The 72089-nt window shown below is 40.3% G+C and overlaps 2 protein-coding genes across 3 annotated transcripts in view; one reads left to right on the top strand and one right to left on the bottom strand.

Annotated features, from left to right (window-relative positions):
- Positions 1-10898, bottom strand: part of tet2 (tet methylcytosine dioxygenase 2) — a 30070-nt gene extending 19172 nt beyond the window's left edge. The window contains exon 1 of the mRNA XM_080880815.1: positions 10477-10898. The gene's annotated coding sequence lies outside the window, so the exon portion shown is untranslated. The remainder of the gene's footprint in view (positions 1-10476) is intronic.
- Positions 10899-43230: 32332 nt separating this feature from the next.
- On the top strand, positions 43231-71635 carry cxxc4 (CXXC finger 4). Of its 2 annotated transcripts, XR_013971457.1 has the most exons (4): positions 43231-43620; positions 45596-46534; positions 70459-70669; positions 70768-70796. XR_013971457.1 is itself a non-coding variant. In XM_080880761.1 (3 exons), exons 2-3 carry the CDS (start codon positions 45710-45712, stop codon positions 70501-70503), a joined length of 870 nt encoding a protein of 289 aa, XP_080736887.1. In that variant the 5' UTR covers positions 43231-43620; positions 45596-45709; the 3' UTR covers positions 70504-71635. The 2 variants fall into 2 exon arrangements, 1 of the variants encoding a protein (XP_080736887.1); XM_080880761.1 differs by having other exon boundaries at positions 70459-71635.
- Positions 71636-72089: the final 454 nt, after the last annotated feature.

Genomic DNA, 72089 nt, shown 5'->3' with positions numbered 1-72089 from the left:
ACAAAGGGCCCCCCTGCGTCTGCAGTCAGAAGGCATTTTAATGTTTTCAGTGCTTCTATCTTGTTGCTACACATGAAGGGAGCTTAACGAAACTGGCATCTACACTCAGATGGGGCACAAACCTATCTAAACATTTTAAACAGTAAAGTAAAATCAGGGTCGAAAACCTAGATAAAAGTAAACCTCGTGTACTTGTCGGACCTTTGTTGCCATATTTCAGTTTCCTGATTTCGACACAGCTGAAACCAATACCTAAAACCACCTTTTGTTACACACTTTGGTCTCTTTATAGACTGTGAGGTACTGGCCTGTTACTTAGCCTGTTACGATAACGTTGTTTGTGTTCACATACAAATAAGCACATTTACACCACACTACATACTAAGTACATTTGAGTTGTTAGAATGTAGCACTGTTTCAGGTTGGTGTAGAGAATGGACCTTTAGAAAGTCTTTTCTGCTAATGCATCTGTCTAATGTTTGGCAGATAGAAAGTTTCTGTTAAGGGTGATCTTTTGAGCTGGTTATAGAGCAGATGCAGATACATGTGAAGGTTATTACAAGGAATGCAGAGGCTTGAGGCTGTGAGTTGCTGATGGGACACATATTGGTTCCATTAATGGCAACAAAGGTTGCTGCAAGGCTTTGCTGCATGGGGGTAGCAACTGACTTTGAATGGTACAACTTCAGGTCTATTTTCTTTTTTCCTCAGCACAGCATTTACCTGTTGATACTGTATATGGCCTAATGACAAAATTGTGATGTACGGATGTCTGTATCACATGGCATCCTGGAGTGAGAGATCTGTTTTTTTTTTTTTTTGTTTTTTTTAATTCTCGGTTTCTCACCCCTGAGTAATTAACCACAACCAGGGCAACAGTGGAGGTAAAATCCGGTTATCGAGGGGATCATTCATGATGAATAAATTACTCATGCTCACATATGACACGCTTACCTTTAAATATGACACAAAACTGTCTCTACGTTACACTTTTCTAAAGTTCACTTTGATGGGGAATTTACATCGATGCATAAATGCAAAGACATGTAAATAAAAGCATAATCCTTTTGTTTTTTTTTAACGGAATCTTAAGCCAAGATTATTAGATCAAATCAAACACATAGATGGCATAAACTTCTGTTTGTAATTTCTTGGCCAGAGAGCCTCCTCCCCATCCATATGAAGAAGGGATCTGTACGATCTACATTGTTCTTGATGTCTAATGCAAGGCAGATGTGGCATACTTGTGGAGATTCCTAATGCAGTCTTTGTGCTGTCACAGCTTATTGTCTCGTTGCCTTTTTTGGTTATATTTAAACATAACTACCTAACTATAGTTTTATTTGAGAGAGTAAAATTTAAACTAATCAAACTTAGTGTAATTCTTTTGAACTGTAAGATGTTGTTTCCTACATTCAGTTCATGTAGCAAACCAGTCCTCTAATCTAATGTATGCTATATAGTACAGATATACACAGGACAAATCAGGTTATATGTGTTCTGCAGAAATGTCATAGACATGCAAAAACAAGCAAACAAAAACAAATGAAAAGTAAGTCTGTAGCATGCAGCATTCATGAGATGGTTAATCATGCTGAAACTGATGACTGTAATTGATGCAAGATAGTAGACTTCCAGTGAATGCTAATTGAACAGCAAAGCCATAAACGCTATATCTTAATATCTAAATATTTAAAAACCCGAACACACACTTGAAGTTAATGTCAGTCAGTTTTTAAAATCACTGTTTTTGGCAAAGGGCAAACATTATGTATTATTTATTTAAATATGTACACTACCTGACACTACTTAGGCACATCGTTTACTTTAGATGAGCCCGAAATCATCTAGCTGGAATATATGCAAATGGATAGACAAGTAAAACCGGAACGATGTACAATACCGATTCAGTTAACTTCTCCCCAAGGGAAAAATACAAACTTAGAGAGGGAAAAGATTAATGGATATCATCTGCATGGCCATTCATAATTATAATCACTCTCACTGCTAATTCAAGACCAATTCAAACACTCATTTTTTTGAACTTTTTTTTTTTTGCTGATGGGTGAGGTTTTATGTCTTGACTCTTTTTTCCAGAGAAACTGTGTTCCCCTTATATTAGACCCAAAGCATTTAATAGATATTATTATTTGTAATTCTTTTACTGGGTCTAATTGTGGGTTAAGTCTGAGGAGTAGCTGATGATTTGTTTCTTGTGGTTGACAGTGTCATGAGTAACTCAAGTTGTTTGTTGAAGGTGTTAAACCCCATCTTTGAACATTTCTGATACAACTAGTTCAGCTGGTATTCTGGGAATATGACAAACGCATGCAAAACATTGTGTGGGCATGTTTTACTTTTGTCTTCCATTTGACTCACATTGGGCCTGAGTAAACTATTTTTACTGTTGTTAATTTTGCTTCAAATGTAATTGTAGTCCGGACATTTTTTAATATGTGTATGTATTTGAGTTAGACTTTATTTAGACCCTTTTCTAAACACTTTGTTAAGGTGTGATTGGCAGCAGTTACAGTCTTGAGTGTTTTTGAGTAAGATGCAACAAACTTTGCACCATTTGGGGAATTCTTTCTTTTCAGATCTGTGAAGGTCATGAAGGTTTAATGGGTACTGTCAGTAGAGAGAGATTCTAGTTCTCTACAGGTATACTTAATTTGATTCAAGTGAGGTGTCTGACTGAGCTGGAAAAACTTGAATCTGTTCATCAGGCCATACAATCTTGTTTCTCCAAGTCTGAGAGCAACATCAACTGAAATTTCAAGTTGGATTTAATGAGAATTTTGTCACCAGTGACTCAGCAATAAAGCGCAGATATTCAATATTCATGCCCACAGAGTCAGTTGGATTGCTATAAGTTTTTTCCATTTTCACACAGTGGCGCTCAGTCAGAGTAACAATGAGATTCTTGGTCATCCTTCACTGTTCTTGCTCTGAATATTTTCAAAGTGCACTGTATTAATTTTTAGCTACTGGGTTGATTCAGTATTAACCAAATGGTCAGCTGCCCATGATAATAGACAATAAGGTCACAGATCATGTAAATTATCTCTCACACCTCAAGAATGAATTAACAAGTATAGTCATTGCAAACACTATATTGTTTTATGGCAGCCATTCAGGAATCAGCAGTCATGTACTCTGCCTTGTGTTATTTGTGGCCACCAATAGCAAGTGTCACAATATTTTCCTTAAAAGCTGCATGCTTTTTTTTAATACAAGAGTCTGTACTCATTCAGACCAAATCTGTTCACCCACAGCCTTCCCTCCAACAACGTTTCACTAAGACATTGTCTTTGACGTTGTTTACCTTGACCTCAGCATTGAATATTTCCCCCAGAGCAGTCAATCCTGAAAGTTGCAGTTGAACTTGATGTCACTCCAAAAACTTTTTTAGCCTTTATTTTTCCAGTTTAGTCACCACGTGTGCTACAAAGAATCCTTACTGGGCTCTGAGGCTGACACATAGTGTCTAAATCTTTTTTGCCATCAAGCTGGATCACATGGACACTGAAGACATTGGCTTCTGAGCGTACAAACCCATTGACCTGCGCCCAACCCCTCACAGTGCTACACTCTTCCTTCCAGAGGGCTTGTCTCTATTTTCTCTCTCCAGCCCTTTGTCTATGCAACAGTCAATATATCTGACTAACTTGATGAACTGCACAAAGAGCAAAAGTTAATTTCTGAGTGCATGGTAGCCACGGCAATGTCCTATGAGCGCTTCAAAGCCCATCTGGGCTAACCATTACCCTAGCATGGCTGACTGCAGAAGAGGTTGCATTGCTGTGGTGCACACGTGTTCTTTATGGGTTGATCCTGCCAGTAATTCAACTGTGCCACATATTCAGAGGCCTACATTTGTATCTGTGTCAATCAGCACATTTAAAGGTCAAGTTTAGATATGTTGTTTAAAATGGAAATACCAAATTATGTTAAAGTGAAATTATTCATGATGTTTGAAGTTTAGAATCATCTAATCTTAGAATTGAGAAATTCTATTGTTTTTCAAAAATAACTGCTTACTTTAAATGATGAAATGACAAAAAAAGTAGCAATACTATAAGTGTTTAGAAACTAGGGAGAACAACTGTTCACATTTGACCAATGATTACTCTGGACTTGCAAGCTGGTCAGTTTAGCTCCTAGACACATTTACTCTTTTAACCATGCTGGTTTAATATGTGCAGAACATAGTTTAGCATTTTCTTGTTAAAACAACAAAAGCCTTCTTTGAAAAAAGACAGATTTTGGATCATGCAATGCGCTTCTCTGGAACCTATCTACCATTTAGCATTCATGGTTTCTTTTCTCTATGAAGTCATTTGCTTCCCCTATCCCAACATTTCTGAAAGTTTTCTTTAAACCCATTCATCAGTTTTGCTATCTATTATGGCATCTTATCACTATTTCTAGTTTCATAGATTTAAATGATATAAAAATCATTCAATTTTGTTTTTATTAATATATAGCAATTTTTTGTAAAAAGTTGCAAATGTTAACTTCTAAGTGACTTTCCACTTAATTTTTTAAAATTCATATCCACTATAATTTAGCATGATCCATAAAGCCTAGAAGGCTTCTAGACTGTTTGCAGTATTCAAATCCAGACCAGTTTGTGGATGAACAGGAAGCAGAGGTGGACAGTAAACAGAGCAAATTATTATTGGAGGGAAAGTATGCCACACAAACACGGGGGCAAAGGGATCGTAGGTGGATATCAGTGCAAATTTCAGTTTCATTGAAGTTTGTGTTTTCTTTTCTTTGTCATGACAAACTAAGGCAAGTTTGGCAACAGGTTCTTTCGTTTTACTTTAATAAATGTGTAGCCAAAAATATATCACAGGAGGGTTAACAGTCATTTTGCCTGAGAAACATTTCTACGTGCTCTCTAGTTTTCTGGAAAGCTTTTGAGATGATCCCTCATTGGTTTCTAAGCAGCCTGACCTAAGCTGCTGTTTTCTAAGCTCCTTCTTTACCTTCACTCAGTAGGAGGCACGTGACTCATTGAATGGGAATCACAAATCCTTCTGAGAGGAATATTTTTGTGTATGGAGTATGGGTTGTATGAATCATATATGTCATCCCACACCTCAAGAATGAATTGCTAAGTATAGCCTCTGTAAACAGTGTATTGTTTCAGTGTTTACATAAATATTTCATTAAATTATGGCAGTCCATTACTTAAATACTGCAATTTGTTTTGCAGGCAAGAGTTTGTATTCTTTCAGGACAAGAGTTGAAGTCATACTTGCAACCTTTCCTATCATAAACAAGTGGATGAAGCCCAGTTCAGTTATCACTGGGCACTATGGCTCAGAAAGATTCCAACTGCTGCAATTGTACATTCCACTTAGGAAACCTAATATTAAGCCACAGCCACTCTAACTCCCCAGAACTGGTTAGTGATGTCACTGAAAGCCTCTGGTAGGGTTACACTTTTAATAGCAGTCTTGGCCAGCTGTCTACTTTTATGCTTCTTGTGTAGACCACAGGGGGCCTTTATAGTGACAGCTCGCAGCACTAAAATGGTTCATATCTAACATCCATTTTAGAAGAGGGCAAGTAGTAATCAAAAGCAACTGTTTTAACCATTTTGGACCTCCTTTAGATTGTGCTATAATGACAAAGCTTTGCAGATTTTGATAGTTTCCGCACTTTTAACCCTTAAAAAATAAAATTATAAAAAAAAACAAAAGATGCAATTTGACAGGCAAATTCTTTTCCAATAAATAGTTCTGAATTAAACCTCCACTTTTTGGTTGATTTCATTTAACTGGAAGTGAGCAATGATGGGGAATGTGAGTGGTGGTATAGTGGTGTGTTGGTTTTCCCAATTTCACACAGGCCAAAGGTCTGGATTTTCCGTTAATTGGTGATTATAAATTGGCCACTAGTGTGGATGATTAAAGTATGTATGCATAAGGTTTATCAAGTTTTCTCCATCATTTTCAGGAGTTATTGTTTCCTGGTTTTGCTTTTATCTGCAAAGATTTTCATGTCACGCATTAAGAGATGCCATGTGCATGTTTTAATTGCTAGGCTTCTCTTGCTAATAATAGTAACAAAAATGCTAAGTACTACATTGCAACTTGGTGCTCTAAATTGATTAATGAATGTGTCCAGGAAATATTTAATGAATAATCCAATTAACCATGCAGGACTGTGCAATGGAGACATTACTGTGGACTACACTGTGTCCTCCACGGTATCTGCGCCCATGTGATGGCTTTGTAAGCTGTAATCACAAAAAAAGCTTACGGCACGTTTAAGGCCTCTTTAGTCTCCGGACTTGATGCTATTAGAATTGCACGAGAGCAATGTAGAATGGCACAAAGAAAAAGACCTGCTCACAGTCTCGCCACAGTCTCAGGCAAACCGACAGTGACTGAAGTGACTTTTGAATTTCTTTTTCTATTCTTAACTTCTGTCAGCGCAACCAGCGACAACAGTATTTAAGAAGATCATCCAAGCGTAGGAGGAGCGGCCTGGTGAGAAGCGGGAAGAGATGCTATTCGCTTAGGGGTGGTTACATAACATCTCACTTGCCTTCCTCGCTGCAGAATGCCGGGATAGTGTTTGTAAACAGAACGGCCATGTGCGTGTTCACGTGGAGGAAGCTTTTGAGTCCCTGCCCTCTCTGTCTCACCCCTGAGGTAAACCCTGACATCGATATATGCTCACAGGGCCAGCAACCCTCTCTCCGGGCCTGTGCCACTCAAACGCAGTCTTATCTCTCTCAATCGATAATTAAACGTCAACTTGGCTAACGGCGCACCGCTTCGTAGTAGGAGGCTATGAGTCATATTTATAGCATATGTTGGTTATGAATATCTTTTTTTTCTTTTTTACCTCAGACCGGATCATAATTACTTTAACAAGTTAGGGCCATCTGGTTTGGTGGTCTTATTAGTGACATATTTTTTTGATCTGGCTTCAGTTAATAGACATTGTCTTACATAATGCAGTTTATGTTCAATCAATAGTAAAAGTAAAACAAACACCATACTAAAAAAATGGCAAAGCTCTACAGGTTTCACTGATGCTAAAACAATGTGAACATTTTTGCAGCAGTAAGTCAAAACACACTTCATGATAAATTGCATCCAACTGTAAATTCACTGTCACTCATTTGAACATTAAGATATGTTCAAATGAGTGACAGCGTTCTCACAGAGTGATCCCACTGTTGAAGCATCTGATAGTGGCTTGCTGCTACTCCCTTGCTCTCTATAGGAAAACAAAACCCCAGCAGCAGACAAAAGGGAAATCAATATTGCAGAAATCAATACAACACTCAGTATCTCGCCATTTTGTCTTAGGAAAGCAGCTGAGCTATGGCCAGCCAGGTGTAGTGCAATCTAAAATGTCTAGCCTGCCACTGGACCTGTTCTGTGTCATTTCTGAAATGGCTCCTGGTTGGAAAAATAATACATGGGTTGGATAGGGCAGGGTCAGAGGTGAGGGCTTGGGTAAAGGCTTGCGTATTTTAAGTAGACAGCATTGTTGTGGAATGCTATGGCAACTGGACATTCTTCCCAAAGGTGATATTGTGTTTGCCCTAGGAGTGACATAAAGGGAACTTAAGACCATGACGAACTAGCAGTCCACCCGTGAGGCTTTATCTGTAGGTGTGGATAGATGAGAGAAGCTATGTGCATGTGATTGATCTATATGGCCCTTCCCCCACTCAGCCCCCTGTAGCCCTATTAATGCTTTCATGCCTTTTCAGCTGCTGATGTAACAGCAGCAATGCAGAGAAATATAAAACTGCAAAACTATTAGATGGTGGTTGTTTTTTATTTCTGTTATTATGTAGCATTAGTTGTGCAGGTCAGGATTAGCACATGTAAATCCTTTGCACAGTCCAGCTGAACAGAAAGAGAAACATGGGATAGATCCACATTGTTTTTGTTATACTTAGCATCCACACTAGTGCACATTCTTGGATGTTGTGAAAGCTTGCTGACCCAGTTTTAGTTTGAAAACTTGAAGGGTCAGTTGCATAAAGCTGACACAACCCCTGTATATCCACAAAGGTGGTACTTTTATTTTATACATTTCAATAGCGGCTTATGCATTTTACATTTGCGTATATAAACACTCCATTGCAAGTTATTGAACATGGCAATAGCTTGAAATTCAGTCACACACAGCAGATGACTAGAAAAGATATACATACCAGACATAAATGATATTTTTGTATGGTGGTCTGAGCACCGGAATTGCAAACAGAATAAAAACAAAATGGAAAGTCAACTAAGTGCAGATATAGCCACAAGTTATAACATCAGACAACTGAGATTAATAGTGCACTCTCATAGCAAGAAATGAGGTGGGTTCATTTCTGTTCATCAAAGTACAATGTCTGGTATTTCAAATGACACACTAAGCATTATCTGCAGTCTGTTAGTTTATGTGGGGCAATGGGATCACCGTACACACTTACACACACAAAGGCTTGGCTCACCTGATCTCATGCAGTCACAACATTCTTTATGAATGCTACAGAGAGCACTCTTGCTTAAGAACTTTTGTTGATGCTACACAGCCAGTGACCGTGCTCATCGTGTCAAAACACAGGCATGGTATTGCGCAAGAGGTGTATACCACTACTGCTGGTTTTAAACTCTGTGACTTAAATAGTATCTTCTTCTACTAGCACCAGATATGTTTTTAAAAGTTGTACCACAGTGCAGGAACTGCATGGCCTGCATCGACAATCAAAGGAAAAAAAATACAACTTTGTAACCAAAACTTAGTAAATGTCTTTAGTAATTTGACAAGGAGCTTCACTGTCTATTTAACCTCTTTTAATCTTGCCCTTATGGATCACTAATAGTCAGTGTCTGAAAACTTTCGTGTTGATTTAAAGATAAAAACCGAAGCACAAGTTCTTCAGATAGCCTTGTTAAAGTGTGATGCCAAATTAAATGTCAGTCATTAGTCTCCATCTTCCTTTTGTTTAATTTGTACCCTGAGGCCACATGGCTATCTGACGACTGCAGTTAGCGCAATACACAAGCCTAGCATGGAAGCCTCCGAAATATTTTTGTTATACTAATGAGCCATTCAGATGTTAATCTTAGGTGAATTCACATACACAAGCAGAAACAACAAATAATTATGCATTTGATAATTAATAGGAGACTTGGCGTCCTATAATAAAGCTCAATTTACATGTATTTAAAACTATGAGGATTTATACATGATCGTGTTACTGCTATCATTCTGTTATTGTACTTCTGTTAATTTGCGATTCATACAAGGCAACATAGCTGTTTTTTTATTTCAATTCCTTTAAAATAATGACATTTCATACACCCTGAAAGTCACAGGCACAATCTGCATTGTGTTGTCAATAATCTTTATGTCAGCAGCTAGATCCAAAACCTACAACACCCTGTTAGCTGTGACAGCTTACTCCTTGTAATGCATTAAAATAGACAAAATAGTCTTGCGAAGTCACCAAGTTGGTCAGTTTTTTAGAATTGATGTTTGTTGTTGCTCCCTGATAACAACCTTGTGTTTAGTGTCAACTTCTAAAGGAAGTAAGGGAAATCTCCAGAATTACCAGTCTTGTTTGCCCACTTAATGGTGCAGTTGGATTGAATTTCATTTCCTTCATAGCTTTCTGACCTTGTCCACCTACACTACGCTCTGCCACCACAATTCTATTCTCCTTTGCTTCTCCTTGGGATTTGCCTTTGTGTCTGCTCGTCATTCAGTGGTGAAAGCAATGAAAGCTGATTCATATACACAAAGCCAGAAGCTATTTCAGCTCTGCTGCCATGCAGACTCTGTGCACTTACTACTGGACATGCTTAGGTTGGACTTTTACTCTCCTACTGAAGGCTGAACAGAATAAAAATGCACATATACATCAGTGAGAAAGGATGGGGTAAACCAAAGTGGATAACTACCTAAATCTGAATCCATATTGAATTAAAAAAAAAAAAAAGACAATACAATCATAATTATGATTTTGTAATAGTTGTCAATAACACATAAATGCTGCAAATGTGTTTTGACAAATAGGAAGTCACTTATACAAAAATGTTTGTTATATTACATATTGAATACATTTTTAATGTGTTTAGGAAAAAGCCAGGGTTGAATAGTAAAGGTAGTGTCACACAGGCATTTAAATTATGCTTTTAAAAAAAACTAACTCCTGAACAAGTCCACTGTTTTCTATAATGTATTCAAATGCAGCAAGAAGCACACACAGGAAAACACAACTGCTGTCTTTCAGTTTTAGCTGGCACAAAAAAAGAGAGAATTTGTCAGCCATGTTGGAGTAGCTTTATCTCATATCCCCCCCTTATTATGTTGGCTCTTGCTTTTTACGATGTGGGGCATCTGCTGTACTTCATCTGACTAAATACCACCAAAAACACACACAAGGTTACAGGGGGGAAAGGGCTAAACGGATTATTAAGGTGCCGAGCCAGTTCTCACCTGCCTTTCACGTCCCTCCACTTTGTAGAAATTCCAACAAACCGTCTGGATCTCCTCTTTAACAAATCCTAAAGGCAGCCATCTTGCCTCCTTCTGTTCTTCTATGAAACAGACTATCCTCCACATCAATATTCATGGAAACCAGTCTGACGTCGGCTCTCATCATCAGGAGAAGCCCGGGTGTCGCTGTTTGGCAGCCTCAGAAGCACACTCATATGTGACTCCCGTAAGGCAGCAGAGGTACAGAAATTGGAAACGATGCTGTTTGGAGGTCAGGAGGAAGAGCCTTGCTTTGGTGTCTACCTCAAATAATTACAAAATCACCTTCTTGCTGAGACCTTCCCACACAAAGAGGCAGATTTCCTTCCCCCCTATGCTCCCTCCTTTTTCTTCTTTCCTCAGCCGTACACAATAGTGAACACTAGGATTGCCCTGAAGAACTGGAGTGGATCCGGATTCTGGGTTTGAGACAGAGTATACTTTTCTGTTGAATATTGCACTGGTTTCAGCTATCTGACTGTGGCAGTGTAGAAAATGTCTCCACCCACTTCCTTTTTTTTTCAGACAGGAAGCCAAGTGACTAAGGGGTTTTTTCCCTCCCTTTTTCAGTTTATCTCTTTCTTTTTCTGTCATAGCTTGCAGAAATTTCCCTCAAGTGTAAGAGCACTCCCTTTTTGAGAACACTGCAGAAACAACAACATGTGGCCAGTTATGGAGTCCAATCGGTAGAGCAATGAATTTCCAACTGCTGTTGGAAATTCATTCTAGTCTGCCGACTGGTTCATTTTTAGAGTGACTTGTAAGACAAGTCTGCGGGCAGCATACTTTGCTTCATGTGTCTGCCAAGACCCACCTCCTGTTGACACTCACCACGTGGGCCTGAAAAAAGAGAGCAGTGTGAGAGGGAAAGGGGATCAGAGTGATTTAAAAGAGAAATTCAGCCCTGGAATGTTGCTGAGTTAACACAAGTTAGAAGTGTTAGGAAGGTGGCAAATATTAATAAATGGTCTGTATTTATATAGCGCTTTACTAGTCCCTAAGGACCCAAAACCGCTTTACACATCCAGTCATCCACCCATTCACACACAGATTCACACACTGGTGATGGCAAGCTACATTGTAGCCACAGCCACCCTGGGGCGCACTGACAGAGGCGAGGCTGCCGGACACTGGCGCCACTGGGCCCTCTGACCACCACCGGTAGGCAAAGGGTGAAGTGTCTTGCCCAAGGACACAATGACCGAGACCGGGGCTCGAACCGGCAACCTTCCGATTACAAGGCGAACTCCCAACTCTTGAGCCACGATCGCCCCGTGGCGACTTCAACTGCTGTTTTTGTCATAGGATTCTGAAAGGTAGCCGCAACTTGCATGTGTGTATGTTTGTCTGTTTGGTGTTAAACTGCTAAAGGTAATCTCATAAATCTCACCAATGATGATAGCATTAGGAAGGATTATCGGTTGTCAGGGAAAAGTGTGTTAGTGTTTCTCTTTTTCTTCGAGGAATAAAGCAAATCCAAATGAATGAAGGCCTTATCACCTCAACCTTACTTTTTTAACATAAGCCGATTTGTCCATTTGGCCACATAAGAAAGGCCAACTAACTAGTTACCAGGTGGATCTTGTCTTAAAATAATCTGCTATTATCTGTACTGCAGGCTTAAGACCCCACCTCTTTCCCCACAGTCCCTGCCTAGCTGCAATGACATTTGTTGACTCAATACTTTCAGGCTCAGCAGAGAAAAGGAGATTTGTTTTTACACACACTGGGGGGAGGGGAAGACGCAGCGTGAGAAGAAGGAGAAGTCACTGTAGACTGCAGCACGGATCCAAACGGACCTTGTTCTCAACGTTAGCACTGAAGCACAAAGCTGTCACTCAGATAGACACCAGGCTGTCTTTAAAGCACATTATTCAGTTGCCAAACAATTCTAAAGCTTTCTAAATCTGTTCTGCTGGCACATGGTGGCCAGGCTTCATCTTATTAAGATATTATGTGTTGCTTTTCCTTTTCCTTTAATTTGGGACAAACCTGTAGATTAAGTGTTGCACCGCAACACTGCAACTTGTCTTTCTCTTCTCTTTTCATGATCTGCCATCAAAATGCCTTCAAGCTTGGTAGTAAAACTCAAACTGCCACCACTGAATGAGGTCTTCAAGCAGTCAGTGCTGTGGGACTTTCAGGGGTTGTTTGGACTGGACAGCTTCCTTCCTTCTCCCTTTTCCTTCAGGCTGGCCCTATAAACAAGGAAATGCTCTCACTCCTCAATATGTGGTTAAATAATATTCAAGATACATATCAATGTTTTACAAGTTTCTGCATTATGGAGTAACACTTACTCTGTTATGCTTGTACAGCTTCAAACACTATTTAAAAAAAATAGAAGCAACATAGTAAAGTTGGGGATGATTGTTTAATCGTCCTGTCCTAAAATGTATGATTTTTGTTTACTCTGAATGGATTGGTTGCCATTTTTTGGCTCCCATAACAAACAAACCACTGTCTGCTATGTTCCCAGTAACTGAGCACAGACCGGAACAGTTAGCAACAAGCTGGTGAACACAGTGGATCATTTAACAGCCGAAGGCCCAGATCGTTCTCCCACGAGCTATTGGACAGTGAACATTGGGCTTGTGTTTGCCAAGTGGCCAGAAACCTGACTGCAAAAGCATGATAATGTTAAACACTGATTTGTTAGTAACTAAGTGTTTCCTAACAACATCACTATATGAAGTCAAACGATGATGAAACGCTGTTTGCAGCGCTCCAGCAGTGCAGTCATTGCTTTTTGCTGTGTGTATTGTCAGCATTCCAGCAGAGGAGCTCCTTGCTGGGCTGCTTCCCATTACAGCTACTGTAACTCGTAAAGCAGAGATTATCTCATTATTCCTCTCACCTTGCAGGATTTCAAAGGAATAGTGGCGTGTGCCATCACCTCTTCCGTAAACACAGAGCTGTGGCCCCATGCTGACACAGGGTCATCACAATTCAGGCACACTTGTCACTTGACTGATTTCACACTCATGCAAACGTGCTGATGACCATTAGTGGGGGATTTAAATAGCTTTTCTTGCTGCCGCAGTAGCCTTGTTTATTTATGTGCTGCAAAATAAAGAATATTGGTCTTCTTGAGTTATATGATTTACATGTAAACTTAGAAAACCTAAGTTCATTTAGGGGGCTTTAAGAGCGCACATTCAAACATGAAGCTCTTTGCAGAGTTAAATCAGTCATCTTCTTTTACTCATTTACATGCCACGTAAAATGTTTGCCCTGATCCAAGTCGCAATGATAAAATCTTATAACAACAAAAAGCATTTTCAGCGCCCTAAAACTGCAAATGTGAAAATTCAGAGAAAATTTTAATTTTGTACTATTGATCTTGATCAAACAGGATTTCAGATACTAAAGACTAACGAAATCATTTGAAGGGTGACTCTTAAAGCGTTTCACATCTGTGAAACATTTAACTAGTTAGCATCTTCTACACTTTTGGAGATGTAAAACTGTGCAACAGAGTTTTTATGACATCTGAATTAATGGGCTTGCACATTTTTATCAATGAAGCCACATGAGGGCATGACCTCATTTGCAAAAGCTTTTTTTTCGGTGTTAGTCACTTGTTGCTAATCAGTTGGAGTCATTTGAAAGGACTTGTGATGTAAGCACAGATTTATGGCTTTCCTTACATTAGTCTCAAAGTAGGAGAAAAGGGTGACCGTTTGAGGAATGAATGAGAACTGCTGGGGATCATCGTGAGGCTGGGACAAGCACCACTTCCCACAATCGCCAGTGGAATTTTACACATCTTACCTGAGGCAATCTAAACACACAAGCCTTTATGTAGGGTAAAAGATACACACAGACTAGGCCAATACACAAAATGAGGACACAGGATTCCCCCCCTAACAAGATGTCATCCTTCTGCCCCTCCTCCTGTAGTTATCTTAAAAGACTAGGGGGAGTTGTTACTGTGGATCTCGCGTAGCCTAATTGTTTAAGTCCCAGCAGGGGCCTGGTGTACAGTGGTTTATAGAAAAAGAGGGGAGTATAAAATTTTGAATTCTTTGTGTTGTTGTACCTTATTTCACATTTCACAAACACACATTTTAGACTGTGTTAACCATATGCCGTGTGTCTGTGTGTGTGTGTGTGTGTGTGTGTGCACATTCACTCCATACAAAGATTGACAGTGCACCTCTCTGGGCACAGCAGGGTTGGACCAGGCCAATCATGGTCTACTGCTGTTCCCGTGGAGACCAACTGCTTCTGAGAGGTTCAAGAAGTGGTTCTTGCATTCATGCTGCAGGTGTTTCCATCCACCCCTTACACCACCCCAACTGAAGCCTCAGTAGGCATGGACAGCTATTAAGACCTTTTTTTTTTTCTTAAACCAGCCCTGAAATGTAAGCATTTTAAATACCTTTTCAACCCTTAATTAAAGAGGGGATTCGCAGCCCTCTTAGAGTTTCCAGGTCACCCAGAAGAGGTTAAGTTGACTTGCTAGTACATAGTTGCTTCTGAAACATTCTTACTTATACTTTTTATTACCACTGACTGCTTAAATCCAGCACTGTTAGGTATGGAGCGGAGGATGACCCCTGCTGGTGAAGCATGATGACCTGCAGTACGTCTGATCCTTCACTTAAGATTTTGTAATTGAGTTAAAACAAACAAAGTTTCAGCTTCATTCATTTAGTTTCCTGTAAATGCATATCCAGATATTCCCACAGACATGACTGTAGTTTCCACAGAATTATTGTCCATGTTGGACAAAAGCCTGTGTAGGTCCACGGACGCCTATGTCTGCCTGAACTTTTTCTTCCTAGTAACTGCACCAGAAAAACTGCAGTCATGTTTGATGCTTGAATGGTGTTGAAATGAATGGCATTTTGGTTCAGTCTCTGCATGTGAGTTTTATGACCTAAAAAAAGGTGGTGGTGTCATCACAGTGGTAACAAAGAAAAATGTAAAATATTGCATCTAAAAAACAACAATAAAGTTTTTCCTAGTAGAATTGGTATTACTTTAATAGAAATTAGATGATAAAAGTAAGTCAGTCCTACATTATTTATGTCTACACACACAAAGCTACACATTCACGTGCTGCCAGTGTTGCTGAACCAAGTCAACAATGTCTAAAAGTTGCCATGTGTCACTTTTTGAAGGCCTTACAGAGTTTTTTTGTATATTAGCACGGTGACACCACACTCTTGTCATTCCTTAGAAAGTTCCACCTGTCATTCACTGTAAAGGTTTTCATGAGCAACACATAATTCTTATAAAACTTGAAAGTTAAAACTGGAAGCCATTATTAAGGAAGGGAAACAGTAAGGAGAAAAGACTGAGGTATGCCAAATTACACAAGAAGTGGACTGAAAGTCAGTTGCAACATGTCTAATGGAGTGATGAATCCATCCATACATTCTCTTCCGCTTATCCTTATCAGGGTCGTGGAGGGGCTGGAGCCTATCCCAGCTGGCATAGTGCGAGAGGTGGGGTTCACCCTGGATGGGTCACCAGTACAGAGTTTATGTGTTAGCAGGGTGTTGATAGGCCACATAAAACCAGAGTTATGATAAAAAATATATACGCAGTGTTTTTTTCTGAATAAAATCGTCATGTTTACTGCCGGAATAAATGGTAAAAATTGCGTTTTTTTTTAAGGACAGCTTTAGCAAGCACTGTCTGCTTGCGAGAAAACACCCCTTTCCTGTTGGTGGAAAAATGTACCATGTTGACCGATCAAAAAATTATAGGGCAGTATGTGACATTTGGTTGTTTAGGAAGAGGGAGAAGTTTAGAGAGTGTCAGCGGCAAGAGAGAGCAAGTTTTGAGTTGTGAGAAATGACTTTTAGTTTGGAGTGTATAGTTATTGTGTTGTCTTGTGTAGCTCATGTGTAGTGCATTCGATTGTTTCTTTGTGTTTGTCAAAACAATGAGGCAACTGCTGAGTGTCACAGTTGCTGCCAAAAAGCCACCAAAGGCGGTTTACAATGTAAACGCTGCCTCCAGGTGAAAAACAGGAGATGTGATACACGTGGTACACCCGGAGGCGTGAGGCTTGTGATGTGATTAACTGTCTTATAGTGGACAAACTATTTTTGAGGTGGCACAAATAATTTGAGTGGCATCTTATGTGATGCAGAACACCTGATTGTTCTGTAAATTGTTTTAAATGGTTATAAAAAGTGCTTAAAACATTTGGCTGCATTTTAGGTAAATAGTTGCAGATAACTTTGTAGTTTGCAAAACTTGTGCATAGGTTTAAAACTTACATTATCTATTTGTATTTCAAGTTATGAAACTGATTTTTACAGTAAAACATATAACTTTTTCTACTTAGATTTTATGTTTTTTATGTCAGATTTTAGATCAATTATGTTAATACAGTATGTCAATAGGAAAACATAAATTCAAATTCAAAATTCAAATTCAAATTTTATTTGTCACACACACACAACCATACACAGTATGACATGGGGGTGAAATGCTTGTAGCTGTACAATGCTCGACCATTAAATGACAGAAGAAAAGTTTCATTTAACTGTAAATTCAGACATGTGAGCTTGTGCTTAAATGAATGATACCAAACAAGGCAAGGTAAACAGTTTTAAAAGGTAAAATATAGAAGTAAAAGTAAAAAACAACACAGTGAATGGCTACAGCTATACATAAAACACAGTGGAGGCTCTGTCATGGTTTGGGGCTGCATTTCATCCAGTGGTGTTGGGGGTCTTTGATGGACACAGAACAGTACCATCAGATTGTGATCCACCATGTGAATGCTATCTAAAAAAGCATCTGATTGGCAAGTGCTTCGTTTATTAGCATGACAATGATCCCAAACACACTGCCAATGTAGTAGAATCATATCTGGATAGAACAACACACAATGCAGCACTATCAGTCATGGACTGGCCTCACCAGAGCCCAGAACTCAACATTACTGAAGCAGTGTGAGATCATCTTGACAGAGGACAGAGCTAAAGAGAGTTCAGGCAGTGTTGAAGAATAAAGGTGACCATGCCAAATATTGATTCTCAAGCTCATTAGAAATGTACAAATGTGTTTGTATTCTATTCTGTATGTCCATTTATTTTTTACACATTTCACTAAATTACTACACCTACCTTACTGTTATTATTAGACATTGTTTCAGAGAGGACAAATGTTTGCCTGTCCAAAGTACATATTACTTTTTTTAATCATTTGTGTCAGTCTAGTTCTAAAACGTAATACAAGAGCTTATTTGCTATCAGAAAAAATTGTTGTTGTTTTTTTTTTAAAGAGGCACAGAATCAAGTAAAGATATTATTTCTTTAAAAGAAGATACATTAAATGCAGGAACTCCATGTGCAAATAATTTGCACTTAACAGTTGTTGCTGTTAATGTCACATCACACAGGAGCAGTTTTGAATAGTCCCCATACTCTCTAAACAGGCTACCAATTCACCACCCACCCACAGGTGTCTCCTAGTTCTGCCTGCCAACTGTCCCTGCAGCAACACTGTAGAAGCCAGAGCACATCCCACTCAGCTGACATGTTGTCAAAGGAAAACAGTATTATTTCTATTAATATTATGTTTTCTTCTTTTTATAAATGTTCACTTAGGGTTGAGGCCATAGTTTTGCTCTTCTCTAACTGACTAACTGACCGGAGTATCTGGAAAGAGAAACGGGGGATATACAGGGAGTGCAGAATTATTAGGCAAGTTGTATTTTTGAGGAATAATTTTATTATTGAACAACAACCATGTTCTCAATGAACCCAAAAAACTCATTAATATCAAAGCTGAATGTTTTTGGAAGTAGTTTTTAGTTTGTTTTTAGTTTTAGCTATTTTAGGGGGATATCTGTGTGTGCAGGTGACTATTACTGTGCATAATTATTAGGCAACTTAACAAAAAACAAATATATACCCATTTCAATTATTTATTTTTACCAGTGAAACCAATATAACATCTCCACATTCACAAATATACATTTCTGACATTCAAAAACAAATCAGCGACCAATATAGCCACCTTTCTTTGCAAGGACACTCAAAAGCCTGCCATCCATGGATTCTGTCAGTGTTTTGATCTGTTCACCATCAACATTGCGTGCGGCAGCAACCACAGCCTCCCAGACACTGTTCAGAGAGGTGTACTGTTTTCCCTCCTTGTAAATCTCACATTTGATGATGGACCACAGGTTCTCAATGGGGTTCAGATCAGGTGAACAAGGTGGCCATGTCATTAGTTTTTCTTCTTTTATACCCTTTCTTGCCAGCCACGCTGTGGAGTACTTGGACGCGTGTGATGGAGCATTGTCCTGCATGAAAATCATGTTTTTCTTGAAGGATGCAGACTTCTTCCTGTATCACTGCTTGAAGAAGGTGTCTTCCAGGAACTGGCAGTAGGACTGGGAGTTGAGCTTGACTCCATCCTCAACCCGAAAAGGCCCCACAAGCTCATCTTTCATGATACCAGCCCAAACCAGTACTCCACCTCCACCTTGCTGGCGTCTGAGTCGGACAGGAGCTCTCTGCCCTTTACCAATCCAGCCACGGGCCCATCCATCTGGCCCATCAAGACTCACTCTCATTTCATCAGTCCATAAAACCTTAGAAAAACCAGTCTTGAGATATGTCTTGGCCCAGTCTTGACGTTTCAGCTTGTGTGTCTTGTTCAGTGGTGGTCGTCTTTCAGCCTTTCTTACCTTGGCCATGTCTCTGAGTATTGCACACCTTGTGCTTTTGGGCACTCCAGTGATGTTGCAGCTCTGAAATATGGCCAAACTGGTGGCAAGTGGCATCTTGGCAGCTGCACGCTTGACTTTTCTCAGTTCATGGGCAGTTATTTTGCGCCTTGGTTTTTCCACACGCTTCTTGCGACCCTGTTGACTATTTTGAATGAAACGCTTGATTGTTCGATGATCACGCTTCAGAAGCTTTGCAATTTTGAGACTGCTGCATCCCTCTGCAAGATATCTCACTATTTTTGACTTTTCTGAGCCTGTCAAGTCCTTCTTTTGACCCATTTTGCCAAAGGAAAGGACTTTGCCTAATAATTATGCACACCTGATATAGGGTGTTGGTGTCATTAGACCACACCCCTTCTCATTACAGAGATGCACATCACCTAATATGCTTAATTGGTAGTAGGCTTTCGAGCCTATACAGCTTGGAGTAAGACAACATGCATGAAGAGGATGATGTGGACAAAATACTCATTTGCCTAATAATTCTGCACTCCCTGTAGAAAAACCTGGTGGATAAACCTAATTACTTAGTGACTGTATTGCTCAGTAGGTCTGTTAATCAGCTTTGTCCTGGTACCAGGATGCCAAGCTAGACTAAAAGGTTTACTTCCATCCCAGTACTGTAGTCAGTAAATCTGATTCAAGCTTGTTGCCAGGTGCAATAAATTAAAGACACATCTATGCACGATGTGCATTAAGTCCTTCTCACATTTAGAAAATTTCACTGACACATTAAATGGACCAGAACATCAAAAAAAGTTTGATCCTGGTGTATCTGTGTGTTCTATCCCAATACAGATGCATGGACACGTAACATTAAGATGGCAACTCTTGTTTCTGCTATCTCTTAGCTGGAAAGCTGGAAAGTAGCCTACTTTACTTTCTGAAAGTACTTTCAGAATTCCAAGAAAAAAAGAATAAATAAAATGAAGCTTTTGGAGGGGACCAGTCAAAGTCTGGACTTAGGTTAAGATGCTTTGAGCATGAACAGTTTAAGATGTTTAAGATGCCCCCCCCCCCCAAACCAACCAACCATCCACCACCAATCTGACTAAATAAAACAATTCTGCAAATAACTTTTTTGGATAACTTTTTTATGTTAATAGATGAAATCATCACTTCAGGAAACTGCATTTTGTGTATATATAGCTTTCTCCATTTAGTAATTACCTATAATTTTTGTCTATGTCACTAAAACAATAGGTGATTATAGGTGATACATTAACTGTTGTTGTGTTGCACCCAACATAAAACAGCTCTCAAATGACAGAATTTAGCAGGGCAGCTTTAATACGTGTGGTTCCAACCCTGGCTGGGAGCCGTTGTGTTAAAATGCTGTTAAATAGAGAAAAGTGTGTTATTGTTTTGTATCCACAGGTGCACCAGATAAAAAGCAGATAACATGTAGACCTGAGAACTGATGTCAGTTTTGGGAGGGGTGGGGTTGTTTTTTTTTGTGCCAGGTTTACTTTGTCTTTGAAACATCTCCTTTACTTCTTTTTCTTGTTTTTTCGTCTCTTCCAGCATTTTTACACGCTTTCTTTGCCAGTTAGTGTCTACCAGCTCTGTCTGAAACCCCATCACATCAATTTTCTCTTCTTCACATTCTTTCTGGACTTTCTTTCTTCATATTTTCACTTTGCCTTTTTGCTTCCCATTTTCCATTGTTTTCCTCTTCTAATGCTTCCTGGACTTCCAGCAATTTGTTCTTTATATTTCCAGCATAATCCATTGTGTTTTCCATTTCATTTTGCTTTTCACTTCTTCCAACACTTTCTGAGCTTCTGACAATTCCTTCTTTTTCCATCTCATTTCTTGCTGCCCGTTTCTCCTTTTGCTCCTTTCTACATGCTTTTTGTACATCCAGTAATTCCTTCTTGAGATTTTTAGCTTCTGTCCTTGCATTTTCAGGTTTGGTTTTTTTGTTGTCTCCTGCATTTTTCTTCTTTCCTCCTTGAGTGCTTTCTGCACTTCCAGTAATTCCTTCTTGGAATTTTATTTATTTTATTCGATGTTTTTTTTTTCAATGTTATTATAGTGTATTTACCATACAGTATAAAACACCTTGAGTCAACTGATGTTGTGATTTTGTGTTATATGAATAAAATTGAATTGAATTGAATTTAGCCCTTCACTTCAGTGTATTTGGTGTGATTTCCCTGTTTTTTTAATATTGTATGTCTTCCTCAACTATAAGTAAACAAGCTGCTGTTTCACTGTTATTCAAACACAAAAATGCATTTGTTTCTGTAGCAAGCTAACATTAAAATTTAGCACATCTCTTGGGGACCACAAGGCTTCTGTATATATAATGGTAAACACTGCACTTGCTCAAGATTGTTGCTCAACTTGTCAGGATGGAATGATTCACAGCCAGTCTGTTGAGCTGCCTGCAGCTCGTGGTTCAGAACCACACCACAGCTGCCCAGAAGCAGCTGCTTTCTCCTTGCGTATCTGTGCACTGGCAGCTGGGATGGTCCTTCCAGATAGCGCAGACATGAAATCATCCCCCTCACCTGCTCCGGGCTTGGTTCAGCATGACGAGCACCCTGTGCAACAATTGCCCCTAGCCATGTTGTCCATCACAAGGCAAACCTCCTTCCCTCTGAACTGTTCAACCATAAAACACTTAAACCTGAGAGGAAATAAAAAACAGATAAGAAGGGCAAACCTCTGATTTTACCCGTCTAACAGTATAAGAAGAGATTGAAGATTGAGCTGAGATTAAGGCATCCACAGCAGAATTCTTCCAGACACGGGGATACAGTGTGGCATTAAGGTAATTAAGGTGATGTTTTGCAGCAGCAAAGACGTGCTTGTGACTCAGAATGTAGAACGGCAGCTGTGCAGTGACACATAAGCCCCCCTTCACAGCTTATCACTGATTGTGGCAAGTCCTTGGTTGTGACCTTGCTGTCTCTCTTCCTGCCCACGCTGTTGTGAGCTGAAGATGGTTGACAATCAATTCTAGCCATGTGCACTGCAGAGGAAGGCAGCATATGGCAAGACATGATTTACACACAGACACAAGCTCTCCCTGATCTGCCCCCCTTCAACTCACAAACAAGCACTTACATAAATTATCATGTTCTGCGCTGCTGCAGATATTTCTGGAGAATGTTGGATCCAGCTCTGGTTCACATGAAAGCTGCAGTTAATAAAGCATTAGCATTAATAGATAGGTTAACATTTTTTAATCAAGTGTGTCTTCAAGGAATATACATGTAGTTTACAATAAAACAGTTTCTATTTTTTGTAATCGTTCCATTGATTATTATTTATTATTTTTCTCTCATCAGTAAATATTATTTTAAATATTATTATATAATTATATTATTATTTTAAATGTATTATGTAGAATTATTCTGAATGTGCTAGAGGCCAAAATCCAACTTTCTTGTATAAAAACAAAATGAAAAAACCCCCCAAAAAAAACAAAAAAAAGAGAAGCAACCAAAAACTATATAATCGAGCATACACTATATATTCAACTGCCAAAACCAAATGCATAGTTTCCAAAGTTACAGGGTTTTTGCGCGTAATTCTTAGCATTTCCTGATTGTGCAGTAGCCCTCCACACATTATAAAGGAATTTTTTAATCAAATGGGGTAGCCAAACGCCTAGTGTACTCCTAGTGTTGGTCCCAAGCCCAGATAAATGGGGATGGTTGCATCAGGAAGGGCTGCTGGCGTAAAATCTTGGCCAAATCGAACTCGCAGATTATAAAGAATGAGATTTTCCACATTGGTTAATGTGGAACAACAACCGCCTCTGGTGCTGTTGGTCAACTGGGTGCTTGTGGAAACTCTGCTGCTACTAGCCAAAGACTAAGGAAAAGGAGGCATGTTTGGAGGCAGAGAGATAGAAGGAAAAGTAGGAGTGTGGAAGTGAGAATGAGCACTTTAAATATAGGGATTATGACTGTGATGAGCAAGAACTGGCTGAGATGGGAAGGTAGATGTATTGCGTGTGTAGTAGACCAGGTGGAAGGAAAGTAAGGCTTCTGGCACCGAGGGTCGATTCAATCTTTTCTACTATGGTGTAGATACGAAAAGAAATGGAGTAGGGGTCATTTTCAAGGAAGAGTTTGTGAATAGTGTTGTGTACATGAAGACTGTCTGACAGGATCGCAAATTTGGAGCTGGGAATCAAAGAGGTGATGTTAAAAGTTGTCGATGTGTATACCCCACAGGTTGGAAAGAGGACAGAAAGAGGAATTTCGGAGAAAGTTAGATGAAGTTGTAGAGAGTGTCCCTGGGGGGAGAGATTGACGATTGAAGCAGACTTCGATGGACATGTAGGTGAAGGGAGCAGAGGTGATGAGCTGTTGGTAAGTATGATGCTAAGGAAAGAAACCTGGAAGGACAGATAATGCTGGATGTTGTAAAAGGTGGTAAACCCTATGGTGAACATGCACTTTAAGGGGAGGGATGACGTATAGGCGTGGAGGAAGGTGAATAAAAGTCGACTACTTTTTTATGCAGATAATGCATAAAATTGCAAGTTTGTGGCAGAGGAGAATGTAGCTAAGTAGCATCAGATGGGAGTCTGTAGGATGACTTTGGATGATGATTAAGGGGTGAACGTTGAAGAAGAAAGAATGTTGCTTAGAGTTCAGAAAGTTGAAACAGGCTCTGGGTGGTGGTGAAGATTTACCAGATGACTGGAAACTTCCAAGAAGGTGTATCCTCATCCGACAGAGGAAAGAGGACAAGGACCAGGCCTTCTCATCCAACGTAAGTGTCTGACCTCACAAATGCACTTTTGGAAGAATGGTCTGACATTACCATAAACACACTCCTAAACCTTGTGGAAAGCCTGAAGAGTTGAAGCTGTTATAGCCGCAAATGATGGGCTGAGATCATATTAAACCCCATGGATTAAGAAGGGGATATTACTGAAGTTCTTATGCATGTCAGGGAAGACAAGCAAATACTTTTGGCAATATAGTGCACCTGTGGAGATAGAAACATGTCTAGGAGAGAGTGCAGTGTTTTAATGACCTACCATGAGATGGGTTTTTTTTTTCAAACTTTTGGTTATATTCTTCTTCCACAATACTCCATAAAGTGTAGTTTTCTAATACCCACAGCAGACCAAGCAAGATATCAGTTTAGTTAGTTTCCCATCACCTTTTCCAGCCTCTTGGAGACATTTCGTCTTTAATTCGAACACTTGGAAATAGTGGACGTTCAGCTCACTTTTCACAGAAAGCTTCACCATAATGATATTTTTATTTCCAGAGACATGGCCTAAATGATTTCCTGTGCTAATGCAATGGGCTTGGCCATCCCTAAGGCAACAGTGCTGTGCTCATTAGCGTTTCTTGTCATGAAAGTCGTGAAAAAGGAAAAGCACTGAATAGGGTCGTTAAATACATCATCAAAGAGGTGTGTCTCTGCTCTCGTTATAAGTTAAGATAATGCAAAAAAAATAATAAAAAAAATCCTCGATTGTGGTGGAAAGGAGGGGTTATATGCAGGGAAAATGCTGCTAGTGTTTTTGTGTATTTCTGTTTTTCTATCTAATTACCGAGTCGTAATGACTTTTCCATTTCTAAGGAGGGAATTAATTTTTTGCAGCTAATAACATCAGTTGCGTTGGTTCTGTTTGTACAAAATAGTCATTAATCTCAGAGTTTAAAAGCTTTTTAGGGCATCTTTGCACTTTATTTACACTTTTTAAAACTTGATTTAATGAGAGAAATCCAAAAGAAAAAAAGCATTTACCTGGAAACACTTTATGACTCTGATTATTGAATACATGTATTTGTCACCATTAGTCACAGCCACATGGGACTAATGAGACACGTGTTCATTTATTACTATAAATGCATTTCTTTGTTGAAATAAATGCCGCAATAAATAAATGCTAATCAAAGGCAAGCTATAAATATTTAATGAATATTATTTCAGTATTCATGAGGGATAATAGCAGCATAAATTCTGTACTGCATCACTTTTACCTATGGCTTAAGTTTTATATACAGACATGCATTAAATATCCACTAGAGGGCAATGTGTCCAATGCATTCAATCTGATGTCACAGGTTTCATAAGGGTGACAAACCACACAAAGAGAAATGACAAAGAGTCAGTTATTACACCGCGTGCTGATTGGAAGAGTGAAGCACCAGCAAATCTGATCATTACCGTGATATAAATCCATCTTTCCCTCCACCCCTCACCTCTGTACTTTGACTTGGAGCTATGAAAAAAAAAACATTATTCTTTTGCGATTTCTCTTTGCGTCACATTTTTGTGCAATTTATGTGTTTTTTGTTTTTTTAATCCTTACTGTTTAACCCCTGCAATGTCGTTTTCCAAATTAAATCCAGCAATGATGCAGCTTGCTGTTAAATATTATAAATAATCAAAATTTAAGAGAAAATTAAATCCCTTTCTTGTTAGATTTCACTCAGTTTTTAGCAATTACCACAGAAAGAATGAATTCTACAGTACAGAAAATACAAAATAGCAATATTTTTTAATTGAGTAATAACTGATATAAAAATGTGTAATAGTGTTATGCTCAACATAATTTTTTTTGTTTGTTTCCAGTAAAAAGCAAGCTGCCTGCCTCCTCTCCCACTATATTTTCTCCTCTCTCTCTCTCTCTCTCTCTCTCTCTCTCTCTGTCCCCTCCATTCCCCCTCCTGCTATCTGTTCCCCCTCCTGTGGGATCATGGGAATTGTGCAAGTAGCGTGGCGTTCCACGCTCTGCCCGCGGCGCTCCAGGAGGAGGCGTGCAGTAATGACCTGCTCCTCAGCTCGCTCGCCATCATCGCCCTCACAATTAATTCCCGCCTCGCGTTCCTCTGTGACGGTGGGGGGTGAGAGTGTGGGCTCCCTCATTAGAGCTCCTTGTAATGTGTCTGGCAGCAGTTCCCATCCTGCCACTTCTGCCCTTCCACTGCTGCTACCATGTTTGTTTTATGGATGCCTGCCTCTGTGCTTTCCTGCCTCACAGAATGACTGACACAGAGTGTAAAAGTGTGCCTGCTCTGTGTTTTTATCCGTCAGTGCTGCAGGAACATGCAAAGGTATATTTTCAGCAGGTTATTTCAGGTCCATCTATCACCAGAGCCTCTTTACATCACAGTCATGATAATACCTAATGCTCTGCCATACTGTAAGACCCACAGAAACAAGTGGTGACGTTTACAACGATTGGTGATGCCACGATGGTCTGTAAACTGAACTTTTAAACCGAGTGGAACAGAGTCTGACCGGAATTTCAACTCTGACTATGACCAAGGATGTTTTACAGTTTCATCATACTATAGTCTGCTTCACATGGTTGGCTAACCGGGATATTTTCCAGGTGGTAATTGTGAAAGTGTGGCAAGCACATAAGGCATAATAAGATGTTTTCACCTCATTCTGTATAGAAATTCAACCTTCGTTGATGAGTGGTTTCTTAACCACTCATCCAGTTCAGGACCACAGGGTGGCTAGAGCCTATCTCAACTGTCATGGGGCAAAAGGTGAGGTACACCAGGGACAGGTCATCAAACTATCACCCTGACTAACACAGACAGAACAAACATCTACACCCACACAGGCATACTCCTAAAAAAAAACTGGTCTGTGGATTCAAACCCAAGACCTTGCATTTTGGCAAAAGTGCCAAACGTTCACAATGTATAACGTACGTGATTTGTTTTTATTCATGTGCAAGCCACATTTTGATGGCACTAATCTCATGAAGCGGATGTCTTTTAACTGCTTTAACTGCATGAATGGTTTCACTGACAACTTGTCTCTGCCAGTTTAAAAGAAAAATGACAATGTAGAACACAGCCAAAATGTTTCCCTTTTTTAATCTAAAGAAGTACGAGTAAATTCAGAATTCAGAATTAATGAACCATCCATTTACAAAACAGACGAGGAAAAGTTTAAAATATCTTAGATTTGTTTCATGTCTTAGTTTTAGAAAATATTGTCATCAATCACAGAAAGGCACTGGCGCACTACTTAGCTTAGCCATCTTAAGAGGTGTGGCATGGCAAGTTATTGGTAACGTCTTCATAAGTAAGGAGGCTATAAAACTCTAACCCTAAGCCACAATGTAAAACAATGAAAGAACTGTTTCCTCTCTGTTTCAATGTTTAGATTTATACTATATACAACACAAAACAAAAAATCCAAACATTTATGCATGAAAACTCACTGAATCTCCCCAAATCTGAGGAGTATATAGGATAGAAAACAGGTGTGCTCAGTCCTTCAGACTGATAAGCTCCATCCTGAGCTATTCTACATGTGCATTGTTTCTAACAAGACCTTCGGTGGCGTTTTAACTAGTAGAAACCATTTAAAAATGACTTTCTGTTACAATAGAGTTCATATTAAGAATGGATAGGCGACTGTTTGTACACACGCCCTTCTAAAGTAGCACAATCAAAGACGACTTCTCTACACTGTGTCAGGGATAGTTTGGTGAGTTGTGCTCCATGTTCCTTCAACACAGAGCCTATTCACTGTCACGGTTGTTCAAGACTGTTTTGCTGTATTACATTGATTTTTTTCACTGCTATTGTGCAGGAGACAGATTCAGCATCTGCCATTGTGGACTTTGTCAAAGCCAAGGCTGCGGCTCAGAGGTTGAGTCAACACGCAGATAAATAGTGGCTAGTTCTGGTTGACAGTGCTATGAAGTATAAAGAATGAAAGTTGTATTCATTTCACCTCATATAGATGAAATGATCACTGTAATAAGTGGGTTTGTGTGTATGTGTGTGCATGTGTAAGTGTGTCATGTCTCCCAGCAGAGCAATTTTCCTGTCTCTTTTTTGTTTGTTCATTTTTTATTTTAAGCAAAAACATTAACAGTTGTACTTACAGAACTGAGCACTGGGGGAAACTGTGTATGAAAATCTTATTATCCATCCAGATAGTTGATGCATGTTGGAGAACATTTAAATATTAACTTAGCAGATGGTAGAAAATCTTACTAGTGATCTATAAGACTGAGCGCACCTCAGTGTCGCCCTTCTTATGTCTCCATGTGAACTCACACATCTAGAAAAACAAGCCAGTATTAAAGATCTAGAAACTCAAAACTGTCATACACAAAGTAAATTTATGTAATTTTGTTAATTTTGACTGCATTTTCTTTTAGTTTTCTAATTGTGAGATTAAAAGAAAATTAAAGTAGACTAAAGGTGGTTTAGTTGACTGAAATTTAAAGCGTACAAAGTTTATCAGGTTTTCACCTGTGAGATTTTCTCCACACAGTTTCCAAAGTGTCCCATTTTCCTTGACATCAAATGCGAAAGCTGTAGCATTTCTTGTGGAAAAATCAGATGTGCGCATCTAACCTCACTGCACTCTTTCCAGAATATATTCTTCTCTTTTTTTCCCCCACTTGTTGATAAAAGTGTCATAGTTTCATCATAGTTTTTCTCCTAGTGAATTCGTTTTTATTTACTTATGGTCTTGTTTTTGTCAAAAAAAAAAAAAGGTGTTGACAAAAGCATTGGTCAACAAAATTAACACTGATATTCTCTTTTTCATATTCCCTCTCAGCAAGTTTGCTGCATCTGACTTTATGCATAAAACCATGACTACAGTGTTTACTTGCTTTTCAAATAATTAATTAATTTATTGCTTAAAATGATGGATTTAGGAGACTCTGTTCTATAGATCTACTGCCATACTTTAGTTTAAAATGTTGTCGTAGCATTTTGGCCAGCTTGTTCCACTGTAAAGTATCACCAGTGTAATGCTTTTCTCAGCATTGCAGTTCAGTTTCAGTCTGCCCAAGTTCACATTTAAAACATCTCTTTTCTCTGCTCATGGAAATCAGTAATCCAGTGTCTTAAATTATTAGAAAATATTTTGTAAGATTAAAAAAACATTTTTACTATACATAAATGTCAACTTTTGAATAGTATGTTCATTCACACTCAGTACTGGGCTAGAGACTCGAATTACTGCATCACTGGCATGGAGATGATCAGCTTGAGGCATTGCTGAGGTCTTATCCAAGTCCAGATTGCTTTGGTAGAAACCTTCAGCTCATTTGTATTTTAGGGACAGATGTTTCTCATCTTCCTCTTCACAATATATCTGTAACGTTCAAGGTTCAGGTTAGGCAAGGTGGCTGACCAAGCTGATCAAGTACAGTAATAATATGGCCAGAAAACCATTTGGTATTAGTTTTGGTTCTGTGGCCAGGTGCTAGGTTCTGCTGGAAAAGAAAATCAGCATCACCATAAAGCTTATCATCGGATGGTTGTGTTGATAGATGGCTGTGTTGACACTGAGGTTGATAAACACAGTGGACCAACTAACCAACACCAGCAAATGACATGGCACCCCAAATCATCACAGACTGCAGAAACTTGTACTGGACTTCAAACATGTTAAATTCTGGGCATCTGCACTCTTCCTCTCGACTATAGGACCCTGAATTTCCAGTTCTTGACAGGAATTGTAGCCCCTTAGCTTGAGATGTGTGATGACGCTTGAGGCACTGATTCAGTTCGTTCCTTGTGAAACTCTCTTGAGTTCTTGAATAGACTTTTCTTGACAATCCTTCCAAGGTTGCAGTCATCCCCATTGTTGCTGTACCTTCTCCTATAACTTTTTTCCCTTTCATTCAACTTTTCATTATTTGCTCTAATACAGCAATCTGTGATCAGGCAGCCTTTTCACCAGTGACCTTGTCCTCTAGCTTACGTTCCTTGCAGAGGATGTCAGTGATCATCATCTAAACACCTGTCAATTAGCAGCCTTCTCCATGATTGTGGTTATGTGTACTGAACTACATGAAGAGATAAATGGCGTTTGTACAGTTTGACTAATAATTTACTCATACTCTGATCTGAGTCGTCTCTATTTTTTGAGGCGACTGAGGTCCTTCAACATCTGCCAGAAAATGCTTAGGATTTTCTATGAGTCTGTGGTGGCCAGTGCGATCCTCTATGCTGTTGCATGCTGGGGGAGCAGGCTGAGGGTCGCAGATGCCAACAGACTTAATAAACTGATCCGTAAGGCCAGCAATGTTGTGGGGATGGAGCTGGACTCCCTCAAGGTGGTGTCGGAGAGGCGGATGCTGTCCAAGATAAAGACAATGTTGGATAACACCTCCCACCCACTCCATGACATGTTGGTCAGTCACAGGAGCTCGTTCAGTGAGAGACTGAGATTACTGAAAAGCACCACTGAACGACACAGGAAATCATTCCTGCCTGTGGCCATCTCCCTGTACAACGCATCCACTTAACACACTGTTTGCTGCTACAGCTACACATGTTTCTTTTCCAAATATTTATTTATAAGTGACTTATGTATGTATGTATGTATATATATGTATATATTGTACTATTCTTAGTTAGCGTATTGTCTGTCTTGTCTTAATGTTGGTTTAAAATGGAGCACTGTAACAAAAAATAATTTCCCCCAGGGATCAATAAAGTATTCTGATTCTGATTCTGATTTTCATGAGCTGCAAGCTGTAATAATGAAAATGAAAACAAAAAAAGGATTCAGATGTTTCCACTTACCTGTGACGAATAAGACGAATAAGTTGTTTCCATTTCATTAGAGATGCTGAAAAGCAATAAATCATTTTTTAAAAAGTTTATACTACAAAGACAACATCTTTTTTTAAATATCAAACTATGCTTATGCCTTTTCTTTGTAACAAATTTAAGTTCTAATAACAAATTAGTTACATTGGGTATTTACAAATGATATGTATGGAGATATCATATCTGGGTGTATGGTAATTCGGGTGCACTAATGTTACTAGCCAGGTGTACCAGTTGTAATCTTCCAAATCGTGGATATAATTCACAACATACATAAACCAACAATATTACTAAGAACACATCTGGTTTTATGATCACTCTACTTGTCTGGCTGGATATGTGGACATAATTAAACGGACAACAGATATAGACTTTATGTTAATAGCTGATGTAAATGTGGTCTTCATATCTATTAATACTTATTTAGGAACAAATACAATGTCAACACATTATTATTATTTTTAGAAATATTGTCATTTAATGGTAAAATCACTGCAGCAGTGGCGTCTGTGATATGACAGTGTCAACCAGATGTAGACACTTAAAAAAAGCAAAAAATCTGACAAGTGTGAGTGCACACAAACTGAGTCACATCCAGAATGTGACCTATGGGTTTAACTAGGTGTTTCTAAAAGATATTTGTGTTTGCTAAAGTTGTTTGTTCACCCACGCTGACAGATGAGCAAGGCAACAATGTTTACACACATTAACTCAAAAGTAAAGGCATCCTGACAATTCCTTTTTATGAAAGGTGAAACTCCGAATTTGAATCACTTGTCAGTGAATGTATTTGTTAAATGTATGTAAGCATAGGCAGATATGAAGTTGGTTTGTTAGGTAGACAAGAAATGTATACATGTTCAGGGTATGAGAGGGTCAGTGAATCCACGGTAATGTGCAAAGCTCTTGACTAGCCCTTCATTTCATTAAATTTTCCTAGGGAAATTTGGAAATTGCTTCAGCAGTTTATTGAAACATGCCAACATTACATAGAAATATGGCATATAAAGCAAAAACATACGTTGTACAGTTCTAAGGACCTGAAGGGCAATATTTGGTATGGCCATCTTTACTGTTAAATGCTGTGTAGTCTCTCTTTCTTGTCTCTTTCAGGCTTTCTTGCATTTCTGCATTCATAATTGCATCGGTTTTAACAAGAACAACAACACTGACAACCTCAAACCATGACAGAGCCTCCACCGTGTTTACAAACACTGTTGTGCCTCTCTCCTGACCTCCTCGATACATACTGATGATCATTTCAACCAAAGATTTAAAATTCAGCGTCATCATCTTAATTTTCAGATCATTTCTTGTGTAATTTGGCATGCCTCAGTCTTTTCTTCCTGTTTCTTTTTTTTAAGAATGGCTTCTTGACAGCCACCCTTCCATTGACACCATTTCTGATGGGCTTCTGAAAACTCAAGACTTTTGGACAATAATTCAATTCAGTTCAGTTCAATTCACTTTTATTTATACAGCGCCAAATCACAACATAAGTCGCCTCACTTTATATTGTAAGGTAGACCCTACAATAACACATACAGAGAAAAACCCAACGATCAAATGACCAAGCACGAGCAAGGCAACAGTGGGAAGGAAAAACTCCCTTTTAATAGGAAGAGAACTCCGGCAGAACCAGGCTCAGGGAGGGGTGGCCATCTGCTGCAACCGGTTGGGGTGAGAGAAGCATGCTGTGGAAGACAGGCAGAGATTAATAACAAGTATGATTGAATGCAGAGAGGTCTATTAACACATGTTGACTGAGAAAGGTGACTGAAGAAGAAATACTCAATGCATCATGGGAATCCCCCAGCAGCCTACACCTATTGCAGCATAACTAAGGGAGTATACAGGGTCACCTGATCCAGCCCTAACTATATGCTTTAGCAAAAAGGAAAGTTTTAAGCCTAATCTTAAAAGTAGCGATAGTGTCTGTCTCCTGAATCCAAACTGGAAGTTAGTTCCATAGAAGAGGGGCATGAAAACTGAAGGCTCTCCCTCCGATTCTACTTTTAAATACTCTAGGAACAACATGCAAGCCTGCAGTGTGAGAGCGAAGTGCTCTATTGGGGTGATATGGTACTATACCCCACAAAGCAAAACTGGTATGGCCTGGATCTGGCCCACACAATGGCCCACATACCACAAAGAATGATGGCCCTTTGGTGGCCCAGATCTGGTTTGCCAGAGGTGGCCCACACATGGGCCAGCACAAGGCCAGTTGCAGACACACTGGTGGTCCTGTGCTAGCCCATATGTGGATTACCTTTGGCAAACCTGATCTGGGCCACCAAAGGGCCATCATTCTTTGCGGTATGTGGGCCATGTGTAAGTTGTCTGCAGCCACGGGCCAGTTGCAGACACACCACTGGCCCTGTGCTGGCCCAGGACAGTTTCAGCTCTGGCCCCAGATGTCAGCCTAATGTGTACTTTAATCAAGCCATGTAATAACAACATGTGCCGGAACATAGTAGTGCAAAAATAAAATGACGAAAATCTGTTCAGACAGTGAATGGACCGATTCTTATATAGCGCTTTTCTACTCTCCCGGATTACTTAAAGTGCTCTATACAACATTCTATATTCACCCAATCGCACACTTTCTCTAAACTGAGTGCTTCCTAACTACATTCACATTCTTGACATGCAGACTGAAGGAGCCCGGGATCGAACCACTAACCTTCCAATCAGTAGGTGACCTGCTCTAACTCTGCTTTACCTCCAGTAAACCCTCACTAGGTTTTGAATAAAGTGTACACTCACAAACCTGTCAAACCTGCATTTGAAACATTGGCTACCATAGTTGTATAGTATTGCAACATGGCATTTGGGTCTTCTAACTAAAATAGTAAAATAGGAACATACATAGTGCCGTCATTGCCAGACCTGGCCCACATCTGGTTGACATGGTCTCTGCATTGACACCAGTCAGTCAGAAGTGCCAGCTTGATGCTGGATCTGGGGAAGACCTGTTTTCTATGAGCCTGGGCCTAGAAGTAATAAATGCATAAACTAGTTTTTCAGCATCACTCTGACACAGGATATTTCTAATTTTAGAAAGGAAGAAAGCAGTCCTCCATATTAGTTTAATATGTGTATTGAAGGACATATCCTGGTCCAAAATGACTCCAAGGTTCCTCACAGTAAAGCCCAAGGTAATGCCATTGAGAGTAAAAATTGTGTTACATACCATATTTCTAAGATTTTCAAGGCCAAGTACAATAAACTCAGTTTTATCTGAATTTAGAAGCAAAAAATTAGAGGTCATCCAGTTCTTCATGTCTTGAAGACATTCTTGTAGTTTAACTAATTGGTGTGTGTTATCTGACTTCATGGATAGATAAAGTTGGGCGTTATTTGTATAGCAGTGAAACTGTATCCTATCTCTCTAACTTCACGTCTCAGAACAGAATCGCCAATTACCGGAGTTTGATCCATGAACAGGTTAGACACATGAACAGGTTGGTGGTGTACCAGAGGCTTCTGTTCAGAACTACGCTTCGTCCTCACCGTCACCTAACCATCCTGTTTCCCCAGCTGCTAGGGACAGTCTGCTGGGAGACAGCTAGCGGGGCACCAGCTACAGGGATCCTGCTAGCTACGGGTTTTCGAGGGTGCAAAGCCAAGTCTCCAATTAGGTGATCCATGAAAGTGCAGGGGGGACAGGTGAAGAGGCCACGCTGCTAGCAAGTCGGCTATAAGCTAAGTTAAGATAGCAAAACCCTAAAGAAACAGTAAGTGAATACTTTGACTATACATTAGCGAGTGAATACACAGAGCGTGTGCTTTGGATGAAGCACGCGAAGATTACACAATGAAATAAGAAGTTATGTCTAAGTTTTTAATTAAATTGTTACGCAGATAAGATAAGCTACTCAAAAACACCAGTGTGTTGGACCAGGAAGTGATATTCTACCGCAGAGAGAGCGAACACCAAGTGACAGCGCCACCCCAGGAAAGACCAAATAAGCAAATGCTAAGTAAAGTTTAAAAAAAAGAGAAAATATATATATTTTTTTTTTCAAAACTATTTCGCTGTTTCCTCAAAGCAACATCAAAGAGCCAAAGCAGTACATTAGACTGCCTCAAAACCAGTTGTTTTCCTATCTCCACCTCTGAAAATCTATGAAAGTTTCCTGTGGTATCTGGGACAGCATGATGCTACTTGCCGCATAAAGTGAGGCGGCACTGTCACAAATAGCAGCAGTATTTCACACCCTATTTCGAAGTTGTGTTTTGAACTTGGTTTTTACTTGCTTATTTGTTTGCTTATTTGTTTTTTACTCTTTATTCTAGTTGTTGGCCTGGTTCAAACACTAAAAGCTACTTTGTTAGTTTTAGGAAAATATGTTTTGGGTAAAAAAACAAAAAAAAACTGCTAATTCACAGCATTAAGCCTGCAATTTGAAAAATGGCACTTACCCTTGGGTTTAAAATGTGGTTCCAAGGGATCCTCTATGAACTTCCATATTTGACAACTTGGGAATGAGAGACCCATCTCACTGTCACCAAAAACCCCCCAGTGCATCATGGCACCGATGCCAAAGGACAGCTTGTGCTTAATTTGGAGATGCCAGAAGCTTTGACAAAGCTGCAGTAATTGATACCCTGGGAATGAGAACGGCAGAGGTGGGACCAAGTCATTGTTTTGCAAGTCTCAAGTAAGTCTCAAGTCTTTATCCTCAAGTCTCAAGTCAAGTCTCAAGTAATGTCAGGCAAGTCAGAGTCGAGTCTCAAGTCACTGGTGTAAAAGTCCGAGTCAAGTCACAAGTCTGAAATTTTGAATTTCAAGTCCTTTCGAGTCATTAAAAAAAACGAAAAAAAGCATGTTGCAGTTATGCTAAATGTAAATATTAGACCATGTAATTTTAAAATCTGTGTTTTTCTCAACACATGACAAAATAGTGAACTTAGAAAATATACACAAATTGTGAAATTGCACCTCTTTAAAATGCAGCTCAATTAAACTTAGCTCCAAGAATTATTTTCACCGACATTTCTGAGATAAGCTGCATGTTATTCTTGGATGCGGTTGTAGGACCGGCTTTAAAATCGCATGACAAAAATATCATACACATTAAAAAAAAACTGCATCACCAACGTAGCCTGGAAAACATTTGCTAGTTAGATGAAGTCAGCTATCTCATCGTAGCATATTTATATGCATATTTATAATCATACGGTTCTTGGAGTGAGTGCACACACTCATGAAGTTTAGTAACTTCCGGTCACTGCAACAAGCCCAGGTACAGTTTACCGCCGGATGGGTGCAGGACCTTGAAACGCACCGTGTAGAACGAAAGACCATCGTATGTATCATAAGTTTACCAGTCTCACAAATCGTCTTCATAAATACACATTCGTTAACCGTTTATTAATAGGACCTTTGAGCTCAACGATAATTAATTAGTAGTGGAAATAATTTCTGGTACGCGTTACAGAAATGTAGCAGTGACAATAATATTGTATGCTGTAATCGTACTGGGCAATTAGTGATACAAAAAACCTGTTTTATCCTGTGAATAAAAGTATATGTTTTTGTCAATGTACCATAATAACAGAAGCGAAACGCAATATTGTGTCAGGACAATTCACTATTTATGCACAATAAATAAAGGAGCATAGCGCGACAATTTCTGTTCAGCGCCAGACTTGCTTGTAACCTATATCACCAATTATGTTATGAAAATGACGTATTAACTACAACAGCAGACTGACCTTTGTGTAAATGCTTGGAGCAGACTAACCTGTGAGCTGGAGTGTTCTGGGACGTTATATTTGATCTTTGAATGGCTGCAATCCAGGCCATCCGTCGCCTGTTTGTCACTTCGGAAACATGGCTCGAACAATTTCTCTTAAACGTCGTAATCCGATAACAACCGATCTCTTTACCCGTCGGCTTCCCGTGGCTGTCATGCGACCGGCTATTGCAGTTAATAATACAACAGCTTCTTGACATTTTTGTGTTTCTTTTTATCGCTGTGTGACTGATTTCAATTGAAAGCCTGCACGCGCTAGTACCTCTTGCCACGAGTTCCCAGAATCCTTTGCGGTTCTACCCGTGAATGACGTCACATTTTCAATCTCTATATAATATGCGTGTTAAATTTTATATTTGGGGTAAAATATCAAGTCTTTTCAAGTAAACCGGTTCAAGTCCAATTCAAGTCCCAAGTCATTGGTGTAAAAGTCCAAGTCAAGTCACAAGTCTTAGAACATTTTTTCAAGTCAAGTCTAAAGTCATAAAATTAATGACTCGAGTCTGACTCGAGTCCAAGTCATGTGACTCGAGTCCACACCTCTGGAGAACGGGCTGGTTGGAGTGGGTTAACACTGGCACTGTTCTGTAGCTATGCAGTCTCATATGCAGCTGCATGTGATGAACTACGTGTTGTAGCACTTTACGCTCATAACTATTGGTAAAGTATTCTGCAAGTTGTGTTCCTGTGGTTCCTGCCATTTTTAAGAAAGTTCTAAGCTCTAGCTCTAAAGATCTACAGCGTTGACCCCAAATTTTCATTCATGTAGGCTACATGAAGATATTCCTTTCCTCAGGTCTAAGCTGCGTTTTGTGTGGGAGTGATTGTGTGTAGATGCCATCACCTGTAGTAGACCGTGTGCTGGGAGTTTCTTTTCAGCACAATGAGGTGCGCTCTATACACTCCAATTAGCAGGTAATTGCAATGGGAGGTGGAATCGCTCAAATGCAACCCAAGGAAGCAGCGTAAAACAGTTAAATCACAGCAGAAGGCTAATGTGCAAAAGGTGAGGGCATCATATATTAAAGACTGCAGGAGGAAGTGAGGCTGCTTTCTGAATAAATGCTGCCAAGGTTGCTGCTACACTCTGGTGCATCACTGCCAAACCCATAATCTCCCACTGTTTATTTTCCCAAGTTGCTCTAGCCCTCTTTTTCTCTTAGTCTCTCTTCACTCTCTTTCCATCTGTGTCTGCGTCTTCATGCTTTGAAGGCCTCAAAAGAATGCTGTTTACCTTAACAGTCTGTGGGAGCCCATCAGAAACACCTCCAGAAGTTACAGTCAAGCTCCTCCCTCTTTCTGGTCAGACATTTTATTTCATCGGAGAAACAGTTGTGGCTCTGCTGTGGTTTTTCCTCACTTGCACACAAACATCATTACACCCTGAAAGCCTTTTGAGCCATCTAAAGCAAAACAGAAGTATAGAGCGTGTTTGAATTAACAAGCTCGGGTATGACGCAGTTACTCGCTTCCTATCATTATGTGGATCATTCCATGTCCACCAAAGCTTAATAATTTTCCTTTCTTGTGAAATATGTTTTGTTTGCATCATTTTTTTTCTAATCTCGCGAGGCAAGAAAAGGAGGATGAATATGAACGGGGTTCCTGTATGATCACTGCCTTCCCCCCCCTCACAGATGTGAGCACGGAGCTCGGATCACATTGAAACGGATGAATCAATGGATACACACCATCAATCCTCAAACACCCATGTCTTACAACTTCACTCCTCCGTGATTCTGTTCCCATCGACCAAATGCAGGCTACATTTAAATCAGGGGGTCATGGTTATTAATTACTCCTCTGAGTTCAGTGGAAAGCTCAAGGAAACAGGGGGAGGAGCAGATGCATGGGAAGCAATGCCAGCAGCACACAGATAGGAACAAAGGCCTGCCACGAAGGTTCATGCCTCCCACTGCTAGAGACCCATACACTGCCGTGGCTCTGCAGACTGAGAGGTTAAGACCACCTAGGCAGATTTCCCTTGGGGGCTATTATCGCCAGGAAGATGAAATGATTTTCAGAGAGAGGAGCTTCCACACACAGATGCACAGTTTCTGATACCGATCTCACTTCAAGAGAGGTTCTTCTTCTTCTTCTTTAAAGTAACTGTCAATCAAGTCTCATGTCTAAGAACAAAAGCTCTGATTGATCATTATTTTAGGCAAATGTCAAGACAAATTTATTCAGGATTTATCCTTTGCAAAAACCCCCCCCAAAACTGTAAAATGCATTTTGTAGTCTCAAAACAGCATGTGGTACAGGGCGGTGTGAAAAGGACACCGCGCTACAGTGATCAAAACAAGAAAAAGAAAAACGATTTATAGAAATTGCATAAAACACACATTACGATGAATATGAAGGAGGCTGTGGAAATCTTTTCTTTAATTTTTTCGGTTGTATCTATCACGGGGCTACACAAAGCCAGGCAGACCTTCAATGGTAGGGATCTATAAGTAAGCAAAGTGGGAAAAGAAATATAACAGCTGGTGTGATTTTTTTGTTGTGTGTGTTATGTCTCCAGTTTGAATTTGAAGTAATCATTTTTAAAGATTTTTGTGTTTTCTTCATTTACATAAGTTTAAAACTAATGTTACATGCAGAGTGTATTTGAGCATTTACACGGATTCATGATGATCTGTCTGTGAAGAACTCTGAAGCATTCATTTCCTTGGATTTCATTTCATGATTGCAAAGCCTTTACATGCTGCACAACATTTACATAACATAACATCATGGCCACCTGCCTAGCATTGTGCTGGTTCCTATTTTTCCTGACCCATTGAGGCATGGACTCCACTAGACCCCCGAAGGTGTGCTGTGGTATCTGTAACAAGATCAACCAACAGATGCCTGATTGGATTGAGATTTGGGAAACTTGGAGGCCAAGTCAACACCTGGAACTTGTTGTTGTGCTCCTCAAACCATTTCTAAATCATTTTTTGCTTCGTGCCAGGGTTCATTATCTTGATGCTAACTGCTGCATCGTCTGTTCGATCGGACCATACAGGCCAGCTTCGCTGTCCATGTGTGTCAGTGAATCTTGGTTGTCCATGACCCTGTCACTGGTTTGCCAGTGTTCTTTCCTTAGATCACTTCTGCTAAATACTGATCACTGCAGACCAGGAACACGTAACAAGATCTCCAGTTCTGGAGAGACCCAGTCATCCAGCCATCACAATTTGGCCCTTGACAACTCAAATCCTTGACTTCACCTGTCAGTGGGCGTAATGTTTGTGTATATGAGCAAACATCTGAGTTTATTAATTTGTTGTGCAATAATAACTGACAGAGCAAACGCAGTGGTCAAATTTTTTTTTTCTATTTAGAGATGGAAAAGAGTGAACAACGTATAAAAGTAGCCTCAGCTTAAAGATGACAGTTGAGTGTGAGACTGTTGATACTAAACTTCACTACTCCAGACCCAAACAAACCAATCTCTGACTTCCTAATCACATATACACGCACACTTAACCACACATATTAACACTTTTGTTGATACACCTACCAATTTTCCTAAACATGCCCATGCACCACTGCTTCTACTCACTGCTGGGACATAATAAGTTTAATACAGTGCTCTGAGGAAGACAATCTCTTGCTTATGCTCCTTATTTACATTCTCTGTCTTCTTTCTCCTAACTCATCACATCAGCTGACTGAGAGTGCACTTTCCTCAGTTAAACCAATCAAATTTTGCCTTAACCTCTGACTGGGAGCCAGTAATTTTACAGCTCTCAGTTTTTTTAATGGTCTCTCTGCTGCTGTCAGCTGTTATTTCAGTGTAAGATCGATTCATCCCTCCTCTGTCACTTTTACCTCCAGTTTTTCACACACATGATGCCAAGTTCATAGGTAGTATATACGGTTCTATGTCAGATTAATCCTTCAGGTCTTTCAGCATTGCTCCTTTCCCCCACACCACCAGCGCTGAGTGACTTCATCGGTGCATGACTGTATAGCTTGTGGCATAACAACCCCCTTAAAATGATGATGTCACAATAGGATTTTAATATTACAGCTCTCATAACTGTGCACATCATGCCAAGGCTGTTTTCCTCCTCTAAGTCTGTCGGGAAAGCTCTGGTACACATCCTGAGTTATTCCAAACAAATCATTGTGCCCATTATGACTGACTAGCAATGACTTCACAGAGGTGAAGGGTTAAAGGTGAAGGTGAAGGTTTGTCAGGTCAGACCTTTTTTAGGCACAAAGGGTTTCTTGTAGACAGAGAGGTTTGTCAGGTACAAAACAAAAACAAAGGAAAGACTTACACCCAAATCAGTTGTTACATCATGGAGCTTCATCAGTAAATTTGAGGTGAGGTGCATTTATCGTTATAGTTTGTGTTGCATATTCACTGCATTTTACCATTAAACTACAGTAAAACACAAATCTTTACCTTTTTCCTGATCAGTACTTTAAAATGTTGGAATACTCTTAAAGAATTATGTTTGAATTTGAAGAAATGACTTTTATAATCCAAATATCATTTCTGAACAAAGTTTAAAAGATGTTTACATAAAATTGTACAACCCTTATCACAGAAGTTTGCGCTTCTTCCTCGTCCTCTCTATTGCCACCTCTAAACACAGTCATCAAAGCGTCGCCTTTAGCAGCCCATAGGCCTGCGCCGCACAGCTCACCTGGAAGATTATGGCTTAGAAATGTGTCAGTGCAGCTGTCACTGTGTTTACTCACACATAAGCGTGCTTTAAAAGTAGAAGCGACGCAGGGACTGTGTATTCCTCTGCGACATAATGCCATTTTGCAGCGGAGTCGAAATGATTGATCGTCTCACCGATTGACAGAAAATCAGCTTGTAGAAACTCAGATAATGAATCGTATCAACAAAAACACGAGAAAGTTGGTGGTTTGTTTTTCCATTTTTTTGTCTCAAGTATCAACATTTGTTGTTTTGTTTTTTCTAATGACTGTAAATTGAATATATTTGGGGTTTGGGATCTTTAGTGAAACAAAACAAGAAATAGATGCTGTCACATCAGTCTCTGAATTTCTGATGATTAACTCAGGAAATGTCGTGCAACTTAAGAGAACATGAAAAATGGTAAGATTTGGGCCCTATTATGAATTAAATGATTATTGTTATGATTGCCATATTCTATACTGAGCTGAAAAACTAAGGAAATTTGTGTTCAGTAGATTATTTCTTTGTTGTAACAAAGCTTCTTGGTACTAAATAATGTATTCATAAGATTGTATATAAAATTTTTATTTATGTTTGTTTAAGTGTAACACTGAGGTCTTTGGGAGCACTGCAATTTCAAATTCCTGTGTTTGATCTCTACATATTGTTTTTGACAATAAAGTTGACTTTGATATTATACTGTTGGTAAACCTGTTTATTTCCCCTTAAATGCTCAACCCGAAAATGCATTTTCGGGTTGAGCAGCAGGGGTGAGTATGTTGCTTGCACCATGAAATACTTGCCAGGAAACCTGCCATGAATGCGCTTTATCATCAGACCTATTTGCTCTGGTGTTGGCAACATGTCCGCTGGAACCTGAACATGTGGAGGAACATTATGTTAAGCGATGAGCCCAGAGACTACCTCAAGTTTGGGAGTGGAGATTACAGGTGACTGCCTGCATTCCTGAACTCAACCCCACTGACCTCTTGTTGTGCAGTTCGAGCACAATTTACCAAAAAAACCCCAAAAAACCCCCACACTGGCTAATTTTTGCTACAAATTCTGGTGAATGTGATGTCATCCAACAGCAGTGTGTGACCAAGCTGGTGACCAGTATGGGGAGGAGGAGCCAGGCTGTGTACGGTTCTTCCACATGCTGCTGAGGCTCCTGCTTGTTAAATGAATAAATTGTTAAATTCCTAATATGCTTCTGTTTCTTCAGACTTCAATCATCCAATCCAATAAAATAAAACAAAAGTCGATAGCAAAATAAGCTGTTTAGTACTGGCAGAGATGATCTGGCAAGTTTGTCATGAGCGTAACCCACAAATGCACTTTCCTTACAAAAAATCAACCAAACACAAATTTCCTAATTTTTGGTGATAAGTTTATATCTTATTCACCTTCTGTTTTATTGAAACAGTAAAGACAAACATTGTGTATTGTATTTGTTTTTTCTCTATAATGCAAAGTACCGTAAAACCAAGAATGGGATTAAAAAGGTGAAGGTCCCATCATAACCTGATCGGACGGGACTGCCACACACTGGGACTCATGGTGTAAAATGTGCCAGGCAAGATCCTTTTGTCAACGGGAAGTGTGTAGGCATGGGTGGTGAGCAGGCAGGACTTACAATGTGATGAATCCTCGAGGTCTTGGTAATTATGGCGGTCGATGGACGGGGGGAGGGTTGGTGGAGGCATTTTATCTTAATCACAGCTCAGCTCCATTCAAATTAATTTGACAAGTTACCCCAACTCTTATTAAAAGACGCGCCCCCCTCTAAATGTGACATTATTAAAGAAGTATATTAAAAATATTTTTGTCAAAATAAAGGGGTGAAAGAGGACACCACGAGGGTTGAAGACGCAGAAATTTGCCGTAGATATTTTCTCCCTGTAGGGCGCCCTGAGCCATCCATCCCTCCCACCTCCCGAGTGTTTCTATAGTAATTTCCAGCCAATGATCAGTAGGTGTCCACATCCCTGCTTCCTCACCTCAGCACCAATCAGCCACACACAGCGACAGGAGACACGGGCTGAACTGAGACCAGGCAGACACACACAATACAGCCTCCGGATCAAGAAGAGAGGAAACACCTAACCACCTCTGCGATTTCCGCTTCCCCCTTCTCTCTCTTTTTCGTCCGACACCTTTTGGCTTATTTATGCACTTTTCAACCTCCCCCCCTCCCCCCCCTAGCGTGTCCAGAAAGTCGATAAAAATGATCCTTTTGTTTTGAGCGTTCTCAGCACACACACACACATACACACACACACACACACACACACACACACAGTCTCCCTGTTCTCCTCCGGCAGCCTATGTCTGTGCGTCTTCTCGCGTCTTTGCATTATTTCCCCCCCGCGTATCCCTTCGCAGTGATGTGCCGTTACACGGTCTCCGGCTGGTAGCATCTTGGGAGCTCTTCTCAACAGGAACCTGGTAGGTGATGCTCTCTCCCTCTCTCCCTTCTTCTCTCTCTCTCTCTCGCTCTCTCTCTCTCTCAAGCTTTCCCTCTCGCTCCGAGTGTTTGTCCATCCTTATTTTGGCGTCCGGTTGCATGTGTTTTACCCTCCCGTTTTGCTGTCCCGATTTGTGTCCGTGTGGCTGCCAAGTGATCCGGCCAGTGTCAGATTATTTTTATGGGGCTTTTATTCGCACTGTTACACCGCACTCCCTCTCCGGATTATCTATGCATGACCTTTGATCTGGATGTCTAGCTCAGACCAGGCTGGGTGTAATTAATGGCATCATTGTGCAGCACAGCAGAGGTACAGCTGCTGATCACCGGACGTGTTTTGTTTATTTATTTATTTACTTTTCTTTCTTCGGTCTCCCTTTCGCACTCTCCACCTTTCTCTGGTTATCTTTCTCCTCTCCCCCTCTTTCTCTCTCTGTCTCTCCAGCTTCGAGTATTGAACATTTCTGTCTCTCTAAACTTTGTTTACAGGCTGAAAATCAATGTCCGTGACTTGATTGCCTTTGGGCTGCGTATTTCGCTCCAGGGGTGAATTGATTAAGTAATAATGACCCTGAGGAGGGCTGATCATTAAGCCAAGGAGGTTTTGTTTACGGGTGGCTGGCGGTTGTTTCAGATGCCACACTGACATTGAACTTCCAGATTTGGAGACTATGGTGGAGAAAACTCGTCTTCTCACATTTGCTTTGTGAAAATTAAAAGTGTAAAGTGTACCGAGACCTCAAGAATTGCTGGAAAGAGAGAAAAAAATATATCTATATAAAACCGTATGGAACATTATTTAGATTTTATTCTCCTGATAATCTGGTGTCAGGTTAACGGGACAAATGCTTGACTCTTTGGGCATGTTTAGTAGTGGATACACTTTAGTATATTGAGGACTTTGATAATGCCACCCAGTGTGATACCTCTTGTTCTGTGTGTGCATATTTATAATTCATTCTTTTCAAGACAGCTGCTGGGTAGCACCATGGAAGTGATTTGAAATGCTTTAGTGTTCTAGCAATGGATCAGCTTTGGCAATTAAGAGAGAAAGCCCAGAAAAAGGTAATGGAAGTAGGGGAGATGTGTCTAATGGGCTTTTATCTGTGGAAACCAAATCCAGACAGACTGGGGGAGAGAGAGAGTGAGAGAGGAAATGGAGCACCCGCACCCCCCACAAACACACACACACATGGACACACACATGCATGCGTCCCGTCCTGAGGCAGCTGACACTGTAGTTGGTCTGGTCCATGATCTGGTTGGAAATTCACCAGTGGCTATCACTGAGCGCTGTCACAGAGTAAATGTAATCGAGCTGGCCATGAATGAATACCACTTGCTGCTCAGGCTGGTCAGAGTCTTGTTTACAGGGATGGGCCAGCTTTGCAATTACGGTTACTACAGGCGAAAATCAAGAGATTTGAAAATGTTTAACTCTGTAAATCCTCACATCCAAGCCAGATTATTTTTAAGAACCTCCTGCAGGAATTTTGTGCATGTCTTCACATGACATGAGGCTCTCTTCTAACTTTCCCAAAATAATATGATTTTGGATAGAATATTTAAATTTTCATGTTTTTATTAAATGCACTACTGCATATCCAGATGTTTGTGTTTATTCTGTGACGCAACAGATTGAGTTTTCTTGAAAATAAGTAAGAAGACCCTGGCAAGAGAATCTTTTAAAATAAACATGCAAAAATTTTTCTCTCAATAATAATAATGACATGTTGGTCTGTCACAGCCATCACGTTATTGTCACTTGATGACTTTTTGTGATTATACTGTCAGAGTATAAACACTGTGCCAGAGGATTCTTCACAATATCAGCCTCTCTTTTTCAGAGAAAAGTTGAAATTGAGAAGTGGAAAGTGATCAGGATGAAAGTATTTGTCTCTTTCGTGTGTAACTGTTGTTTTCTTCTCATTTGTTTTGTTTTCTTTTTCTTTTTAGCTCTGGAGGAGACAAACCAGGATGGTAACTCGTTGTTCGTAACCAGCTTCACTTTGACGAAGGCCGCTGTAACCTCAATCTCTTCTCCTAAACACTGACTAGCGTTCCTCAGCCATGTCTAACATAAACAATGCACTTTGCATTGAAAATGGACAGAATGCAGATGTGTCTCTGCTACAAAAGGATAATCTTCAGGATGGTGGATTAAGTCAGATTTTGGATTATAATGCAGAAATGGAAAGGTACAGGTCTTTTGCAAACTTTTATAAAACCAATGGGGCATTTCCACAGACTGCTAAGATTGCCCGCATCACGACGCCCATTTTTCCCAGTGCTAGAATTGGTATGTCCCCTTGGAACTGTGATAACGCCATGCTCTGGGGAAGGAAATCAGCGGCAATAAACCCTAATAGGACCAGCATGCATAGAAATGACTCCCAGAGGCCGGGGAAGCCTGGCGTGCCGCCAGAGACGCTGCAAATGGCAAATAATAATTTCCTCTCTACCTTATCCCCCGAACACTGCAGACCTTTAGCAGGAGAATGCATGAACAAGCTGAAATGCGGCGCTGCTGAAGCAGAGATAATGAATCTCCCAGAACGCGTTGGAACTTTTTCCGCTATTCCGGCTTTAGGGGGCATCTCATTACCTCCCGGGGTCATCGTCATGACAGCCCTTCACTCCCCCGCAGCCTCAGCAGCCGTTACAGACAGTGCGTTTCAAATTGCCAATCTGGCAGACTGCCCACAGAATAATTCCTCAGCATCCAGTGGAAACCCAGCAAAGAAGAAAAGGAAAAGGTGTGGGGTCTGTGCACCCTGCAGGCGGCTAATCAACTGTGGTGTCTGCAGCAGTTGTCGGAACCGCAAAACGGGCCACCAGATCTGCAAATTTAGGAAATGTGAGGAGCTGAAAAAGAAGCCAGGCTCATCGCTGGAGGTGAGAACCGGGGCTCTGCTTCCCCTTCTTTTGTTATTATTCCCTTGCACTCCAAAGCATTAACCTTTTCATCCAGTCACGTTCTAAGCCCTTGAAAATTGTTTCCATGCCCACCCATGCCTGAACATCCCCCCGGTTTCTCAAATCTGCCTACCCGCCTAGCCTAATTGGCAGTAATTAGGGGTGTTTGTGCGGAGCGCAAGCTGAGCTTGGCTCAGACACCCCTAATTGCTGCCAGTCAGGCTGGGGCTGGAACGCATCCGAACAACCCCGAGCTTGGCTCAGCTCCAAGCAGGGCTGGGAAATGGTTTTCAGCAGAGAGCCATCTCTCTGCACCCGGTCATTTTAACCAATTATGGAAACCGTCTCTGGATGGGGAGAATCAATATCTCACAAAGCCTCAGCCTCCGACCACCAAGAGATGGCGAGAGTGATGGCAGAGCTGCTGATGGCGTTTCTCAAAACATCCCCCAAGTTTTATTTGGGGAGGGGAATAAAGCACCCAGACGGATCCCTTCACACTTATCCTGTATGAATTGATTGTGCATATCACAGTGGGGTGGAGATAAAGTCATTTTACATTATATGTACGCCATTATGGGCAATTATGCATCAGTCTGGGGCATGATGCATAAAAAAATAATAATAATCTGGTCCACTTAGGAAAGGGAAAAACATATTAGGAATCGGCTTAACTGAGAGCTAGCAAGAGGCTTCATTAGGACACAGGGCTGAATTGTTTTTAAAGATTTGTTTTAATTGATCTATTTACCTGCTGACATTTGATTATCAGGTGCAAAGGCGGAATACGAATGTTGAGTTGCAAATATGGTTCTGATTATCCTGAGGTTATGACTTAACATGCGCCTGGATGAGTTTCCACCAAATGCAGCCCGAGTGCCAGATAATTTGTTCTCTAATCAGGAGATTACACAGGGAGGATAACAAGGTTAATTCTGAAATATTACCTAATCTTTGAGGAAAAACACCATATATGGATGTATGCTTTGCTAAATCTGAAGTCAAGTCAAGACATCCGTTTGTCTGATTCTTGTTTGGTTCTCACACGTGTTCAGTAATACAATGTTGACTCCACCAATGCCCAAGTCTGTGATGTAACGTTTTGTTATTTATCATAAATGTCACTTTTGTTTGCCACATAGAGATTTTCCATCAATTCAGTCACAGCCTGGCAACATTAGCCCAGAACCTCCAAAGCTTTGCTTCTTGGTCAACGACACAGTAATCTACATGTCTGTTTTACTCAACTTAATCCCTTAAAATGATCAGCTGTTACACGCAAGCTCTGAAGGCACACCATCAAAGTTTATTGTTTAAATTCTGCATTATTTCAGAAGTTATAAATTTATTGCATGGCATGTGTACGAAGTGCATGTTTGTGCATTCACCCTTTCTCACCGTTTTCTTTTAGAAAACAGGGTGAACGAATCTCTCAGTGAAGTGGGAGGATTTCAACCTTTTTGGAAGAGAAATCAAGATTTCAATAAATAAATAAATACATCCATAACAATAGTGGGTGTCTATGAACTGAGATGGTTTGCTCTCAGGCAAGTAGAAATATTGTCACAGTGGGGATAAAGACAATGATTTTAAAGGACAGACATTACAAATATAAAAAGCGACTGTTTAGCAAAGAGACTTTCGAGGCTTGCATTTTAAATATTTTTAAATGTTTGGTGGCGTCATGCAGAATCAAATGTGTCAGGTTTGGATGTTTCTCTTAAAACATGCTGAAGCTTAGATTTAGAAAACAGTAGTGGGATCATACTGCACGCATGACTTGTCATACAGTGTACAAGACTCTGCTATTAAGGGGCAAAAAAATTAAGGTTTAAGAGTTTAATTAAATGGGCCATTAAGGAGGTTATTGAGTATGAGCTGGATGTGGATATTGCCGAGGTGTCAGTCTGAAGCTCATCGGATGCTGACTCTATAGATGATGTACTAACAGGTGTTCCAAACAGGTGTCCAGGAAGCTGGGCCCGAGCTCATAATCCATGGGTAGCATCACTTTTTGGAAAACATCCATTTGCAAAGAAGGTTAGAATTACCGAGGGTGTGAAGCCCCCCAAACAAATCCTAACTTGGATTTAAAAGCTTTTTCTCTTAGTTCAGTAATTCCTAGTATGGACTTCTCCAGCGCTAATTGTTATTTTTGACTCTGGAACTGTAATTACAGGTGCGCCTTCTGCAGTGTAAATGGGCTTGCATTTAAAGGCATCTCAGAGGTGTGAAGTTGTGCAGTTTTATGTACGTTGGCACTGAGTGGGTGTCTTTTCGCCTTGTTGACGACGCTCGGGGTTCGTTGGGATTTTATTAAAAAGTGTGAGGAGTCAAATGGTGCACGCAATATGCGCAGCATCACATGTTGTAACACATAGTTGCACTCTGCGTGTCACCTTTTCTTCTTCTTCCTCTTTTTCTCTCGCACACACAAGATGTACGCAAACACACACGCACACACAATCTAGCATCTAACTACGCAGTCACAAACGCACACACTGAACATGAGCCAAGTCTACCTTTTGCCTTGGAAGAGACGATAAGCTACTGGCAGCCAGTTAGATTTGGCTGTCAGTGTTTTCCACATGGGAATCACCCTGAACTAATTATATCTTAAGCAGCGGTGGAAATGCAAATCAGAATTTTACTCACACCCCTGAAATCGGAGAGCCAATTTAATCTAATACCCCCTTTAATTTAGCGCGCTAATGCAAGGCCCTAGAGAATTGCCCTCTGTCACCGCTGTGCTGTTCTGCAGCAGATTCTGCTCTCTGTCTGCTCCGTCTCTGTGCTGCTCTCAGGCTCCAGGATGGATTAGTCTGGCAGAGGAATCTCATCTAACCTAACATTTCCTGAGCAGTTACCTTTGCATAGCTTTAGCTCAGATGGCTCAGAGGTCCTTCATTAACTTTCAAATGCTATACTTGTATGAGGGTAAGCTGCATCTTCACCTCTGTTTACCTCACCTGTCTGCCTCACTCCAGCTCTTATTTCTGCATAGTCTTATTTTAAATTTCTTAATGTTTGCCAGTGAAGATACAGTACAAACTGTGCTGCACCGAACAAAACAATTAAAGTACGTAAAAATGTATACGTATGTATCAATTTCACTCTTTGTAGTTATGCTTACTCCCCACCTCCCCAAATACAGCGTTTGGCCTTGTGGTGAACATAGCCTCATCTTTCTGCTAATAGTTCTCAAAATTACCATTATGTTACCAGGATGCTGCTATGACTCACCTGCTTAGACTGTCAACCCAAACCAAAGGTGCTGCAGAGGCGCGGGTGTCAAATAAAGGCCAAAATCACATCTTATATTACTTACTACTAGAATATTATGTTTACACATATGTTGTGTATATTTTGGTGTTTTCTGTTTGCTTTCCATTTATTTTAACCCTTCGGGTTTATGTCAGAGCACTGAGCCCATGTTTGAGAAATATTATCTCTAAGGTGGCGTACAACAAGTGGTTCAAAGATCTAAATACATTCAGTTTATTGGGAATCGTTGGTGCTTCTGTTCACGATCATGTGGATGTTCATAAACAATTCTGCGTGTGAACTGAATGTGTCTCAGAAAAGCTTTAAAACATTTATTTTTCTGAGAAATCTTTGGACTCTGTCCTTACACTTTATAATTTATCAGTTCAGTTGTCATAGATTTTATTATACATAGCATGGCACTAGACGGTGAAGCAATCCAGGCTGAATCCTGACCATCCTGACCAGTTCCTGCGAGATATTCTAGCTATGCTACAAATTCAGCTGTTGAATTTTACATAATTGTTGACACTGCATTTATAATGTATGTTTTTTTCCCGATGACTCTCACTATTAAAGACTGTAAATCGGTGATTTAATGCCTACCATGCCTTCTGCAAATATATAATTCAACAGAAACTTCCTTTTAATTCCAAATGGAAGTTCAGCTTATTGTGAAGCAGGAAGTATACCGGCAGGAACAATTTTACTTAAAGAGTGCTTCTGTAGGTTTTGTTTTTTACATTAATAAAATAGTAATGACAAAGAAATCTACTTGAAATAACATCCTGAGAGGCTGCTATTTTAATAGCAACATAACACTGGAGAAAAAAAAGCAGGAAAGGACAAAGCCAAGTCCCGCTGAACAGATTCCTCTTTCAATTAACAAATGTCAAAGGGCAGCATCAAGTCATGTGCAGGAAAACAGCATCCCAGCGTACAGAGATGTTCACTCGCTCCCTCGCTCCCTCCCTCCTTCTGTTCTTTGTGCTGTGTTGATACGACTACATGAAATGGGTGAGATGAAAAGGTGGCATGGCTGCCTGGAAACCTTTACTATTGTGATAAAAGACAAGGCCCGAAATGGTAGGAAGCAGGACCTTGAGTAAAATAGCTTGGATTCAGCCCCTTAATGAGAGTGCGGGAGCCAAATAAGCAACGGTAACCAGGTCTAATTTGTTTTAGGTGTGCTCAGAATAGATAAGGACAAATCTGTGGCCTTCACCCCCCTCCCACCAACCTTTGCCTCCCTGGAGATAACACCGAGTGCTTCCAGTCAATCTCCATGGGCAAAGGAAAGGAGGGAATGAAATTTAAAAAAAAAAAAAAAGCATAGAAAGAAAAAGCCCGAGGGACGCGCAGCCTTTAGATCTGCAGATCTCTAACTTACTGGATTTATTCAAGCTTTAAAACTGCAGATTAATTTGGTCGCAGAGGTCTAAGGGGGGGGGTGCGAAAGAAAAAAAAGGGAAGGAAAAATGAGACCGTACGCTGCTGCGCATCTCCACCTAAAGGGCAACAGTAAGCTCCTGTCAAGACAATGGGATTTTGCCATCTGAACCACAACGCAGACCGCTTAATTATACACATCTTTCCTGCAAGGTACCCTCAGCTACTTAAGAGCCTGGGCCCCTTTAGTCATTGTCATGCCCTTTTTCCCCAAGATTGGTTGTGCCATGTGGCTTTTCTGTCAGCTTCCATTTGCAAAGAGTAGCTGTCCTCCTCAGGTCTTCGCTGCGCGCGGAAAGGCACAACCGCACAAGACTGTTAAAGAATTCATCGCCGCTGCCACTGTCACCAATTAAGGCCAAAGCGTAATTGGAGGCGTCCGGACGATGCCCTTACATTATGTGGTCTGTCGCCTCCTCTGCCCCTGCTTGATTTAACATCCCTAGTTCGGCGGTAAAAGAGAAGTCGTTGTCATTGTCTTTATTATAGTGAGAGGAGAGCGAGAGAAAGAGAGAGAGAGAGGGAGACGAGGATGGGGGTAAAACAGCGGCTCAGCAGAGGGTGGACAGCGTGAAAGAGCAGGTGCTGGAGGACGTTAATGTGTGGCACTTTAAATTTTAAACAGATGAGAATACATTATTGATGATGACTCTAGCTGAGAAGTTAAAAGGTATCTCGTCATTACTGAGAGCGTGTACCAAAAAGTGTGAGAGAAAAAGTCTTCAGTAATTGCATCAGGGGACTTCACTGAGCAGAGAGCAACAACGTGTTATTATGATGCCGTGTTCTTGACTTTTTTTCTTCTTTTTTTTTTGCATAATGCCCTGATTCAGTGGATAAAATGAATGATTAGACATGCTGTTCCTCTGTTCCAGTGAGCTATTCCTCAATACCTATAACCAGCTTCTTTGTGGTTATATCAAACATGTAATAGGTAGCTGTATTATTACATTGTCCTTATAAGGAGAGTGAACTACACAGGAAAATGATCATTTGTGGACTGGAACAGAAGTTCTAACTTAGTGGCTACCTTCTGACAAAAAACAAACCTCACCACATTTAATCACTTTAATCACTCGCCTATACTCTTCATTTTATTTCATTCATTAAACATTTCAGTCGTAGTGCAGTTCTGGCCAATGTCACGGTTTCATACTGACTTTGACCTTTTTGTCATTTAAATCCAAATTAAGCACCTTGAAATAAATCTAAGTCAAAGCTAGCAATTTAAACAATTGAGGATGTGTGCAGAAGGAATAAAGATCTAATATTTCTGCAAAAAAAGTCTTTATGACTTTTATGACCAAAGACCTTCTTGCAGCAGAGTAGCCTAAACCTGTCCCTTCACTTTTTTTTCTTTTTTTTTGAGGCTGAAAGAGCTGCAGCACTGACAAGTTGAAAGGTTGATTCAATCCGCTGTTATCCACTGTGACTTTACAGACATATATAAAATGATGGCAAGGACATAGGTGATGATGGTAGCCTGTGACATTGTAAAATTATGTGGCACCGCCACAATAAAAAAAAGCCAGTGGAGCTTTGCTTGAATCAGATGAAGGACTCATTCAGGAGATTTCAGTGTGAGATGTCTAGCATGTCGCATTGATCACGGTTACTTTCTTCTTATAACCAGCTTCATATAAAATCTCATTCTTTTTCAGAAAGAGGCATCATGCTGTATTTTAAGTGTACAATTTTGTGTGGTGCTGATCAGTCAGATATGCTAGTAAAAGTTGTGTGTGTAAAAAAGTAGTGTTGAGATACAGGTTAACTGTGTTTTGGCTCAAACCCAATCAGCATAGTCAGATATAACATGCACAAGAGTAGGCCTGAAGCATAAAAGCACTCTTTGAGTTGCATTAATCATCATCACATGACCCGTTACCTGTCTTTTGTTGACACAGAAAGTCTGCAGAATAAATGAGGAACTTGTTCAGTCCTGTGGGTGCAGGATGCACGAGTAAGTATCGCAGACACGCCATGTAACTGTCGTGTATGAGAAGAAGTGTGCTGTAACAAAGAGGTGTTAAAGTTTATATGTAGTTGGCACAGTTGCACAAAGCTCCAGAAAACCAGACGCTTTCAAGAATTTTGTGTCAGAATTTGTATGAAAATGTATTATAGAGGAAAACAGCATTGAGTTTCCATAAATCTCAAACTTTATTCATAACTGAATATACTGTTACACAGTTTTCACTAACTGAGACTCAGGCTTGTAAGCTTACCTTGTATGTGTCCCTGTATCTAGTGGCTATCGCTAAACATCAGCTATGATAAAATTGTTATTTAATACTTTAATATAAAGTGACAATAACACAGACATGAGCCCTATGGCTGTCCACTTTGTTTGGGTTTCATAGAACATGTCAGTGAATCAGCTCTGTTCACATCCTAAACCTTTAACCATTTCATCTCTTCCCTGTGATCCGTTCATCATCCCTCTGAATACGCTGCACTGTCATTCCAAATACAACGTTCCTTCATTTCCTCAGGATAGAGTAGACAATTTAAACACTAAAGCTATTGACCACGTTACCCTGGTACAAAAACTAAAGACAAGCGACCGTGTAGGAAAAATGACTCCTCAATGGCCTGATCCATGCAAAATAAACTGCCATCTTTAAACCAGTAAATGGCTTGGTTCTATCATCTGTCCAGCATGGCTAACACATGGTAGATCAAACATTTTGACTTTCCTGGCATCAAAGGCATAAGACACTGAGAGGCAGCCTTTATTAATTACCACCGTGGCTTTGGTTGCCATCCTGATATCAAGGGGTTTTTGTTTGTAGGCCAGTGAATGAAGATCCTGCAAAGAATTATTTCATCTGGAGTACAGATGCTTTCTGTGTAAACAGACAAGAAGGAAAGTGATATGAATTCACTTAAATGTTGTCTAAGGAGCCTGGAAACAAAAGCATCCGGACTTCTTTTAGTTGCTTGAGGACGTTTCATCCGAGAAGCTTCTTCAGTTCTAGGGTCAAATGGTGGAGAGTCCCAGCTTTAAGCCTGTGGGAGTGTCCCCCCAAGAGGGACAATGGACCCCCTAATGATCCTCTACACGAGCCAAGGTGTGAAAATGAGTGTAGGTAACAATCAGCCAAGGTTTCGGGTGAGCTCACTGTGAAACCTAACCCCAACCTATCATGTCCTGAGGTCAGATGGCCCAGGATGTGAGTGGGCATTAAGGCGTCTTTATATGTCAAACAAATCATATAAGAAATTTCTTAAAGGATCTCTTCTACAATGCCCATCTCATTTGGCCTATACTTCCAGAAATGGAAGCACTACTACTACGGATGTGACCAGAACTGAAACTGCATGGTATTTACCTTTTAGTACCAAAATTCTAATGCAGCAAAAGCACACGAAACACAACAGAAGTGTTTCTGAGGAGACACTAATATGACAGAAACACGATTCATACGATATTGTATATAAAAATTTGGTATTAGCCGTTTATTGTTAGCTTGAAACTTCGTAGATGGTCCATCGCCTTACTGTATCCACATAAAATACTTCCCTTGTCTTGTGTGAGTTATATATTTATTTAATTTGTTTTTATGTGAGATTTTGTGGCATTTTAAAAAAAAAACGTTTTGTTTTATTTATCTTCTGCTGTGCTTTGTGTGCGTTTAAAGCATTTTTTCTAGTTGCTAGTGTTTTATTAAGTTGCAGTGCATTTGCCACCGTACAGCTAAATTAGCTATGTTCCATAGGCTAAAATATTTCCAATGGCTAACATTATTTAAATGCTAACGCTAACATGGAAGTGCCTTGAACCAGCATTTCTATATGAAGGCCACCAGATGGAAATAGTTGTGGTTGCAAACCAGATTTCTGGTGCTTTCCCGAGTTTTTGGGCTCAGTTACTCGTTTTGGTGTAAACGTTCACCTCAAAGGCTTCCAGTGGTGACACACAAAAACACTGAGTGGCAGTAAATACGTCCAACTTTTACACTTTCTGTGATTATTCCCCCGGTGATATTAGTAGGTTATTTGGCAGTCATCGTAATATTTCCATTTGTGTCCTGTCAGCAAACTCTGATGTTAACATTTTGCCACCACCACGTTAGTAATTTAAAATTACTTTTTAATAAAGGAGCTAATAAAGTAAATTGTATCAAATTGGGTATCAAGAATGTCGTAACTCTAACGAGTTACTAAATTTCTGGTATCATAACATATCCAGCTACTGCTACCTTTTCATGCTCTGCGGCGCCTTTTATTTATAACAGTGTTATTTAATTAACACTGTTAGATTAAAAAAATTTATACGTCAAAAAAATTTATGACGTATAAATTTTTTATGTAAACATTTATGACGTATACAAAACTTAAACCGCATCCAAAAATATGAAGTATTTGAGTTTAATTGTAAGTGGGGGGTTTTGAGACACATTCACATTTTGGTTTGCTGAGTTTGTCTTTTATGATTTCTCTACCGAAAACACAAACCTGAGAATGTCCAGGTTATACAAGTATAGCTGTATGGCTTAAAGCATAAGGATCCAGGATGTTAAAAAAAAAAAAGCAATGCAGCTGGACAGATGCACTAAAGTGTTTATGCGTATAAGTTAAAAGGCATCAAATGACAGATGGCCTTGTGCCATTCATCCGAGAAAAACTGACGTGAAAGTGAATTTGTGAGTGACAACTTGTGATGGGAGAAATCGGTCAATGTGGTTTAAGCATCTCAGTTTCTGCAAGTCAAATCCGCGCATGCTGCCACCTCCTCTATTGTGGCTCTGCTCTCAGATTATGAATATTTCATGCCGAGCATCTGACACCGTGCCCAGAAAGATATTTCAAGTTTTTTTCCCTGTCAGAAACCCTGGGGTTAGAGAGTGTCACAGAGGTGTGAAGTCAGTTTCTAGTCCCCAGGCAAAGGATAGGATTTATGATGCACTTGCTGATGACATCAGGTGGATATTTTTTTTTACCGCTGAGCCCCTTTGTCCTCCATGACTGATAAACCATTGAGCTGTTGACGGTTTTGTGTCACTCCTTAAAAGATCTGTCTGTGGCGTGGTGTTGAGTAGAGAAATGATTTCAATCTGCTCAGAGTGCAAGCTGCGTTTTGACAAACTGTGACCAGTTGCACCGTCTGATCAGCACGGAGCTGGGATGACTAAGCCGGTGGGAGTGTGCTTGGATTAGCCCTGACTTATTACCTGCCCACTAATGATATCTGCCTTGTTTTTATCTTTGTCAACTTTCACAAATCCAGTTTTAACTAAAGCTTCCTTATATAATTCCTCATTTTAGTTTGCTTCAGGTGGAATATTAGTCATTGGACTCTTAACTAGATGACTTTAATCCTCAGAAGGGAGGTTTTCTCCACATGCAGAGACCATCAAACTTTTATTGTATGTGTGTCTCAGCTAAATTCAATTAAATCAAATTAAGTCTTCTTATACATGCAGCCTCGCTGTTTTTTTTTCAGCAGTATATATAAATGCAGCAGTGCAGCGGTTTCCAACCTTTGTGGCGTGTGACTTCTTAAGTTGGAATTATGCGAGCCCACGCAGAGAATCCTGTGATGGGTATGGCTCAACTCCCAAATCTCAAGCATGCATTGTGCAAACCTGTGCATTAAGGATTGGATTGGTTCTTTCAGCTGTAATGAGGAGGAAGGTTTTAAACAAATGTAAATGTCCTGCATACAGTTATGTAGAGGGAACAACCACAGAAATGCAACCCCTTTGTCTGTGGTTGGTTGAACGCGCCAAACCGAAGCTTGTTTTCTGCTTTCTAGCTTTTTCACAAGCAATAACGTGACTGAATGAAGAAGAAGTACATCGCTGGGTTTGCTTCTTACCACTGTTCCCTGGTTTTTTTGTAATAGCAGGCCTTCATGCGTGCTATGATCACCATTTGAAATTATCTTACCTTGTTTTGTTTTTTTTCCTCATTCACTTTTGTTTGGAGGAGGCACGAATCAAAGCCGTTCCAAAGCTCTGCTGTCACAGTTCTTTAATCTGAAAAAATTTCAAACTAATACACACATTTTTGTGGCTGTTGTTGTTGTTGTCGTCTGGATATTTCTAATGCAGATCAGTTCGCACTAATGTCAACCTGAAATTTTCCACAGACAAAGCAAAAGGAACTTTCTTTACTATTCACTTCAAATCCTTTGATCACCTCTTGTTGGTTTTTGGACACATTTTAAAATAACAGTAACTTTTCATGTGTTGACTTTTTTGACGCTGTACTAGTTACGTTCGCTCGGTGCCAACATCTTGCTTAAAAATGTGTAAAAAGAAAAAGCAAAAAAAGGCATGAGCAGCACATTACAAGTATAAGCAGTACATTTTACTTACGACAACTGATTATTAAAAAAAAAATCTGATTTACTGAAGTGAAATGTATTTTTACTTGCTGAATTTGATGAACAGATTGATTTGACTCCCAGTTACCTGAGCAAAATTAAAGATTCATCTTCAGCTGTCTGTATTTTCTAATCCTAACCTAAATATTATGTTGATTTGCTGTAAATATGCAGAGCTCTGCGTATGGACCTTCTAAGTTTAAGGGCTCCCACACAGATGCTGTGAAATCTGCTCAAAACAAGAAGGCCTGCTCCTACTTTGCATTTCAATTTAACATTTCAGAGAACTGGCAGCATGTTGCCTCGCTTAGCCCTCGCTTCGTTACACCCACATGGCTTCTCGTCGTGCTAGCTGACGTCTTTCGCTGTTCAAAGGGCTGCAACTTGGCTGAGAAATTGGGGATTTCCATACCAGATCCCTCAGGTATCCGCACACTCAAAACGCGTGTCCTGTTCATCTTCTCCTCCTCCCCCGCTCCCATCCTTCAGCGCCTGCCCTTCTCGCTTCTCACACTGCCCTGATTTCCTGTCTTGGAGCTCAATTGACCTCTCCGCTGCATCTCTTTGTTTTGTTTTCCTGAAATCTCAGCAGCACCTGAAAGCCTGTTCACTGTCTCATATATAGGGGTATGCTCACAGACAGGAGTTAGCTTTGTTGGAGCCCTGTATGAAATTGGCTTACTTGGGCGAGGGTGCTAAGGTAAAGCTAATTGAAATGGAAGCTAGCATACATAGCTGCGGGAAGTTGATCCTGGCTACGGATGCAGCCTCTGACCTTAAGGTGAGCCCTCGTTTTTTGCGCGGAGTTTTTCTCAGAGGGCTGGCTTAGCCTCCGTCTGTGTGGGCATGGATTTTCAATGCACGATGAAGGGAAGAGGCACAGCATCTGAGAAATATTTCAGCAGCATAAAGTTGCTCCCGTTTTGCCCTAGATATCTCTCACACAGCATGAGTCCATTGTGTGTGATGTATTCTGTGATGTAGCGTGAGACGTTTTAGCAATGGAACAGGTGCTACTGGACAACGTCAGAATACCAAACCTAAATTTTTGGCTTGAAGGCTGAGTTTTTGCCCGTCTTCCTTATTCTGCATATTCTACGATGCTGACGTCTGAATGAAGAAAATACTGAACTAGCACAAGCTAGCACTTATTGAAGAATTGAAATGAAAAAGTATGGATATATCTAACCATCATTTAAAGTAACAGATCTGATCAGAGAAACTTTATTAATCCCAGAGGGAAATTAAGTTGTCATAGCCACATATACACAACAGACAACAAAGCAACTGTATAAAACGAAGAGATAAATGCATAAACATAAAAAGACACAAGTATTAACACCAGTGTTTCTGAAATATTAACAGGTATAAGGTGCTGGTAGGTGTGCAAATATATGTCGTACAGTGTGGTGTGTTTAGTCCGGTTCAGTACGTGTCGGCCTGATCTAATCAGATTAAGTAAAGAGTCTGAGAGCAGCGCCTCCTGTATTGTTCCTTCAGAGATCGAGGTTGAAAGAATCTGGTGCTGAAACTGCTCTGTCTCCATCCATCTATATTCTTCACTCCTTACCATGCTGTTTTATCCTATCCTTCTTGATATGCCTGTAGGGATGGGGCCCATCCCAGCTGAAATTAGGTAAGATGTGTGTTACACACTGGGCAGGTCACCAGCAGAGCTACCACAAAGACAACTATTCTCTCATCACATCTACACCAATTTAGAATCACCAGTTAATGTGGCCTGCCTGTCTTTGGACTGTAAGAAGATTCAAACCAGCATAAACGATAAACATTGCCTCTTGGTTTGAAAAGTGAGACCAAAGCAGAGGTTCCTTAAATCTGCATTCATTTTAAAGGCCATCAGATGGCGATAGCTGTGGTTGCAAAGGCTTCCAGTTTATACAAGTTTGTTGGAAATTTTTTTTTCTGACATGACCTCTGTAAATGCTTTCCTGTTATGGGCTCACCTATTTCAGGTCAAACTATATAAAACATTAGGTTTATTTGGTAAATTTTGGTTATAAGTCTCAGAAAGATCATGATTAATTGATTGAGTGATAATACTATATTCATCAGGAGGGAAATTGGGTTAATGCTGCCCAATTTCCCTCGGGAAAGTGTTAGGGTTAGACATATCTAGCATATGTTCACTGTCTACGAACTTGCGATTGACAAGTCAGTACACAAAAAGCCAAGATGGTGATGGTGAAAATACTTTTCTCAAGGCTTCAAACCAGAACTTCACAAAAAAGTGTGTGACATCACGACATCTACATCCATCTTTTTTACTATCAAATCCAAACTCTTCTTTATGTGAAGAACATTGCTAACTACTGGGCCACTGTGCATTTACACAAAACTGATTCACCAATTTTTTCACCAAATTTATCATCAAGTATGAAATCTTGATATCGTGCAGAAATGGGATCAGGATATGTGTTTGAGCATCAAGCCATCAAATAAAGTTCTTGAGAGTGATGTAAATTTTTCACTGTTCTTCAAAGCTCACGCCCAACACCACCAAGCACGCTGCTCTCAAATGATTATGCCTGGTTGGGGCATGCTAGCTTTACATGGTTACATCAGCACTGGGCCCCATTTTGATTCATTGCTTTGTTGATGCCATGCAACACTTTCATGACCGTATCAGCATCTAATTTCAACACACTTTGCATGTTTTAATGGTCTGAACTCTTTTTATTGTTTAATAGTCGTCATCAAATAACTTCTAAGTGCATTACTACCAGAAATATCTTAATTCCTCGTAGCATGGATTCAACAAGAAATAATTGCATCGCAGTTGCTGCAGATTTGTTGGCTGTACATCCATGATCCAAATCTGCTGTTCCACCAAATCACAAAGGTGCTCTGTTGGATTGAGATCCAACAGAGGTGACTGTGGAGGTCATTTGAGTAAAGTGAACCTATTGTCATGTTCAAGAAACTAGTTTGTGATCATTTGAGCTTCTTGACACAGCGCGTTGAAAACAGCCATTAGAAGATGGGTACACTCTGGTCTTAAGGGGTGCAGATTCAGACCCTATCATCCATATTTTTGCACAGGAGTGACCCCAGGTGTGCTCTTTTTTTTAAGTTTTGATGGGTTGTGCGTTCATAAATGCTCTTCTGCATACCTCAGCTGTAACAAATAGTTATTTGAGTTACCAGTGGCTTCAGCTTGAAGCAGTCTGGCCATTCACCTGTGTGTTCTGGCATCAACAAGGTATTTTCAGTCTGAGAACTGCCGTTCACTGGATATTTTCTCTTGATTGGCCCATTTTCTGTAACCCTTTGAAATGTTTGTATGGAAAAATCCCTGAAGATCAGCAGATTCTGAAATATTCACACCAGCCCATCTGGCCCAAACAGCCGTACTACATTTCTTCATCTTGTTGCTCAGTTTGACCTTCAGAAAGTCATCTTGACCATGTCAACATGGCTAAATGCACTGAGTTGCTGCCATGTGATTGGCTAACTATATATTTGTGTTAATGAGCAGCTGAACAGGTGTACCTAATGAAGTGGTCATTGAGCGTGAACACTAACAGATAGCTATATACTGCTCAAAATAATGAAAAAAACTTAAATCAAACATTGGATTGTGACAAATATTGAAAATATTTGTCGATATATGAGGACAAAATGACGGAAAAGCAGTCACTGGAAACAAGAATCGTCAAACAGTTCAGTTTTTTTAAATAGCACAACCACTATTTGAATATTTAAAAATGCCACCAATCCGCAGTTTTTGACACTGAAGTTTTCGTACTGCGTCTCGTGTGATTTTAGAGATACGTCTACTCACAAGGTGTAGCATGAGAAGCTCGTGAGCAGAGCAGCAGAAGCACATCCAGCCACTCTCTTAAGGCTAGGGAGAGATTGACGTTTTGGTAAATATTGAAATTCAACACTTCCCATCTGTTGTTTTGCCATTGATTGGCAGGAGGACATTTTAAAGGGAAAAACAGGTGAAATGAGTTGAACATTTGCGATTGTATTTTTAAAACACAATAAATACTGTATATGAACATTTACAAACATATACGGTAAATTTAAACATGTCCTTGTTATACTAATTTTAAAAAAAAGTAGAACTATTAGCAAAAAAGACATAAATTGTCATTTACAGCTGGCTTATCCTTTAAAAGTCAAGGTAGTTATTTGATTTTCATACACTATCAAATAGTGTATCAAAACCTTAGATCCTCTATGTTTATATAAGCTATGGATACTAGTACATCCAAAGATATTTATTAATTATTGAAGGCATGTGATTCCATTAAACTTAAGGCTGAACACCCACTTAAAGAAAACTCAAGTTGTATCTCTCTTACCATATTTCACAGCTGTTTCTAACTGCCCGTTTCAAAAGAAGGCACGGAAAAAAAATGTAAATTCTCCACTGTGCACTTCACATTGCTTCCTTCATTCTCACATATCTTGTGAGAATGAAGGAAGTGCTTGAGTTCTGTTTCTGTATCCAAAGTTGACTAACATCTCAAGATTTAAAGGGCGAAATCAGAGTTTCTTTGCTTCACTACCATCTCTGGTTTGCATCGTTTGAAGCATCCTGCGCTTCCAGTCGAGCCTCCGTCAGCGACGTCACTGGCTCAGCAGGTGTTTTGCCGTTGGCAGCTGATTGAAAACATCTGCCGTGACATCGCTGACTGGGGAGCTTTCAGAGGAGAGCCGCAGTCTCAAGTTCCGCAAACTCTCCTTCGATTTACCTGTTTGACTGTGGGCGTTTTTCATTTTCATCAACATACACTGACTTCCTCGTAAAGAGACACATCGCTGTGCCGCCTCGGGAGCGGTGGGCCTGTTCCATTTCGCTGTCCACTCAATGGCTCCTTCGCAGTTTGATAAAAGAAAGGCGTTTTTCTGTTGTTTATTTCCTGAAGCCACTGAGGCCTGGCCCGTCTCTCAGAAAATCCACTCCTATGGAGGGCTCGTAAAATATACATCCTACAGGAATACTGCACTGTAATTACATTCGCCCATTAGCATACGGAGGTTTGGAGTCACACTGCACTCAGCCTCCAGCAGCACTTTGCCATATGGTCCGTCTGTGCTTCTCGGGCCATATTTGGCAAGACTCGCGCAGAAGGTCAAATATCAAGTCAGAGGACTGTGCCAGAATTGCATCTATGCTAATTGCTCTCTCTCTTTCCCTGCTTCCTCATCCATCTCATGCTCCTCTGCTCCGCTCCTTCTCTTTCATCCCTCTCTTCCTCTCCCACTGAAGTAAGTAATCTGCTTTAGGATGTTTCTGAGATGGAGATGGATTTGGTTTTCCTTCGCTGCCCCTCAGCCTAATCTCCCCCCTGTGACCACCCCGCCTCCTGCAGGCACAGCTCTTAAGCACACCATCATACATCCCCCTCCATCGCCCCCCTTTTGCCCCCAGTCCATACACGCCTAGTCAGCGAAAAACTCCCAAATTCCTCATTACTCACAAACATCCGCAATACACTTAGCCTGATTTGCTCGAATGGATGCCTAGTGCAAGGCTGGACCTTGACGTAAAAGATTGTAGCCGCATTTCCGTGTTGGAGTGCTATCACCATTCTGGTGTACTCTGGTTCTTGTCTGTGTGCCATGAGCATATTTGAGTAGGGTCAACTGAAAACATATGCTGTTTAGAGAGGGAAAAAGGTTATACCATTCTACTTCATTTGCTTCTATCTCTAATTTTGAGCCCTCCTTGTATAATCACATAAACTATAGCGCTGAAATCTCTGTGACCAGAAACATTTTTTGATAAACGTCTGCAGGTGGGGACAGCATACCACAGAATTCACAGTTAACCTTTTCTTCTGTTGGTGCATCAATATAAAGGTCCCCGCTCAAGGGTTAATTTGCACCTGTATGGTCCTATGATAGTCATATAACCAAACATATACGCAAAATTCATAAAACAATGACAGCTGAAATGACAGCTTAACATCCTGAACAAAAATAAGGGCATTTCCTAGCCTGCATTAAAATATTATGTTTTGATGTAACTTATTGAACAACATCTGCAAAACCCAGATTTATGCGTGATGTATTCACATTATTCATGTTATTTTATTATAGTCCCAACTTCTCTACTTATTGCAGCCAATGCTGAATATAAGAAAGTATTTGCAATATTTGAGGTCTAAGCGCAGCGGTGTGTGGATACCTAGATGAGTGGTCTGTCCGTAATAGCGGCCTTGGAGAGGTAGTTTTTATAAGCAGCACTGGGTGGCTAGAATATTGGCTACAAGCCCTAAGATGAGATTTCAGCCCCCACCTTCCTAACAGCGGTAACGTTGCAGGTGATGGATTGCTATACCTTCCAGGTCTGAGCTTGGCAACGCCCCAATATTTCTCCAGAATAAAGTGACAGGCAATATATAACACATCAGTTAAGGCTGACTGGATTCCTAAAACCCCACCAACATCACCACCACCACCCAGCCTGGAGATGGTTCTGAGTGTTTTGGATGGATCTCAAAGTCGTCCTTCCTCGACTCTGATGAAAGGACATTTCTTTTGCTTTTAGCCCACCTCACTACTGGGGTTAAAATAATCAAGGCAGACTGTTGTTTTATTTTGAAAGGTTTGTTTTTTCTGACTGTAGTTTGGAGGTGTTAGATGTATTAGGTGCGAGGTGTTTGTAGGCATGAGAAAGACGAGTGTTTGCAATTATACATCTGAATGGATCTGAAAAGTCAGTGTGAAGGAAAAATAAAGCAGAATTAAGAAAAGTTTGTATATTTGTGTATGTTTTGTTTGCAGCCTGTTAGAGCTCCATGCAAAGGATTGTGGTCATGAAGTACGGCCTGGTTCCCGGCCCGTATCTTAATAAATAATGGGTATTGTCAGGGTAACATATGGGCGTGTGCTGATGTGTTATAATGAGCATTTGGAAACACATCAGCACACTCCCACAACCTGCCCGATGCCTCTACCTGAAATTCCCTCTTCCGCTCTGTCTTTCTGTCTCCCACATATCTCCATCTCACTTCCCCCTTTCTATTCATTCTACCTCTTCTCTGATTTTTCTCTCCCTGCCTTTTTTAAAATCTTTCTTGTTCTCTGCTCTGTCATCTGTAGAGTACAAGCAGATTCTTGAGATTTCCTAGAAAGAAAAAGTGAGGGCGGGAAGGCGAGTTTATAGTTGGAGAAAAAAAAAATCCACCCGTAATTGCGGTGAATTAAAACTTTTATGATGTTGCGCGCGCTTGTGTGTGTGTGAGCCTTGAATGTGTGTTGGTGGGAGTGAGAGGAGTGAAGCGGTCATGGTGGTGGCGGTGGTGGCGGTGGTGGCGGGGCAGGGGGGGCCTCTGTGACAAGGCTGGCTGGGAGCAGAGAGCTGAGGGTTAGTGCCAGACATGTCTCAAGAGAAACCGGGGCACATTTGCAATCACCCCGAGTTCAAAAGGGTAATTTATTCACAGTCTGTGGTTAAAGTAGGGCTGCTCAGAATGCCAGTGGAATAGTGCTCGGAAGCAGAGCAGTAAAGACACATTATTTTAATTTTTCTCTCTCCTCTTCTCCTCTTTCTTTCTTTCTTTCTTTCTTTCTTTCTTTCTTTCTTTCTTTCTTTCTTTCTTTCTTTCTTTCTTTCTTTCTTTCTTTCTTTCTTTCTTTCTCTCACTATCTCTCTCCCCTCCTCTTGCTCCCCCCCCATTGCCCTCTTCATCTCCTGTTGTTGTTTCTGCGAGCCCTGTGTGGCGTCTTTTAACACACGCCGGCGAGCATATTTCACTTTTACACTCATCCGCATTGACGTCTGGGCGCTGATTGAATTTTGAGGCGCTGTGGCGTCTGCCATTATCATCCTCATCGTCTTGAGTGGTTTATCTCTGCCCCCAGCTCAGTGTGACGCCAAGGCTGCAGGGGAGAGGAGGAGCAGCGCAGGGGTGGGCTTGGGGGTGGGGGGAGTATTTGTGCGTTTCCAGTATTTGTGTGGAAAAGATAGGGATCCTGGATTTTTAAGATTCCGGATGGAGGTTTTTGTCACCTTTGCACGCATGTGGCTCTGCAGAGGTCGGAGTTCGGCTTGGTTTGGTCCAACTGGTTTGATTTCCACCACCTTGTTTTAATCAGCTGACGATGTGGCTTCAACGTTTACTGCGCCTGCCAGGTCCAGTTAAGATCACATGCTGCCCTGAGACCTTACACTGCCTCACCAGAATCAGCAGAGAATTATTCCACTACATGTCAGTTTTACTGTGTTGTTATCACCCAAAGCCACCAGCAGACAGTCAGAATACCCTGCCTACTGTGCTGGTGTGGTGGGGTTAATTTGAGGTCTGGAGAAATGTCTTCCTCCTCCTTCAGCCAGTTCAATACTCTGTTGTGTGCATTCATTGCCGGAGCGGGAAATTGTCTTTCCCTTCAGTCTGTCGTTGCAGCCAGGTTGTTATGTATGCTCTGCTGCAGAGGCAGCAGCGTTGATGCGAGCTGAGCTGCTGCCACAGCGTCTTGATTTGAGGTGAAACCTTGGCGTTGCTCCCTTGTCCCTGGTGTAGCACTATCAGCTCGTACCTTCTCCTCACCCTGTCTTTATCGCCCTCTCTTTCGCTTGTCTCCGTATTCTTGTGTCGTCGTCCCCCCCCAGCTCTTCCTGCCAGTCGACTTTGAAGGCACATGCAGGTGGGGGACCAGATGACACAGAGCTGTACTAATTGAGCCTTCTTTGTGCCTGGTCACAGCAGTGTGCCGAGGCACGGAGACCTGGGAGGGAATCCAAGCAGCACTCAAGAGCCCAACTGGATCGATAACGTGGGAACTTAACAAAACAGAGACATGCCGAGTGCCCAGATTAGGGTCATTATTGTCTCTGGTGAGCCGCACTTCCACCAGGGATTAATCAATGTGAGAATATGGATCAAGATAAACATTCTCACCTCTCGTCTTTTCTTCAGCTCCAAGAGCATCACAGTATAGGCAGAGAGAAAGAACAGGACATGAATGTCCTCCTGTGGATGCGCAGATGTGTTCACAACATCCACAGCATTGTAAAGTTTGTTCAGTCCTCTGAAAGAAATGTTGATATTGTCCAGTCGAGTCACAGAGATCTGTGTTTGTTGTTAAAGTCTGGTGATACGACAGCTGTTAGCAATTAGCCGACAGCCACATAAGCGGTCTGCTAAGTTGTCATTAAGCTAATGAAGCCATAACAATTATTTGTGTCTAAAAGGTGTTGTTTTTCTTAAAGTCCAGATTGAAGCTGAGAAAAGTCTACGAACTACTAGACAGAAACACTAGCAACGAACTTTACCAACTCTGATTATCAATGGAAACATAAGGCCTAAAGCACGGCACTACGGCGCTTTTGTTTTTATGTATGTTTGCTTTACCGAAGAGAATCTTAAAATATATACTTTTTTTTTTTTTTTTTACATTTTTATCTTTTTTATATAAAAATGGTACTAAGTGTTGAGTATTAACCGAGGGTTAATACTCGTGTAAGTTTTGGTAAGTGATTTGGCATTTATATAGCAGTGTGATATTCTTTTTGTCCACTCAGATGTTACACTGCAAGCCACAAAAATCAAGTTCTTTGCTTCCATCCTTTTGTCTCAAATGGAAATTTAAAGCAAAACATTGGCTGTAAGTGATGAATGTTCATATCAAGAAAACTAGGAAAAGTACTAATAACTGAGAAGTGTTTATGTCTTGTCTTTTTGGATTTTTTTTCAAGGGAATGGTTTAGAAAAGCAATCATTTATACTCTCAAATGTTGAACCTATGTTCACATTGCGCAGAATCCCAATATGAAGTAAATAAACACTAAATTGATTTTCTACTATATTTTCCAGGGGACTTTTATGCTCAGCATAACTTTGATTAAGCCTTCTATTGTTCTCTAAAAATACATTTTGAAACAAAAATCACATAAAAAACATGCATTTTTAGAAACAGCAAAACTGCTTTCAAAAAATGAAAAAGTGCAATTAATGGACTGCAGCGATACAACAATCAGCTCGTGGCAATTAGGTAAAAAAAACTAGATGTGTGAACACATCTTGACCCTTAAAAACATGATCGCATTTCATTTCCTCCACGTTTAAATTGGTGATGATGGTATCCTGCTGCTCTGGGTTCCACCATTACTCACTCAGAAGGATAATAGTAATTGCTTAATGTGGTGTGAAAAAATGGTAAATGGTTGCTACAGACGAGGAATGCATGCATCCAAATCAGGTGGGGTGATGAGCCAGTACCTGTACAGCTGACTCTGTTTAGGAGATCACAGGAAGAATATCCTAAAATGTAGGAAAAGCCACATCTACTGCATTACACCTGATGAGTGAATATTTGTGATCCACAGCTAGTGTGAATGAGAGCCCAGAGATGTGTTGCACTGGTGTTAATCCATTAGTTCTCACCCCAGCCAGTCAGGGCAGATGGCTATTCTCTATATGCCGGTCAGAGGTTTCTTACTATTAAGTTTGGTACCAATACTGCAATGTGTTTGCCCAAAGGAAATATATCTGTACCTTACTCTGTAAATTGTTTAAAAGGCCTTGTGCCAGACATGTCTCAAGAAAAACCAGAGCACATTTGCAATCACCTCGAGTTATTTGTCGCTATATAAATAAACGTTAATTTAATAACATAGGTGGCTCTGAAAAGCCTCATCAGATGATGGGTTTGCAGACTCATCTGTTTATGGCATGTTTATTCTTTTTTCATTATAAAGATTATTTATGTGGGTTTCTAAATAAAGTTTGTCTTTTAATTCTAAACTTGTCATAGCAGAAGACATTAAAGTCCTTATCGCAGTGTCAGTGTAGCCATCGTAAGCACTAGTTAAAAAGTTGGGCTTATGACCTTCTCATTGATGTCAGTCAAGTAATAGTTTTGGTTACTTGAAAGTGAAAAGGCTATAATTCGTGCTGGACACACATTGTACACATACATATAAAAAGGATGTCACAATACAGTACAGTAAATTAGCAGTGAGTACCAATGGAAGTACATGATTCACAATACCAAATTCATACCAAAACAAAATGATTATCTCCTGTACTTAAACATAAAATCCTTTATTATAAAGTCGTTTTAAATCACTGACATTGTGGTGGGAGACAGTTTATTTTTAAAATGTTATGATTACATTTTATTGACAGAACACTGGAAAAATGAGGGTGGTTGTCAAGTAGCATGCTACTTTTACTACAAGGTATCGATTCTGTACGTTAGCTTATGCATGTAAATCACTTTAGCTATTGCTAACATTTTAGCCTACAATGTATCGCTGATTTCACAACAGTGGTCTCAAACAACATGGAAATGTGTATTTCAGGATAATATAGGGACTATAACACTTCAGATATTATCAGGTTGAACCAAAACCAAACCAAACCAACTTGGAGATTAACTCTTTGTTCCACATGTAGTTTTTCTTGTGCGTTATGCAGCCCCCTTCAGTTCTGGAAGAACTGGTGCAAGTACTATCACATTTTCAGAATTTAGGTATGAAAAGAAACCACAAGTGTGGGCTCAGGTGACCTCCCTGCATATATGGGGACTAATATCTGATAATTAAGAAATCTATTGTTACACATAATGTTGCACAGTGCACTCTACACACATTTAAATGATGTAATTTCTTGTTTATTCTGATATGAAACAAATTGCCAATGTATTGCACTTGTTCTTCAGTCTGATACTAGTGCAACTGGAGTTTTCTTGAATGAAAAATCACTACAGACCAGCATATGCATGCAGTGTCTAATGACATTAAAAGTCAATGTAAACACACTGGCTTTGGTTTTAGTTTAATAAGTTAAGTGAAATAAAAGCTGTTCAGCTTGTTACTCCACTTGTCACTGAGCAGCCTCTTTGGTGGAGAAAACAAGCTAATTTAGGCTGCTTAAATATCCATTTTGCAATGCACTGCATGACAAATAACAACAGCATTAATCCCGCCTACTGCATTGACTGCATAAATGTTACTCCTCCTGCAGCAATTATCAGGCAAATTCATTGTTTATCGAAAAAAGGGAAAAAAACAGTGTTTTGTATCATGATGCCAGACAATTAATAATTACAAATGGTTGGAATCCTTTTGGGTAATACAATTTAAATATAAACTATTATCAGCGCCCGTTGTACACTGTAGGTTTTACATGTGGTCAATAACCGGTATAAGCTTGAGAGCATGCGCCTGTCTGGTGCTAACATACTCATCAGCATGCCTTTAAGAAGCTGCCAATGACACTTGGTATTAAAATGTCAAATTGCTCTCCACTCAGACTAAAGTGATTTTAGTTGTGATTATGCACCATTTCCCCCGTCAACAGGGGGGAAAAAAATCCAAAAAAATGTGCTAATTGGTCATGGGGATTGGTTGGAGACTCCAGTATTTTATGTCTCTGACTTCCAAATGAGTTTCGGAAAGAGGAGGCTGTCACTCTGGCGTAGAGGTTTCGGGGAGAAGAAGGAGGGGCGGCTGCTGGCGCGGGCTCAAATTGAAACGATGCACTGTTCCCCCTCACTGCGGCTAGAGCTCACAGTAATTAAATGCCTCATTGTTGCTTCTTGGGAATTTGTATTGAATATTTCATACAGCGTAATGATTATTTGGGTGTGGGTGGGACGTGGATGTAATCACCTTGGCTGGCTCTTTGATGAAATACTTGATTTGGTGGTTGTGCTTTCTGGCCATTTTAAGTGCCCTTCTGGGATTTTTACTTTACTTAATGTCCATGCTGTTTCTAGCCAATTCTACCCAACTGCTCCTTACATTGCGGGTTATTGCCATCTGTGATTTTTGAACGTGAATTTTGTTTTGTTTTATTTTCAAGAGGTTGCCAGTGACATCACCATGAAACCTGTGAAATAAAATGTGTCCTTCACATTTTGTCTCCCACAGAGGACGCCGGTCAACAACGGCGAAGCTTTTCGGTGGTTCTTTTAGAAAGAAAGCCGTGGCCACCCCATCCACCAGTTAGGAGGGCAGGTGGGACTCTTGACTCTCTGCCAGGAGCACTTCATGGGTTCACAGAACCCATCACGCCCGAAACATTTGGAGAGGATGAAAGAAGAAAACGTGGACAGACAAAAAGATAAAAGATAACATAATGGTGTTGTTTTAACTCTGTAATTTCCTTTTCTGTGTAATTATTGTACCTTTTGACAGTATCATAATGTATATTTTTGGTGTCTATGAATGTGTTTTCAGTGTCGTGGCTGTAGGTTCACAGCCAATCCTGTGTAAAGGACTCAAACAGACAATCATACAGTCACCCTGAATCCATCAAACAGGAAGAGGCCACAAGGATCGAGGATATACAAACCCAACACACTTCACCGTGGAGCAATAATCTATTCTTGTGATTATTCTTCAACCTTTTATATATATTTTTTACTTCAATTATTATATCAAACTGAGTCCTATTCAGTTTTTTGTTCTTTTTTAATGTAATCTGCAATCCACATGCTCATGTTTAGACCATTGCTGGCAGTGTGATATGTTTGCGAACGATAGCAGCAGCGCTCCCGTGATGGGTTTGTTGATGTGCTTCCTGGTTTGAGTGGACATAGAGCAGAACGGCCCACATTGTCCTGTGTGGTGAGCTACACTTCTTTAAGCTCTAATTGGGCGTCATTTGATTGTGGCAGCGCCAGATGTTTGAGTCAGACTGCTGTCTGAGGGGTCATATTCTCAAAGAAAATCCTTTTTTTCCCCTTACAGAACTACATAGGTCATTGTGTCTTTTTCTTTTTCTCCTTTCAGTTTGGATCACTAAAGGTTGTAACTGTCAAAAAGGTAGAAAGTAATGCCAGTAAAGAGTTGTAGGTCATGTTGAAAACATTCAAATTTTGAATTAATTACAGACCACTACACATATTTGACATGCCAGATGTTGTTCTGGAGAGAAGAGATCGATGAAACTCCTCCTTCAGCGTAAACAGCAGTCCCTCCAGCAAAATAATGTTGAGACATTCCAAAAACACGATTATTCAATAAGTTACTCATTGTCTTAAACCCTATTGTTGCATGTGTAAATGTGTTTTGGTTTTAAAGATTACTAAGAATTTGTATATTGTTGTTGTGATGCTTTTATGTGTTAAAATAAAAAAAAATGACTTCAGTAAAAGAAATGCTGGTAGAACCGTTTTTGTGCAGAAACCATGGACAGAGAGAAAAATAAATGCCCCGATATACAAACATATATAAAAAAGGGAAAAATCAGTAATCACTTTTGATCACCTGATAAGTATTACCTTTCTTGCCTGTTTTTAAAGCCTCAACAGAAATAACAACCTGGAGGAGATGGGAGACATATAACTGCATTGGTTGCCTCCCTGGTCACGTATTCCCTAGAATACTAAAATGTTGCATGAAGAAGAGTGGTTCCCAGAGGCAGCAGACTTTAAAGGACTAGTGAAATCCCATGTGGTTTGTCATGCTGGAATGCACTGGGGGGGCACAGGGGTGGAGGGATGCAGGGAAGTAGAAGAAGGGAGGATGGGGAGGTTGGAGGGGGGGAGGCGAAGCGA

The sequence above is a fragment of the Rhamphochromis sp. 'chilingali' genome, assembly GCF_963969265.1.
Source record: "Rhamphochromis sp. 'chilingali' genome assembly, chromosome: 4".
NCBI lineage: Eukaryota > Metazoa > Chordata > Actinopteri > Cichliformes > Cichlidae > Rhamphochromis > Rhamphochromis sp. 'chilingali'.
This window is presented reverse-complemented; position numbering and strand designations above follow the sequence as displayed.

Excerpts from the sequence above, each read along its gene's own strand:
- cxxc4 (XM_080880761.1), top strand. The coding sequence starts at position 45,710 with ATGTCTAACATAAACAATGCACTTTGCATTGAAAATGGACAGAATGCA. Across the intron at positions 46,535-70,458 it reads AGCCAGGCTCATCGCTGGAG|AGGACGCCGGTCAACAACGG; the intron begins GTGAGAACCGGG and ends TGTCTCCCACAG.